Consider the following 66,383-nt stretch of genomic DNA (forward strand, 5'->3'; position numbering starts at 1 on the left):
GACTTGAAGTCAAGCTATTACCAGATGGAAATGCACGAAACAGATAAACCCAAGACTGCTTTCGTGACACCCCTGGGGTTCTGGGAATTCAACAGGATGCCCCAGGGGGTCACTAATGCTCCCAGTACATTCCAGCGGTTGATGGAGCGATGCATGGGTGACCTCAATCCTCGTGAAGTATTGGTGTTTTTGGATGATTTAATAATATTCTCCAATTCCCTTGAAGAACATGAGAGGATACTGATGCAAGTGCTGAATCGTTTGAAAGAATATGAATTAAAACTGCCACCAGAAAAGTGCAACTTTTTCCAAACTTCGGTTCACTACTTGGGTCATATTGTGTCAGAGAAAGGAGTAGAAACGGATCCCGAAAAGATAAACACCATCAAATCCTGGCCAATCCCCACCAACTTAAAGGAACTACGCTCTTTTCTGGGATTTGCGGGTCATTACCGCCATTTCATCAAAGACTATTCCACCATTGCCAAACCTCTGAACGACCTCACGCGTGGGTACGTACCTGCACGAAAGTCCAGAACCAAGCGATCCAACGCTCAACATCAGAGTCCAAATCAGCCTTTTGGAGAACGTTGGAGTTCCAGTTGCCAAGTTGCTTTCACTACACTGATTGAGAAATTAACTACAGCACCAGTCCTTGGGTTTGCAGATCCAGCCAAACCGTACATACTTTATACCAACGCTAGTACGACAGGACTAGGAGCTGCACTTTATCAGGAACAGGAAGGAAAGCTGAGAGTGATTGCTTATGCAAGCAGAGGCTTGTCGCAGAGCGAAAGCCGCTACCCAGCCCACAGACTGGAATTTTTGGCATTAAAATGGAGTGTTACCGTTGTGACAGATAGCAATCCCTTGACCCCCATACTCACCTCCGCCAAGCTGGATGCTACTGGTCACCGCTGGTTAGCCGCGCTCTCTACATACTCGTTTAAGCTCCTATACCGGGCTGGGAAACAAAATATAGACGCAGACGCACTCTCCCGACGTCCTCACCAGTGTCTTGATGAATCACATAAAGATCATGAACTCATACAACAGTTCCTGGAGAATCATCTTGCCAATTCAAACCTGATCTCTCCAGAAATTGTTGATGCCATCTGTCAAGGTTGTCGCATCCGAGCTGCTCAGCCGGGGGTATTACGCTGGTTGAGTCCCTCTCACTCACAGGAAAGGCAGTCCCTGACAGCTACATCAATAAAGAGGATCAGTTACCTCCAACCCCATCTCATCTCAACATCAAGGAGGAACAGAGGGCAACCATCCGAGAACTAGTTCATCAGATGGAGACAGGAGAAAAGGTCCCTCCAATGGCAAGAACAGAACTGCCTGAATTACCTCTCTTGTTGAGGGAGTGGACAAGATTGGAGCTGATTGATGGAGTCCTATATAGGAAACGTCAAAACAATAAAGAGATCACTTACCAAATTGTTCTTCCAGAGTGTCTTCGTCCGGCTGTGCTAGTCTCCATGATGAAATGGGCCACATGGGGATTGAACGCACCTTAGACCTTGTTCGTACAAGATTTTTCTGGCCCAAGATGGCTAAGGACGTTGAGCACAAGATTAAAACGTGTGGTCGTTGTGTGCGACGGAAAGCTCTTCCTGAACGAGCTGCTCCATTGCTCAGCATCAAAACATCTCGTCCTCTTAAATTAATCTGCATGGATTTCCTGAGTCTTGAACCAGACACAACATGGTTATATGACAAGACTTTTGCCAGGGACTGTAAACTGTTGGGCAGGAAGATGTCTCCAAGGCAGCTACAACTCGTAAGCTCCTGCAGCCTCTCTGCAGGAGCTTACGAGTTGTGCGGTGGGCGCTGTGGGAAATGTAGGAATTTATCACAAGAAACAGCCAACAAGTGCACTCAACTATTGTCAGGATTCTGTGTACCGTGCTCCACTAACTCTGTTCCACAGGTGGCTGTTGTTGACGGGTGGGCGTGGCCGGCACCTGCGGCTAGTTTAGGCTGCTCTACTCAACCAAGTGTGCAGTCGCCTTTAATCTTTCTCCTAAACTAGTCATCGCTCCTTTACTTTCAGCTCAGAGTGACTTGTGTTCATATGCAGGTAAACTCACATTACCGCCGAGGGAGAGCTCTCAGAATCACAACATATTTTTACCTGCCCTTGTAAATATTTATGCATTTTGTAAACGCACCAAGTTTCTGAGGATGGCTGCACTAAAAAGTCACACGGAGTTAGGAGCGCTGAGCCTCTAGCTACTAGCCGTGAAAACATTGGAGGTTGTTCTGATGGTGAGCAAGGGGAGGTCATTAAAGAGAAATGCTTAAAGAGAAATGCTTAACTGACCTAGAATTATCCCAAATAGAATTAGTATCACTTATGTAAGTAGCGCAGGATCCAACGGGATGAATGCGTCCTTTTTCTGTTGTGTTACAACTGAAAAAGGAAGCATTTGTTTATCTCACATGATGCCCTGATCACTTCAATATACTGAGAATGTTTGCCTGATAAAAATATGAGGATGATCACATCTAATCTGTTTAAACTTGATTATCATAAGCATTAATGTTCAATTCAGCACGTTCTCAACGAGTAAATGGCTCTATGGTTATTTTCAGATGTCCTACAAAGATAACATTTGCTATTGTTGTCCCAAATCACCAAAAGTGAAAAACAATCCACCTTCCTGAGTCCATCACTGAAAACAAATGGCTCCTTCTGTCAGGATACAGTTTTTCTCACTGCATCCTGGTTCAGCTCTGGCACCCTTTGCCTCCCATTGAGCCTGTCACTGCACCTCACCGCTGATCATCTACACCTGTCATGCCTAATCAAGCCCAGACTCAGTGCACCTGCCAACACCTCTACTTAAACCTCCCTCAGTCTGCGCTCCCTTGCCGGAATGTACTCTCACTCTCCTCAGTCCGTACCTCGTCTGACCCCGAGTTTCCTTCTTCTGCCAGCTTCAGCTCCGCCGTCCAGCTCCAGCCATCTCCACCATTCCTCTGCTGCAGCCTGGTACAGTCTTCTGGTTCTTCTTTCCACTATTCAACCTTTTCAATAAAGACTCTTTAAACGTGGCTCTGTGTGGCTGAATACAGGTTCAGATCTTAAAACCCTGACACCTTCATACTTGGAAAACACCTTTTTCTTGCTAGATAGACCCCATGAATGGATCATAAACATATCCTAAACATAATAAAATTAAAATTTAATAAAATTACGCTGAAAAATATTATCAACTCTGGCAGCTCTAGAATTTAAATAGATTTTCATTCAATCAATAAGTAGGAAGTGAGGAAGGTAACCTTGAAAATATAAGCATGTATACATACATATACACGATAGAGACAGAAACATAAAAAACAGAGATAGAAAGATGGATAAATTAGAGAAAGGTTTGAGAGACAGAAGGCGGATAAAGTTGTCATCTGTGATATTAATGGAGCTAAGTGGAAGGAAAGTGCCCCCCCAAGATTCAATTTGTAGGGTTAACACTATATACAAAGTTTTTATAATAGATTAACATGTCCTGCTAACGTATTAGTTGTTATTTTTATGTTTTATGCTTTGTTTTTGCTCAGTTTGTTAAAGTAAATAAAGCCTTTTATGTTTGTTTATGATAGTAACAGAAGTACGTACTGTGCATGCACAGCAGGGGTTAAAACAAGGAAGCGTCTAATGGCTATTAGCATATCCCAGCGTAACAATGAAGAAAGGTCCAAGGCCCAGTGAAAAAAAAAGCACAAAAAATATGATTCCAGGCAGTAAGGAATAACTGCAGCGCTGTGTGGGCATTCCTACTGCGTGTCATCACCAGATGATCCCCCCATTATTTAGTTTTAGTTTTATTTAAATTATTTACTATTAAACAAAGCATACATTGCAAAATCTTGCAGAGGTACACAAAAACTGGAAAACTGCAATAACGAAAGGAAAGAACACAATAATTACGGATTACAGTAGGATGACCTTACGCGTCCGGCGTGAGGCAGGTGGACAGTCTGGATTATGAATGCCCCACACACATATTTATCCTCCTTTTTGAGGCACTAGGCTTGGGAGCAGATTTTTTTTTTTCAACTTTGCTGGGCCGCCTGCAGCACAATGTCCAATCCCGTATTGGCACGGATCTTGTTTTACCTAGGGCTTACATGTAATTAATAAACTGAAGCTATGTGACAGAAGCAGAGCTGTCAACTCCCCGTCTGGGCTTGCTGATTTTCTAAAGTCGCTGGTAAATTTTATGAGTTGCGTTTTTTTAGCCTGATTTTTTAACATGCAGTTGCATATTTGGGCTGTTTCCCCAACAGAACACCTTATCCTGACAGGACAGGATAATCCTGTCCATCGTACTGCACGACAAGAGCCCTGGCGCTGTTGCTCTTTCCTGACAGCGCAAGCCAGTTAATATCTGTCTGCATACAGCGCCGTAATTTTTACAAATCACAAGTAACTAAAATAAAAGATATTTAGACATGTTTGTGGAGATTTTTTTGCAGATGCAGATTTCAGCAAGAAGTAATACAATTTGAAATTATTAATGAAAATATAAAAACGGGGGGGGGGGGGTCTTTCTACTTAAAGATTTCATGCATCATTTGCAACTACTTAGGCATATTTAGCTACTTTACTTTGGGGAGTGGTGGCCTAGTGATTAGAGCAATGCGCTTGGGTCCTGGAGGTTCTAAGTTCAGCTCCCACAGACTGGCTCTCTGGGCAAGACCCCTTAACCCCAGACTGCTCCCCGGGCGCCGCACAGTGGCAGCCCACTGCTCCCCAAGGGGATGGGTTAAATGCAGAAGTGAATTTCTCCATTGTGAGAACAATAAAGTTCAATTATTATTATTTAATGCAATTGTTTCATGTCCTACCCACCTAGCAATAAACAATTATGTAATACTTAGCTAGCAAGAAAACAATCTCACATCAGACGTTTGATTATCAAGACCATCAATGTAGTACACAATATGGTTGATTGAAAATTGGAATATTTGTCATTTTCAACGTAACCATTCTTTGATATCTCTCCAGAACGTACTCGAGATAGGACAAGTAAAAAAGGTGTCCCAGGGAATCAGCAGGACAATCAAAGAAGGCAAATCCAGCGAGAATGATGAAGATGGAGGGAAAAAATATAAGTATTTAAGTGGGCAAATAAACAAACCAATAAGCAATTGCGCGAACAACACGCCCACACTGTCGGAACTCCCACATGGGTGTGTGTGGGCGTTCTGACATGGGCGAGTTTGCTGCTGACTATGTCTGCGGTTATACCCTTCTCATTCCAAGCGGGAAAAGACTGGGATGTCGCTGGGAATACAGTATGACCGTTGATGACCAGTAAAGCGGACGCTAAACCTGCCGAGGCTCAGGTGTGACCGCAGAGGTGACTGATATGAGGCTGTTAAAGTTTTTGTAGATTGGTTTATTAATAAATAACGGTTGGTCTTCGACCACACCGCGCTGCCCCTTTATTGCGTGGTCAAGGTCAGGCTCGGTCTGGCATTATTTACAATTGATTTATAAATTAAGCAAACCGGCATTATAATAGTTCTGCGATACTGCCACTAGATGTTACCACTTCTGTTCATATTTGTTCATTGCCTGAGAGGGAATTATTTTTCAGCTCAAAAAGCACTATCAAAACACTATCAAGATGGAGGCCTGGTGTATGTAACATTATTCTATTATGATCAAATGGTTTTGGTCTTTTTATAAGCATATAGCTATATATCTTTAAGTCTTTATGATAGTCTTCTAAAGGTAGCTAGAACAAAATCCTGAAATTATGGCATTTAGTTTCAGTGTGCCACCCGAAGAAGCCCCTTCTGGCCACCCATATGAAAAATTTCTGGAGGCGCCACTGCTTATTGTCTACTTTAATTCTAAGGAACCAAAAATGTTGTTACATGAACGGAATAATTTGATGAACGAATGTTTTAAAAGAAATCATTTTGATGAACTGTTTCTAGTGATTTAGCATACTCAAAAGAACTGCCGTTACCATCGCTCCTGTTCTGTTACCGTAATATATCACGTATGCAAGAAGCTTATCTTTAAAACAGGGCTAACGTGGCTGGCACGACCGCAATCTTTCCATATCCTGACCCCTAAACAGCAGCACTGGAGCACTACTTACCAGTGTCTTCCCCGTCCAGATACCGGACTTTCAGCTCATCCTTGGAGTCAGAGCTGTATTGTCGTGTCACGGGGCGGCTGAGACAGCAGTCTCTTTGCTGTCGCCCGCAAAGGTGCGGGGCTGTCACCCTTCGTGCTCTGTCCCGATTCACAGGCATTCGGTAGCTAAACCATAGTGCCAGACGTCCCACGGCAGAAGTCATGGTGGTTCTTCTTCTTCTTCTTCTTCTTCTTCTTCGTCGTCGTCGTCGGCTTCTTCTTCTTCTTCTTCTGGTTATTTCCGGCAAACCGCATGCCAACTGGCGCATTTCTGCCTGTCAATGGTCAGGATGTTGTATTGTACTACGCAAATGAAATTCTTTCATTTCTGTATGATACAGGCTGTATCAAAAAAACAAAGTTTATAAGGCCTTTGTACACATCTTGCTGGAGTAAAGTTGGACCAAGTAAGGTTTTAATTGACACTGATTTAAATCCCAAACCAGCTATTCAAGGAAAGAGGGTTCTTCCAGCTATGCTCATTACACTTGCTACACTCCATGAAAACATGTTGCACAATTTCTTGTTTGCTACAAATTTCACATTGGGTTTTAATGTGCTTTGAGATTAGATGAAGGTTGGATACTAATCCACAGTATCCGAGCCCTATCCTTGTTATAAGATCTTGTTTTGTTCTATTGTTTACCGGGTAAATTCTTTTCACTTCACACACTTTTGAATATTATAATAGTGCCTCCCTCTCGTCTCAGTATCCCACTCCCTCTGCCACGGAGTGAAAACTTGCTTCATAATTGAACTTTGGACTTCAGAAAAGCCCAACTTCCCCTGGATATCTACATCGTCTCTTTTCATTGCTTCTTTGGCAAACAGATCAGCACCTTCATTCCCTACCCCAACATGGGTTGGAACCTATAAAAAGCTCACATTACTTTCTTCAGTCACCACCCTATATAGGGCAACAAGTGTCTCAAAATTTTTATTGGGGCGTATAAAAGACTGACCAGACTGCTAAGAAACCAACGCTGCGGCTGGTTCAAAGCAGATGACTACGTTCCTTGGTTTTACCTCACACACCCACTCCAAAGCCCATAGAACAGACACAATCTCAGATGTATCACTTGTGTAAGTGATACATCTGTTACACAAGTTACCTGTCTGCCCTAACTCCAGGAAACGCTGAAATATAAACACCAAATGCAGACCACTGATCAACCAAATCAACAGACCCATAGTAAAGTAAAGTAAAACTTTATTTATATAGTACCTCTCAAGATTAAAATCACAAAGTGCTTTACAACAGAAGATAAAAATACAGATTAAAACGGAGTTCCAGAGTCTTTGAGCAAGAGAAGAAAAATCTGTGTCTCCCTTTTCAATTTAGTATGGGGGACAATCAGCAACTCGTGGTCACTGGACCTCAGAGCCCTAATGGGGTTGTAGGGATGTAGTAGCTCACAGATGTCCACAGGTGTCTTTCCATGCAGAGCTTGTCAGGAGCCTAGCTGCAGTTTTGGTAAGGCATGAGGAAAGTGCATTGCAATAATCCAGATGTGACGAAACCAAAGCATGAATTAAAATATCCATCTCAGGATTCAGTTTGGCTTTAGAAACAAACTCTTTTTAACTGGACAGATATTGTCCAATAGAAAGGCAATGGTCATTACAATTATCAGTCTGAGAATCAATATCACTAAAAGGAGATAAGAAATTAAAATGTGCAGAAAAATGGTCAGCTGTTGAAGAATTTAAAAACGGAGAGCTAACCTTGCGGTTAATAGAAGTGTGTGAAACAAGTAGAGATGAGTTAAATTTAATAAAAACACTTTGGAGTACCAATTATGGGACTAGCAGCCAGACAACCACATGTGCAATCTTTTGTCCAGGCAAATGCTAGAAACTCATCTCTCACCTCTAGGACAAAAGTCTTTCCTCCACTCACCACTGACTCCCAGCTTTCCTCTATCAGCCTCTTAGGATGCTTGGTTTTGGCATTTCCCCACAAACTGAAGGGCTAACAGATGATATTAGGACAATAGTTGAAAAGACTGATTCGAGCACTGACATTTTTTTAACACCAAACTCTGCACACATATAGAATAAAGCAGTGACAACTTCTCTTCAAGTTCAATAATTTATTAACAGAAATAAAATTAGCATCCAGAGAACACCACTATAGAATCTTGTTTATCAGAATTATCACTGTATTTCAATCAACAAATCCTCTCTACTAGGCTAGTGAAACTAACTAAAACTTCTAAGCAAAATGAAAATAAAAGAAACTAAGCTAAGGAACTATGTATGTGCAAAATACACAAAAGACAAAACATAAAAGTGGTGATCATTATCAGAATAATTCAGTGAATCCTGGTTCAATGCAGATCTGACTTATAGAACATATGGAGATAAATTAGCTTAACTAATTTAGAACAACATTTGGCATGTGTGTCAACCCATTCACGATGCAAATCCTGAGTAAAACAAAACATTATTTGATCAAATAACATTTTATTTGAGTTAAAGAACCAACGTTCACCTTAAAGATCATGAAATAAGCTTAAATTAGCTTCACTAATTCAGAACAACATTTGGTACGTGTTTCAGCCCATTCACAATGCAAATTCCGAGTTAAACAAAACATTATTTGAGGAAATAACATTTTAAAGACTGATTTTCTCGGTAAGAATCTGTAAACATTAGGAAAGCTCGATTTTATTAATGCGATTATACCTCTGGGAGACTAGGGGTCACTGTAGCAATCGACCGCTACAATGGGTTACTTCTAAAGTTAAACAAAACACCTTTAAATCGACATTAAGATTCCATATTAATGCACCAATAACGCTCATAGCACTATCGAGCGATGGCGGAGCAAAACGAACAAGCCTTATGCTGGAAACAAGCTTAGTTGAATAACCGGAAATCGGAAGTTACCGGGGCTAATACCATTTTGGCTAGCTGACTTTTAGCACTAACTTTAAAAGCTTCTGCCTTATTTTTGGTCATATTGAGTGAGCCGGATAACATAAACATTAATATCAGTTCAATGTATGAAATCCTTGTGGAGATAACGTTTGTTATAACCATAAAAACACACTCGAATCATATCGGCAATGGCCTGAAACAGAATGCTAGCATGAGCTACGTCCGTTAGCTCTTTGTGTTTAAAAACATCATGTACGCAATACACAAGCTTTCCAACAAACCATGTAACTCTCCCTGCCTCAATCCTGCCAGACCTGTCGGTGCCTCATGTGAGTTTGGTCCACTTTGGCCATCCAAGGAAGAGAGCAGGGGAAAGCATAGGAAATGTTGGTTCTTAGCGTGCTGCCGAAAGGGGTAGCAGCAGTCAACATGTGGCCATTAGCTAGCTGAAATGTGGTCAGTGCAGGCAACTCCGAGGTCCTGCATGCAGTCTCTTAACCCAGTTGAAGTCACAATTTCAGCTCCTTTCGGCTCTCAGCTTGGGAAAGTGGGGGAAGGTGACCGATCCATGTCGTCTCGAGTCTGCTTTCCTGCAACAGCTGACAAAAATAAACAAAGCTGTTTACTTCAGCAGCTGGTTGCACAGAAGTTAAACTGCGATTTAGCTTCTGATTCTGGTCGGTAGATCTCCAAACTCAGTCGGACCATAATCCCCCCACCCCCCTTTGTCATTCCAAGGGGGGTGGGGGAGATGTGTTTCACAGGAGGCCTGTTCTGTGCGGCTTGTGGGCATTTGAGCCTCGTGAGGCCCGCATGGTGGCTGGTCTGGTCCCAGGCAGAAGTGGTGAAATTCCTTGCTCACAATCCAGTTTGATTCCTTCCTCATGTCACATGTTGATCAAAATTCACTCTGAATTTTGCCATGGCGCAATGGCATAACAGCTGCTTCAGCTAGAAACCATTGATCAGGCCTGAAATCTGAGAGTAGTGAAGGACTCAGACCTGAACCCCCAAAAGCATCTAAAGAGAATTATAAGGTCACCTGAAGAACATTTCCAGGATTCTGGGGAGGGTGATGTCCTGGATCCGGGAGGAGGTGCGGGTCTGGTGAACTCTCTCAGGCTTGCTGGTGAAGATTCTCAGTCATCCAGGTCATGGTCATTCCAAAAAAAGGTAAAAAACAAAGCAACTGGACTTGTTTTCCGTAGTTGAAGACGTTTCGCTTCCTCTCCCGGAAGCTTTCTCAATTCAAAAAGTCTGGAGTAATGATGAGTAACAAGCTTTATACCATTACCAAACAAAGGCCTGTAATGGCTTGGATAACATGCAAATTCAATCGAAACAGGTCCACCCCTTAGTAATGGGCGGTCGTTAAAGCCATTAAGCCAGCAGAATGGACCGAAACTGGTCCACTCCTCTGTAATGAGGAGTCGTTAGAGTTGTTATTGGCTTGGCTTAAAGGAACAATGTTTTAATCACCTGAATGAGGGTGAGAGTTAAGTTGACGATTGGCTGGAATTAATCCTATAGCTGTGTTGTAGGTTTTTGAGAGTTGGAACCTAAGGCCTCCTCCTCTCTTGACGTAGATGGCTTCCTTCACACCCCTTTCAAACCATCTGTCTTCTTTGTCCAAAATGTGAACATTTTGGTCCTCAAAAGAGTGTCCTTTGTCCTTTAGGTGTAAGTGGACAGCAGAGTCTTGACCTGAGGAGGTAGCTCTCCTGTGTTGAGCCATGCGTCTGTGGAGAGGTTGTTTGGTTTCTCCAATATAAAGATCAGAACATTCCTCACTGCACTGAACTGCAGACACCACTCCGCTCATCTTAGGTTTGGGGGTTTTGTCCTTGGGACAAAACCCCCAAACCTAAAGAGAGAGAAAGACCTAAAGAGAGAGAAAGACCAGCCTTCAGCTGATCTAGGTTTTTCCTTCCCGTTAATGGGTGGTTTTTCTTCCCACTGTCACTTCATGCTTGCTCAGTATGAGGGATTGCAGCAAAGCCATGTACAATGCAGATGACTCTTCCTGTGGCTCTACGGTTCCCCAGGAGTGAATGCTGCTTGTCGGGACTTTGATGCAATCAACTGGTTTCCTTATATAGGACATTTTTGACCAATCTGTATAATCTGACCCAATCTGTATAATATGATTGAACTTGACTTTGTAAAGTGCCTTGAGATGACATGTTTCATGATTTGGCGCTATATAAATAAAATTGAATTGAATTGAATTTACTACTATCAGAATGGAAGGACCATTTCACCCAGTTTAACAAAAAGTGTTTCTGAACAGGATTACTGTTACTGGATTACAGGAAGATCTTTGTGTGGAAACACTCTTGCTAAACCTGTTATAAATATGTTAAAGCTACCTTATTAAACACCAAAACAGTAAAACTCAAAGTTTTAAAGATGCACAAATTTGTAGATTTTCCACATATTTTGTCTTAGTTTGAAAAGCTCAGCTGAGAAAAAAAGTGGATGAGGGTCTATGAGCTTTACTGAGCAGTCATTAGTTAATATTCAGCTTGTGGGCATAGCATAGGGTGGGGAAACAGTGGTGTGAATGAGTTGAAGCTTGACCGTGCATCAAAAACATTACAAACTAGAATTGAAAGCAGCTGGGACTTTTATGTCTAAGGTGTCACGATGTGTTGCTCTTACTCCTCCTAATGTGTAGATCCTCCAGGGCTTTCAGAAAGTTTTCCATGCATTCTATTCTGCTTTTTTCTCAGAAGGTAGTGGAGAGCAGTGTTATAGTCAAGTCACTATGCCTCGAGTCCGAGTCCAGGTTCGAGTCTCCAGTGTTCAAGTCCGAGTCAAGTCCAAGTCATTAAAAAAAAATCTGAGTCGAGTCCGAGTGAAGTCCACTACTCATCCGAGTCAAGTCCGAGTCGAGTCACTATTGATCCAAGTTCGTTGTAGGAACATGCCGTGACGTGTGATGTATGACATGAAGCAGTAACATTCCATTGCACTAATAATGGCGTTCCACTAGCGAGCTATTTTTAGAACGTGACGTCATATCACGTACAGGTAGGGCAAATATGCGTTTTCCTCCACTCTTTCGCTGTAGTTACCCTGGTTTTACTCGGTAAAACTACTGCTTTTTCCAAGTCTAAGACGTCTCCTAACCATGGTTTTTAAACATTGTTGTTATGGAACGTGCAACAGCGACTCGAGGTACGCTGATAGGCCGCATATGAAGGATATTAACACTAGAATTACCAGAGAAGGGTCATTTAACATTTCTACCTTTGGAGCCCAGAGACGGGTCGACTGACCTGAAGGATTTTAATTAGCATCCTATAAGCAGTTGTGAACCGGCGCTTTTGTTCTGTAAATAAGGCCATTACTGGTGCACCAAAGGAAGGGGGAAGCTTAACTCCCTACTAACTGCCAGGTACAGCTGTGAGCAATGACCAGAAGTATTTGTGTCTAAGTCAAGAGGACTGAAATTCCAGCATGAGAAATATACAAAGGTATAAGAGGCAATGGCAATTTGGACAATTTGGTATTCGTACTACTTGAACTGTTTTGCATTTTGTTAAATTATGATTACAAACATCAGTGTATTTCATTGGTATTTTATGACATTTACTCGTACAAATTAGTGCATAATCGTAATGTGAATAGAAAAGGATCTGTGGTTTAAAAAGTGGTTTTCAAAGGCAAATCTGAAAAAGTGTGGACTGCATTTGTATTCAGGGCCTGATATTCCTAGATTTAAAAAAATGCTTAATTACTAAATTCTAGTCAACACAAAACTTACTGTTCGATTGAAACAATAAGCTTGTTATTGTTCGATTGAAATCGGAACGAGAGGGGCCTAATTAGACATGACCAGGACATGGTCATCAGCCTAAACTGACAGGGTATCACTCAGACAAACATCTCCTTCTTTAAAATAATTTTCAGAACTACCTTGTTTGTGATGGAAGCACAGAGTAGGCTTATTTTTCTACCCTGACTCCAAAGCAGCTAGTTGATTTATAATATAACATACATACATAATAAACCATACACGATGGTTTTAGAGATTTTGTATCCCAAAAATGCTGCACTTTGCTAATAACAAACAATTGTTTATTATTATAGTATTTAGTTTTAGCCACACTGCAGGGTAATAGTTGTAAAGTGATAGTGTTGGTTGTTTTTATTCTTTGGGGGATGCTATATTCACTAGATACAGGGAAACTGGTCAGAGTAAAAAAAGGGGACCTTGTTAAATGCAGTGCAATTATAATCTAATGAAATAAAAGTTGTTTTCTTGGGTGTTCTGATGTATGAAATCAGCAAACAGCTCCTTAATTTTCAAGAAAAACTTGTAAGGAAAACACGGGTTGCCTACAGTAAAATGTGTCTTTTTTTATTATTATTATTTAACCCCATCCAATGATAGCCCTGCAGTAACTTTGAACGCCAACCCGTGTTGCTAATTTGGTTAGTTTTCTACTGTAGAGCTGCCTCCATCATAGATCTCACCCACCCCCAACATGGACTATTCACACGTACCTTCTGGCCTGACAGTACAGAAGTGTGGAATGCTTTTGTGAGTTCGGCTCTCCTCCCCCCCTGCTGATTCCTCAGGCAATGGCCCTATTTACAATTGAACAAGGGATGCTAATTTGAGCCACCAGAGTCGTCAGTTTGGACTCAGGGTCTTTTGACCCTCTTTCGGGACTTCAGGGGAGAGGTCGAAAACCCTGGTAATGCTAGTGTTAAAGCCGCAAGCGGCGTCGATCGGCCCTCGCAGCCAAGCGCCGCTCCGGCCTATTGGCCACCGCCGCGGCTCCGGCCAGCCGGCGGTGGCCGCCCACCACCGCAGATGCTGTCACGCATTTTCCTCGCCCGTCCACCAGGCGATTCACACAAACGCGTTCGGCAGCGTTCCACCATGACTCACAAAAAATCTGGTGCAGATGCAGCGAGGAGATACAGCCGTTGGATAATGATCATGCTAGGGCTGGGCAACGATTAAAATATTTAATCGCGATTAATCGCCCTGATTAATCGCGATTAATCGCATTGTATTTACAAACTCCAAGAATGAATTCAAAAGTAGTGTAAAGAGCACTTTTATTTTAATGTTCTGCTGCCATATGAACAAAAGTGTTGTAACATTTGTAGCACTTATTTTATACTGGATATTTTCAACCCATCTATTGAATTTAGTGCACTAGTTGATCTTTTCTTCATAAGAGAACAGCAGCACTGCAGCCAAAACATGGCCTTTTTTGACCTGCTGTATATTAGCCAGTCCCTAAGCTTGATGTATCATGAAACTGTTGACCTTTTGGGTTTTGTGGTTTTTATTTTATTATTACAATTAAATAATAATAATAATAATAATAATAATAACAATAATGTTATGTTCAGTGTTTTTTCGCTAATCCACCTCTTATATATTTCAATCCTTATGTAATTTTGTCTGTGTTGTGTGCACCTGCCTGTTGCTTTAATCCTATAAATTTCCCCGTCGTGGGATAAAAAAAGGATTAGCTAATGTTATGTTATCTTAAATAACACTTTTTAATATATGTACTGGGTTCTTTCAAGGTCTTAATTACATGTTATGTGTGGGCTCCAGTAACATCCATCCATCCATCCATCCACTGATCTACCTGGATGTTCCCTGGAGGACTGAAACGCCTCAGTCAGAGACGTCTGTGGGTCTGTCGGGGCAATGAGAGAAGTTTCGTCTCCTCTCTCCGTTTCTGGGGCTCGACGTTTTCATGTTTTTTCACGTGCTTAGATAAATTTGTTGTGTTTCCACTGAAATGAACCGGCTTTTTACAAAACATACAGCTTGATTTCATTTACGGTATTAAAATAAAGCCAAACGGTGCTACTTCCCCTGTTCATGTTTTTTCGCTGCTGCGGTCTCTCTCAGCTGTTTGTTTGTTAAGTTTGTATGAGAGCTGAGTGGGCGGGCCAGGCTGAGCCTGCGTGCTGATTGGCTGGCGCCGCTGAGCCATGTACGAGAGGGGAGGGGGAGCGGGAGAGTGCTGCCGTGACAGCGCGCTGCAGTCAGCGCGCCTGCTGACTGACACTGACTGAAAGCATGTGAGCAACATGCGTTAATGCGCGATAAAATAAATATCGCCGTTAATAGTCTAATGAATTAACGCGAAATTAACGCGTTAACTTGCCCAGCCCTAGATAATGCATTTGGCCACCGGACCGGACTAAATTGTTCGGCGGGCCGGACAATTTATACCGATTCCTGGACGGTGATTACAAACAGAAAAAAACGGCCGATGATGCCATGAACGCCGAGCAGAAGAAAAACATCGACTTACCTTTCTATCAACTCGGCCCGTTTTCCAGTCTTTCTAAGCCCTCGACACTCAAGCCATCGTTTGAGCTGAACGTTGGTATGTTGTTCCACAGTTCTACCAGTAAAATGGGCGCCTGGACATCCTCTTGTGAAAGTTTAACAGCGGAAAAGTCGGTCATATCCTTGTATCTGTTGCATGTGTAACGGCTGGTTGCTACGTGCGCTCTCACACTGTTTGCCCAACCTTAGCGGCAAGGGGCGTTGCTCATGAGATGGTGACGTCACGTGCACGGTACGCCATTTAGATGTTAAAATCATACACCAAATAATATTCTAATGACATATTAAAATTATAGCCTAATGATATAAAAAAAAGTCGAGTCTTTTTCTCAATTTCCGAGTCAGAATGATCTGAATGTAGGAGTCCGAGTCCAAGTTCGAGTCATCAGTGCTCAAGTCCAAGTCAAGTCACGAGTCTCTAAATTTAGCTAATGACTCGGACTCGAGTTCGAGTCTCGGACTCGAGTACTACAACACTGGTGGAGAGTCCCACTGTTCTTGATGTGATGAAAGTTCACGCAGAAGTTCTTTTCCTTGCAGTAAATAGTGAAAGAGACTATTTACTGTAGACAGAATGCCTCTCTTGGTAAATGGTTTCGATTCGCTTGAAACCTGAAATGTGAAGCTGTCAGTTTCTAAATTCCAATAAAGTCCGAGGCTGCGCTGGAGGGGAAGGGGATCTGCTCCAAGCTCCAGCTCTTTCAAATCACTTGCTCGGTCTTCTTTAGGTAAGGCTTCCATTACTTGGTTGCTGTTTGATGATACCTTGTGCAGTCTTATAATGGACTCTGCGAGCATCTGTTTCGTTTTTTTTCAGGAGGTCCACTGCTTCATCCGGTGTGTTAACTGAAATTAGTCCATCGTCAACATAAAACTGTCTCTCCACAAACTGTCTTGCATCAGAACCATGTTCGTTCTCACCATTTTTTGCTGCTCGTCTCATGCAGTATATAGCGATGGCAGGTGATGGTGTGTTTCCAAACACGTGGACCTTCATTCGGTACTCTGCAATGTTCTTGTCAAGGTTATTGTCTTCATACCAGAGGAAACGGAGATACTCTCTGTGATCTTCTCTGACAAGAAAACAGTAGAAAATCTGCTGTACATCTGCTGTGATGGCTACCAGTTTTCTTCGAAACCTCAGAAGAACTCCTATCAGAGTGTTGTTCAAATCTGGCCCCTTCAGAAGCACATCATTTAAAGACACTCCTTTATATGCAGCTCTTGAGTCAAACACCACCCTGATCTGTCTTGTTTTTTTTTTCGAGTGATGGACACCAAATGTTGGAAGGTACCAGTGTTCTTTACCCTCTTCTAGAGGAGGAGCTAGTTCAGCTTGATCTTTATCGATAATTTTTTGGATGAACTCTTTGACGTGTTCTTTCATTTCTGTATTTTTCTACAGAGTTTTTCTGAGTGCGTTGAGGCGCTTCATTGCATATTCACGGTTACTCGTAAGAAGCCGTCTGGGAGAGTAAAATTGTAGAGGGGCTACCCAGCTGTGATCCTCATTTTGGTAGACTTCTTTATTCATAACGCTCAGAAAAGCTTTGTCATTCACAGACAATCCTGATTTGTTATCATCTTTGGATCTTTCAAATACTGAATGTTCATGATTCTCTGAATACACAGATTGAAAAATGTCTCTACGAACAAGGGGATGGATCTGATGTTGTTGTAAGGGGCCATAGTTCTCCTTTATTTGGATACTGTTTGGACATGGACTGAGAAAGGATGTGCGCCCCCTCTGCAGCACGTTCGCCTTAAAGGCACTGACTTTTGTAGATCCATGAAAACCTCCCATGCAAACATCACCCACTACAACCCAACCCAAATCAACTCGCTGTGCATATGGGGCATCATGAGGTCCATTTATTTGTTCTCTCACCTCATGCACTCGCAGGACATCTCTTCCAAGCAGCAGCAGGATAGGAGCATCTGGGTCCACTGCTGGAATCTTATGGGTGATTGCCTTTAGATGACAGTGATGTTGTGCTGCTTCAGGTGAAGGTATTTCCCGTCTATTATCTGGCACCATGTCACATTCTATTAGGGTAGGAAGTGGTATCTGTTCTTTTCCATCCATCGACATGAGAACGAAGTTATCAGCTCTTCTGCCGGACGTCTCTGTAGTTCCAGAACAGGTTTTTAATGTGTATGGAGCTGTGTTGGCAGTGTCCGAAATTAACTTTGTTATTCACCGGCCAAGTTGGCCAGTAGATGTAAAAATCCACCGGCCAGGCATATTTTTTACCGGCCAAAATATTAATCCTGACCAGACCTCAACTTTTATAAAAATTAAGAGTGAGATTATGTTAATTATGGGGGGTGTGGTTGGGGGCGTGGCTGACTGGACCCTGGAAGAGAAACCTTTGTTTCCTGACTTAAAAAAAAGAAAATATTGTAGTTGATTATAAAAGACACAATATGAATTATCAGATTCACATCCAGGCGATTAAAAAACACTACAGATTATCATTATTCTATCCATGTTGGTCTTATTTGTGAATGAGGCAGAGTTTCATCAAGCCTGTACGGTCAGTGGGGGTTCTAGGCCAAATTTAGCAGGGGGGGTCAGGGTGGGGCCAGTATTTTTCACAGGGGCACAGAACAAAAGATTGGGGGGGGGGGGGGGTGAACTTAACAGGTCAACATTTCATTGTTTAAAATATTAAGTAAGCCAAAGAGCCAATTGTGGCTCTGGAACTGCAGGTTGCAGACCCCTGATCTTTTCTCAATACAGCGGGAGCTTAACGTGAAACAGCTTGATTTTAATTATTGTTATTTTTTTATATTTTTTAATTATTTTGTTATTTTATTATTGGGTGAAAACATAAACAAAAAAAAAATACAACTGATCCAAATGACCAGTCAGTCACGTTATCTTTGTCAGCATTTTATCATCCTAAGAAATTTAACATCATGTTTTTAGTACAGGGGCCATAACAGGGGCCAGGAACAGTTCTACATGGGCATAGGCCCCTGTTGGCCCCTGTCCAGAACCGCCCCTGTGTATGGTTCAAAATTTTCCCCTCAGCTGCAACACTTAAAGCACTCAGGGTTCACGCTGCGTCTTTACGCTGATCTCGCTGCTGGATTTTACCCTCGCGCGCTGCGCTCCCGATGTTACAGGTTACATGTAACGTAATTTTGCGCACCTGAATTCAAGCGCAACGCACCACGCCCACTGAAGCACCGCTGGTTCTGTGTCGTTAAAAACAAAATAGCATGAAAAACAGTTACCGACTCTGACTTTAATTGGGACATTTTGGTACGAGTGGAAGGACATTAAACGTAGCGATTCACGTTTTGAAGGCTGGCCGCTGATAAAAGCACCTTGCTCCGAGAGGGGGGCGCAGTAAGAGCGGTGAAGCACAGAGCCGCAGCGCAGGTAGTTAAAAAAAAAACAGAATAAATAAGAACGAAACTTATAAACAGACTAATTGGCGTTTTAGACTGTATCTGGTTAGCAGATCTGTTTTCTGATCCAGCATGCAGCCATGACTGGTTCTGAATGTGAAAGAAGCTGAACCAGCACCGCAGAAGGCGGGTCTAGACTGAGCTCTGGATGGACAGAGCTGTGAACGGATCATATGGGTTTTGTTATTTTTATGTTATTTTTATTTTATTTGGTACAAACATTTACTCGCCATGTGGCAGCTAGCCCTCTGAAATTCACTCGCCAAACGGGAAATTTACTCGCATTTGGCGACTGGCGAGTGTTAATTTCGGACCCTGTGTGTTGGCGTTAACTCCAAACAAGTCAAGAAACTCTGTCTTTGCGAGCCATTTGTCGCTCTGCTCATCAAGAACAGCATACATTTTAACTGCTTTGTCTTTTCTTCCTACAGGGTATGCTTTGACTAAACAAATCTTAGCACATGAACGTGAGCCGTCTATGTTATTGCAAACCTCTGTGCACTTTGATGTGATGGGTGTCTCTTCACCTGGCTCTCCACTTTCCTCTTTGTCAGATCCACAGGTCTGAGTTGTAGTTGAAGGAGGATTTGGATGTAAAGCTGTTATGTGTGCCTTGCTTTGACACTTAAAACATTTAATGGTTGCTTTGCAATCCTTTGCCATGTGCTGAGTCGATCCGCAACATCTGTAGCAGTTATAGTTATCTGTAAGATAAGCTTTACGTTGTCCAATGGGTTTGTTCCTAAAGGTTCTGCACTTTTAAAGTGGATGTGGCTTTTTGTGAATTGGAAATTCCCGAGCTGGATCTATGACCTTTTTCTTTGATAAAAAAGTAGAGCAATCTGCAGACTTTGAGGGAATTTCTGTTTTGTGTGTTGACACCGAAAGGCTGCTGTTAAACCTGGTCTTCTTATCTGACCTTGAGAACATGTAGCTGCTCGAGGTGGTAAAGACAAAACTAGGATTGTTTCTCACCTTAGCCTGATTTCTGACAAACTGAGAGAAGAAAGAAAATGGAGGAAATGGTACTTCATAATCCTCTTTGTACTTGGATGCTTGATTTATCCATTTTTCTTTTAAGCTGTGAGGTAACTTTTCCACTATGAGATTCACGCCACGAGCTGTGTCTAGATAAGTAAGGCCTGGCAAATATCCTTCTATTTTTGCACATTCTATCTCAAGTAGAATGTCACCAAGTTCTCGTAGCTTGCTGTTGTCTTTGTTTATTAGCTTTGGAAAATTATCAGTTTTCTTAAACAGCGCACTTCTGGCCTTCCATAGCATTCCTCTAAACGTTGCCACACCATGTTGAGGCCTGCTGAGGGGTTAAGAATGTGCACAGAGTGAATTCTCATTGCTTGTTGCGATGAATCTGACCCCAGCCATTTAACCATCAAGTCCAGCTCCTCTCTGGGTGACAGGTTCAAGTCCTGCGTGGCCCCACGAAAAGATGCTTTCCATGACCAATTGTGTTCGGGACGGTCGTCAAATTTTAAAACTGACAAACTCTCATGTCATTAAATATTTAGCAAGGTCATGTGCTCCTTGTGGCTCTGCTCTGAATCCTCTATCAGATTGATGAGGCTGCTGATTTCTGTCTAGATATGTGTGAGGTTGATGACACATGCTTGGTTTTTCGCGTTTCAACTCAATCTTCTCCAATCTAGGATATCTGTATCCTGGGCATGCAGTGGATTCCGCCACGTATTTCGGGACTGTTTTGCTAAAATCTGGACCTGGTTTTGGTGCCGAAGTGTCAGGGAATAGCTCTGCATGCTGTATAATATAGTTGCAGGTCTGCTCAATAGGACTGAGTGTTTTTTGTTATTTTTTGGAATGTGCAGTTCTTTTAGCTTCTCCCCGCTTTCAATCTCTTCCTCTTCATAAACTGTAGCTTCAGCCTCAGCTGCAGCAGCAACTCTCTGGCTTTGAAGAACGTGGAGACTGGCTTCAAGGTCAGCTTTCTGTTTCATCACACTCGCTTCTAGTTCAGCCTTTTGTTTAATTACACTAGCTTCCTTTTCCGCATATGCCAATTGAGCCTGAGCGGCTTTAGCTTTTGCCCATGCCTTAACTCAGAAATACTTTAATAATCCCAGAAGGAAATTGTTGTTTCAGTACAATTGCCATAACATACACAAACATCACAAACATTTCGCAAACATTTCACAACTTCGTCATCAGAACGTAGACTCATGACGAGTTTGTCCCCAGCTGCATAATTGTCTTTTTACTATGCTGCCCTCACGATGTGTTGCTCTTACAAAGCTAGACAGCTATTTTACACTTGAGTTGGAAATAATCCAGTCCTTGATGGTTTTCTTGTTTTATTTTGCAACTCTTTTCTTATCCTTTCTTTTTGTAAAACTGTAACAAAACACAAAGTACATATCAGCTACAGATACAGAAAACAACTAGACTACAGCAAACAAATGACCCCCAATTCACTCTAATTATCTAGCGTTGTAGCTTTAAATATTGGTTGGAAAATCTAAAACTTTTCTCCAAAATATTACACAAAACTGGAATGACCTTTAATAAAATGAACTTACAGACAAATAGTGTCCAAGGAACAAACGTATCTGCACAGCTGGGTGAGTTCTGCTTAACGGACCAAATTATATATGCACAAATGTCCACTAGGTGTCAGTACGGACCAATGGTCCACCTTACAGCTTACCCACAGAAGACTTAACAAAACATACTGATGGAGTCAGCACACTCTGAATATCCATTGAGCAGAGCAGCTTCTTTGCTTACCAAAGTCATACTTTCAAATTTTAACACATTTTTGAGCGAACTGCACCACATGAAATCGGTCAGTAAACAAAATGGTAATCATATATATATATATATATATATATATATATATATATATATATATATATATATATATATATATATATATATATATATATATATTCAATTTCAATTCAATTCAATTCAATTTTATTTATATAGTGCCAATTCATGAAACATGTCATATTGAGGCACTTTACAAAGTCAAATTTAATCATATTATACAGATTGGGTCAGATTATACAGATTGGTCAAAAATTTCCTATATAAGGGAACCAGTTGATTGCTTCAAAGTCCCGACAAGCAGAACTCACTCCTGGAAAAGCTTAGAGTCGTCTGCATTGTCCATGGCTTTGCAGCAATCCGTCATACTGAGCAAGCATGAAGCGACAGTGGAAAGAAAAATGATGCTGAAAAACTAGTCCATGCATTTGTTACTTCAAGGCTGTCCGTCCGTCCGTCCGTCCGTCCGTCCGTCTTCTTCTGCTTATCCGGGGTCGGGTCGCGGGGGCAGCAGCTTCAGTAGGGAGGCATAGATGTCCCTCTGTCATGAATCGGAGGCAAGGGACCCAGAATTCAGCCAGGCCAGCAGAGGTTCGGTAAAATAATATTTATTAACAAAATCCAAAAACCAAAAAGGGCAGAGAAACAAACAGTCCAGTTGGGCAGGAACAGACAGAAACAGGGTGGCTCAGATCTCTGGGGAACAAGTGGTCAAAAATCCTAAAGCAAACCAATAAACAAACTTGCAGGAGGAGACTCACCTATACTCAAACAGACGACCTGGCACTGATGTCTGGTCTCAACAGTTTATATGGAGGTGGAAGCAGGTGAAACCGGTGAGAAGTGATTGCAGCAGGGGTGGAGTTAGGCAGGTGTGCAGAATAAGTAATTAGACCAGACATCAGTGCTGAGGCTCAAAACAAGAACAGATCAGACAAATATAAATAGCTGACAAGACAAGTGGACAGAAACAAACTACACACACACGATCTAATAAAGAACAAAACAACCCTGAAATACAAACCTAAAACAGAAAATAAAGCTAAGACTAAAACTGATGACAAAACAGGATAGACTAACAGTAAACAAGAACCTAGACAAGACAAAACTCAAAGCAACCAGAGAACCTAAGGAAGGAGGGCAAAATACCTTAAACATAAACCAGAACGTGACAGAGCCCCTCCCTTAAGGGCGGATTCCAGACGCCCTAAAACAAGACAGACTAGACCGGGTGGGTGGAGGGAAGTACTGGACGGAGGGCCAGAGTCAAAACAAAAACAACCCAAACCGGGCGAAAGTCGAAAAACAAAAAACAGAGTCTGATGGGCATCCTGAACGACGGCCCCGGCGTGTCTGGTTCTCCGGCGGGCGTCCCGGACGACGGCCCCGGCGTGTCTGGTTCTCCGGCGGGCGTCCCGGACGACGGCCCCGGCGTGTCTGGTTCTCCGGCGGGCGTCCCGGACGACGGCCCCGGCGTGTCTGGTTCTCCGGCGGGCGTCCCGGACGACGGCCCCGGCGTGTCTGGTTCTCCGGCGGGCGTCCCGGACGGTGGAACGAGACCCTCAGAGGCCAACGCCTGGAGAGAGGGAGAACAAAAACTGGCGCCGGACTAAAGGCTACCGGAGGTGCCGAACTACAGGCTGAAGGGGGAGCCTGGCTACAGGCTGCTACACACAGAGCCTGGCTAAAGGCTGCTACTGACAGAGCCTGACTACAGGCGACTAAAGGGGGAGCCTGGCTAAAGGCTGCTACTGACAGAGCCTGACTACAGACGACTAAAGGGGGCGCCTGACTACAGGGCCTGGCTACAGGCTGCTACGGGCGACAGGGCCTGGCTACAGGCTGCTACGGGCGACAGGGCCTGGCTACAGGCTGCTACGGGCGACAGGGCCTGGCTACAGGCTTTGGGCGACAGGGCCTGACTACAGGCTTCGGGCGACAGGGCCTGACTACAGGCTTCGGGCGACAGGGCCTGACTACAGGCTTCGGGCGACAGGACCTGACTACAGGCTTCGGGCGACAGGACCTGACTACAGGCTTCGGGCGACAGGACCTGACTACAGGCTTCGGGCGACAGGACCTGACTACAGGCTTCTGGAGACAGTGCGCTAAAGCTACGGGGAGCTGGCACTGGAGACGGTGCGCTAAAGCTACGGGGAGCTGGCACTGGAGATGGTGCGCTAAAGCTACGGGGAGCTGGCACTGGAGACGGTGCGCTAAAGCTACGGGGAGCTGGCACTGGAGACGGTGCGCTAAAGCTACGGGGAGCTGGCACTGGAGACGGTGCGCTAAAGCTACGGGGAGCTGGCACTGGAGACGGTGCGCTAAAGCTACGTGGAGCTGGCACTGAAGACGGTGCGCTAAAGCTACGTGGAGCTGGCACTGGAGACGGTGCGCTAAAGCTACGTGGAGCTGGCACTGGAGACGGTGCGCTAAAGCTACGTGGAGCTGGCACTGGAGACGGTGCCTTAAAGCTACGTGGAGCTGGCACTGGAGACGGTGCCTTAAAGCTGCGGGGAGCTGGCACTGGAGACGGTGCCTTAAAGCTGCGGGGAGCTGGCACTGGAGACGGTGCCTTAAAGCTGCGGGGAGCTGGCACCGGAGGCTGAGTCTTTGGGTTGCTGGGAGCCGGCACTGGAGGCTGCGCTTTAAAGCTGCGGTGAGCCGGCACTGGAGCTGAAATCGAGGGCGAGTCTTCCAGGACCCCTTCTTGGGGTTTGGGTGGAAGCTGTTCCTCCTTGACCCCCTCATCGACCGCTGGCGGCGGACCCCCCTGGGTCTCCCCTGGAGACTTGGGGAGAGGCGGACCCTCCAGGGCCCCCTCTGGAGACTTGGGGAGAGGCGGACCCTCCAGGGCCCCCTCTGGAGACTTGGGGAGAGGCGGACCCTCCAGGGCCCCCTCTGGAGACTTGGGGAGAGGCGGACCCTCCAGGGCCCCCTCTGGAGACTTGGGGAGAGGCGGACCCTCGGAATCTCCCTCCTCGTCGCCGAGCGGAGGCGGACCCTCCTGGGTCTTCACGTCGCCCGCTGGCGGCGACCCCTCAGGGACAGGAGCCGATGCGTCAGCCAGAGTACCCGCTCGCCGGCGTTTGCGGCGGAGGGACGGCTGCGGCAGAGTGCTCCTCCCTTGGGTGTGGCGTCTGGGACCAACACCAGGGGGACAAAACGCCAGCCTGGAACCCTCAAATGAGGCCCACTGCAAATTAGCTCTGTAGGGGACAGAGCTCCAGGGCCGCAGCAGGCTCATCATAGAAGAAAAAAAAAAAGGTCAGGGAAAAAGCAAAAAAAAAGTGAACGTGCTGGTCTGGCGATGGGTCCTGTGTTGGCCAGGTCGTTCTGTCATGAATCGGAGGCAAGGGACCCAGAATTCAGCCAGGCCAGCAGAGGTTCGGTAAAATAATATTTATTAACAAAATCCAAAAACCAAAAAGGGCAGAGAAACAAACAGTCCAGTTGGGCAGGAACAGACAGAAACAGGGTGGCTCAGATCTCTGGGGAACAAGTGGTCAAAAATCCAAAAGCAAACCAATAAACAAACTTGCAGGAGGAGACTCACCTATACTCAAACAGACGACCTGGCACTGATGTCTGGTCTCAACAGTTTATATGGAGGTGGAAGCAGGTGAAACCGGTGAGAAGTGATTGCAGCAGGGGTGGAGTTAGGCAGGTGTGCAGAATAAGTAATTAGACCAGACATCAGTGCTGAGGCTCAAAACAAGAACAGATCAGACAAATATAAATAGCTGACAAGACAAGTGGACAGAAACAAACTACACACACACGATCTAATAAAGAACAAAACAACCCTGAAATACAAACCTAAAACAGAAAATAAAGCTAAGACTAAAACTGATGACAAAACAGGATAGACTAACAGTAAACAAGAACCTAGACAAGACAAAACTCAAAGCAACCAGAGAACCTAAGGAAGGAGGGCAAAATACCTTAAACATAAACCAGAAGGTGACACCCTCTCCCCGGCCACTTGGGCCAGCTCCTCAGGAGGAATCCCAAGGCGTTCCCAGGCCAGCCGCGAGACATAGTCCCTCCAGTGCCCGGAACACCTCACCAGGGAGGCGTCCAGGAGGCATCCTGACCAGATGCCCGAGCCACCTCAACTGGCTCCTCTTGACGTGGAGGAGCAGCGGCTCTACTCTAAGTCCTCCCCGGAAGACTGAGCTCCTCACCCTATCTCTAAGGGAGAGCCCAGACACACTACGGAGAAAACTCATTTCAGCCGCTTGTATCCGGGATCTCGTTCTTTCGGTCACGACCCAAAGCTCGTGACCATAGATGAGGGTAGGAACGTAGATCGACTGGTAAATCGAGAGCTTCGCCTTTTGGCTCAGCTCTCTCTTCACCACAACGGATCGGTACAGCGCCCGCTTCACAGCAGACGCTGCACCAATCCGCCTGTCGATCTCCCGCTCTATCCTCCCCTCATTCGTGAACAAGACCCCAAGATACTTGAACTCCTCCACTAGGGGCAGCACATCCTCCCCAACCCGGAGAAGGCACTCCACCCTTTTCCGGTTCAAGACCATGGTCTCAGATTTGGAGGCACTGATTTTCATCCCGGCCGCTTCGCACTCGGCTGCGAACCGCTCCAGTGAGAGCTGTAGATCACGCCCTGATGAAGCCAATAGGACCACGTCATCCGCGAATAGCAGAGACGCAATCCTAAGGCCACCAAAACGGATCCCCTCAACACCTTGGCTGCGCCTAGAAATTCTGTCCATAAAAGTTATGAACAGAATCGGTGACAAAGGGCAGCCTTGGCGGAGTCCAACTCTCACCGGAAACGAGTCCGACTTACTGCCGGCAATGCGGACCAGACTCTGACACCAGTCGTACAGAGACCTGACAGCCCTTATTAAAGGGCCCAGTACTCCATACTCCCGGAGTACCCCCCACAGGATCCCTCAGGGGACAGGGTCGAATGCCTTCTCCAGATCCACAAAGCACATGTAGACTGGTTGGGCAAACTCCCATGCCCCCTCCAGAATCCTGCTGAGGGTATAGAGCTGGTCCAGTGTTCCACAGCCAGGACAAAAACCACACTGCTCTTCCTGAATCCGAGATTCGACTATCCGACGGACCCTCCTTTCCAGAACCCCTGAATAGACCTTACCAGGGAGGCTTAAGAGTGTGATTCCCCTGTAGTTGGAACACACCCTCCGGTCCCCCTTTTTAAATAGGGGGACCACCACCCCAAACTGCCAATCCAGGGGAACTGCCCCCGATGTCCACGCAATGTTGCAGAGCCGCGTTAACCAACACAGCCCCACAACATCCAGAGCCTTAAGGTACTCCGGGCGAATCTCATCCACCCCCGGAGCCTTGCCACCGAGGAGCTTTTTAACAACCTCGGCAACCTCAGCACCAGAGATGGGAGAACCCGACCCAGAGTCCTCAGGCTCTGCTTCCTCAATGGAAGACGTGTTGGTGGGATTAAGGAGGTCTTCGAAGTATTCCGCCCACCGAAACACAACGTCCCGAGTCGAGGTCAGCAGCACACCACCCCCACTGTAAACAGTGTTGGTACTGCACTGCTTCCCCCTCCTGAGACGGCGGATAGTGGACCAGAATCGCTTTGAAGCCGTACGGAAGTCTTTCTCTATGGCCTCTCCGAACTCTTCCCACACCCGAGTTTTTGCCTCGGGGACCAGCCGAGCCGCCTGCCGCTTCGACTGCCGGTACACATCAGCTGCTTCCGGAGTCCCACAGGCCAAAAAAGCCCGATAGGACTCCTTCTTCAGCTTGACGGCTTCCCTCACCACTGGTGTCCACCAGCGGGTTCGAGGGTTAACGTCGCGACATGCACCGACAACCTTGCGGCCACAGCTCCGCCTCAACAATAGAGGCGCGGAACATGGTCCATTCAGACTCAATGTCCCCCGCCTCCCTCGGGACGTGTTTAAAGTTCTCCCGGAGGTGGGAGTTAAAGCTCCGCCTCACAGGGGACTCCGCCAGACGTTCCCAGCAAACCCTCACAGTACGTTTGGGCCTGCCCGGTCGGACCGGCTTCCTCCCCCGCCATCGGAGCCAACTCACCACCAGGTAGTGGTCGGTGGAGAGCTCCGCCCCTCTCTTCACCCGAGTGTCCAAGACATACGGCCGCAGATCAGATGAAACGACAACAAAGTCGATCATTGAACTGCGACCTAGGGTGTCCTGGTGCCAAGAGCACATATGGACACCCTTATGCTTGAACATGGTGTTTGTGATGGACAATCCATGACGAGCACAGAAGTCCAACAACAAAATACCACTCGAGTTCAGATCAGGTGGGCCATTCCTCCCAACCACGCCCCTCCAGGTCCCACTGTCATTGCCCACGTGAGCGTTGAAGTCCCCCAGCAAAACGAGGGAGTCCCCAGGAGGGGCACTCTCCAGTACCCCTTCCAAGGACTTCAAAAAGTGTGGGTAATCTGAACTGCTGTTTGGCGCATAAACGCAAACAACAGTCAGAACCCGTCCCCCCACACGAATGCGGAGGGAGGCCACCCTCTCGTTCACCGGGGAAAACCCCAACGTGCAGGCACAGAGATGGGGGGCAACAAGTATGCCAACCCCAGCTCGGCGCCTCTCACCATGGGCAACTCCAGAGTGGAAGAATGTCCAGCCCCTCTCAAGGAGACTGGTTCCGGAGCCAGAGCGGTGCGTCGAGGTGAGTCCGACTATCTCTAGTCGGAACCTCTCAACCTCGCGCACAAGCTCAGGCTCCTTCCCCACCAGAGAAGTGACATTCCACGTCCCAAGAGCCAGCTTCTGCAGCCGAGGATCGGAACGCCAAGGTCCCCGCCCTCTACTGCTACCCATTACACAATGCACCCGACCCCTTTGGCCCCTCCGACAGGTGGTGAGCCCGTCAGAAGGGGGACCCATGTCACCTCTTTGGGCTGAGCCCGGCCGGGCTCCATGGGCAAAAGCCCGGCCACCAGACGCTCGCCAACGTGCCCCACCCCCAGGCCTGGCTCCAAAATGGGGCCCCGGTGACCCGCGTCCGGGCGAGGGAAGACGAGATACAATAATCGTACTCATCATAAGGGCATTTTGGGCTGCGCTTTGTCTGGTCCCTCACCTAGGACCTGTCTGCCTTGGGTGACCCTACTAGGCGCTTAAAGCCCCTGACAGCATAGCTCCTAGGATCATTGGGACACTCAAACCCCTCCACCACGGTAAGGTGGCAGCCCAGGGAGGGGTACTTCAAGGCTGGACTATTGTAATTCTTTGCTATCAGGAAGTCCACAAAATGCAGTTCAAAGTCTTCAGCTGATCCAAAATGCTGCAGCAAGAGTTCTGATGAAAATCAACAAGAGGGATCATATTTCTCCAATTTTAGCTTCCCTTCATTGGCTTCCTGTTAAATCAAAAATATAATTTAAAATTCTTCTTCTAACGTATAAAGCCCTTAATAATCAAGCTCCATCATATATCAGAGCTCTGATTACCCCGTATGTTCCTAACAGAGCACTTCGCTCTCAGACTGCAGGTCTGCTGGTGGTTCCTAGAGTCTCTAAAAGTAGAATGGGAGGCAGATCCTTTAGCTATCAGGCTCCTTTCCTGTGGAACCAACTCCTAGTTTTGGTCCGTGAGGCAGACACCCTATCTACTTTTAAGACTAATCTTAAAACTTTCCTTTGTGACAAAGCTTCTAGTCAGAGTGGCTCATGTTACTCTGAGCTACCTTTATAGTTTTGCTGCTATAGGCTTAGGCTACTGGAGGACATCAGGGCCTATTTTTCTCACTCTACCGATTTCTACTGTTCTCCAGTCTACTGTTCTCCAGTTTTGCATTGCATTACATTGAAATGACTGTTGTCATTTCAGCTTTTAACTTTTTGCTCTCTCTCTTTTTTCTTCATAGTAGGGTCTGGCGTTCTGTTAGCTGTGACATCATCCAGGGAAGACAGATCACCCGCTACTACCATCTAATGTAGAACAGATTACTGGATCAATGTGTGCTTCTATGCTTTTTTGTCTGTCTTGTTGTGTCTCTGCTCTGTCTTCTGTAACCCCCAGTTGGTCGAGGCAGATGACCGTTCACACTGAGTCCGGTTCTGCTGGAGATTTTTCCTTGAATGCTGCTTGTCAGGACTTTGATGCAATCAACTGGTTCCCTTATATAGGATGGTTTTGACCAATCTGTATAATCTGACCCAATCTGTATAATATGATTGAATTTGACTTTGTAAAGTGCTTTGAGATGACATCTTTCATCAATTGGCGCTATATAAATAAAATTGAATTAAATTGAATTGAAGTGCTCTGTATTAGTCCCAAAAATACGGCAATGCTATGATCACATTACCCAATCATCAGGTTTTTTTCAACAATGTCCTCCCCGTGTTCCTCACTGCTTCTGTCTATTTGATTTCATCAAGTGAGAATGCTATTCAGAATGCTATACAGCATTCTCACTTATTGTTTTCCTGTTTTTCTTTATTATTATTATTCTGTCGGCGTCTAACTACTCCCGCGTACTTCAACCGATTTCGACAATTTTGGTATCAAAACGTTTGGCTGGTTCCCGGCATGACTGCTATATCTCATGGTTATACTAACTTTTACTCTACACTAATTTCTTCTTAGTCTTCAATTTTTTCAAATTCTTCAAATTTTTCAAATCCCTTCAAATTCTGCAATTTTTTCAAATTCTTCAAATCTGATTTCAATGTTTTTCAGCTACTTTTTCTCTTCTGCGGGGATCTTCTGCATCTTCTGCTCAAATCTTTCTGCAGATTAGCCTTCTCACTTGCTGTTACGCAGAGCAGCTTTTTCTAGTTTTTATTATTATTCCGTACGTTTTTCGACGCCTAACTCGTTCCGCATTTTTCAATCGATTTCAACCATTCTGCTATCAAAACGTTCAGCTCCTTCAGGACATTTCTGTTGAACCACTGCTATGACTTTTTCATATCTTTCACCATTTTCATATAGTACCTCCTTAAAATAATTTAGCATTTTCATAAAATTCAGAAAAATAAATGTGTTACTATGGTTGTTAGGGAGTTCATTTAGAGTGACCACTCCTGCATTTCCAATATATTTTCCTTATCTGAACAACTTCTTCTCACTCACTCAATTTTCACTCTTTGCACATAAATTATACATCAAAACGTATGAATTTTTGTCTGGATTCAGAAAATGTAACCATCATTGGTGTGGGATTTATAGATTTTTCGCAAATCACCCCAGACCGCCAAAGAGTCTAAACACTCTCCATTGATTTGCTATGGAGGTGCAGTGAAAAATCACACCTGGCATTCCCAAGCAACACATGTTTATGCATCGTCACTACTCCTAAACCATTTGATGTACAGGCATGAGACATTCACACATTCAGGTTCAGACCCTTCTGGCGCTCACAAAAAAGGAATTTTATTGATAACTGTTACGGTTTTGCCGCAGGAACAATTTGTTCGGGAGTAGCGTTTTGGAAAAATGCTGCAGCAGGTTCAGACTTCCATCCCCCCAAATGAGGCACTTTTCTACATCATTGCTACTCCTAAACCGTTTGATGTACAAACATAAAAATCAGCACAGTTATCCTCCAACCCCTGCTGATATTCACGGTGAAATAATTATTTTGATATCCCCTATACTTTTTCAGCTAGAGCAATTTGTTCAGGACCATTTTTAGAAAATTTTTGCATTACCACAAAAATCCCCTTTATATCATGAATTTTTGCGCCTTTATTAAAATATTTCCAGCAAAAACCGATAGTTTGTCTTGTTCCCCTATCTGCTACGAAATAAACGCAGAAAAAATTACGTCTCTAGCCCTTACGGTTTTTCTTCAGGAACAATTTGTTTGGGAGTGGTGAATGTGCAAAATCCTGAAAACGCTCTGGACGTGCATCATGATCCACTTTTTTACCTTGTCGCCATGCCTACACCGATTTTTGTACAAACATAAAAATAAGCATAGTTGTCCTCCAAAGTCTGCTGATACTCACGGTGAAAGAATTATTTTGATATCTCATATATATAGTTTCTCAACTATAGCAATTTGTTCGGGACAATGTTTCAAGCATTTTTGAATTTTCACCAATATTCCCCTTTATTTCATGACTTTTTGCGCCTACATTAAAATATTTCAAGCAAAAACCGATAATTTGCCTTGTTCCCCTATCCATTACGAAATAAATGCAGAAAAAAAATTAAGTCTTGAGCCATTACGGTGGACGAAATATCCAGAGTTGTTTGAGGCAAAGTGATGCCATTTTATTCCAATTAGAGCTTTTCTGACCCAAAGCCTGTGCCTGCAGTAGACGGACACCAGCAGGTGTGAGTGAGTTTCCATGACAACGGAGCTCTGCTGGGCAGAGGTTACTGCAGGTCAGAGACATGCTCTATTGACTTACCATGGCACCTTTTGACGCCCACTGCAGGGGCTTTAATGAACGTAGGAATCTGAAATTTGCAGTCATTTCCACTTAATATTTTCAAATTTTCCAGTGATTATCAGGCATGTGTCATTTTTCTGTCACTTTTTGGATTTCACATAGTTACTACTACTACTGATACTCCATTCCATCCATCCATTTTCCAAACCGCTTAATCCCTCATGGGGTCGCAGGGGTTGCTGGTGCCTATCTCCAGCGTTCACTGGGCGAGAGGCGGGGTTCACCTGGACAGGTCGCCAGTCTGTCGCAGGGCAACACAGAGAGACAAACAGGACAAACAACCTTTCACGCACACACTCACACCTAAGGACAATTTTGGAGAAGCCAATTAACCTAACAGTCATGTTTTTGGACTGTGGGAGGAAGCCGGAGTACCCGGCGAGAACCCACGCATGCACAAGGAGAACATGCAAACTCCATGCAGAAAGACCCAGGGGTGTACTTGAACCCAGGACCTTCAACAGCGCTACTCACTGCGCCACTGTGCAGCCTTACTACTGATACTACTGATACTAATATTATTACTACTACTGCTACTGCTACTACTACTACCACTACTACTGATACTACTACTAATGATACTACTGATACCACTACTAATGATACTACTACTGCTACTACTACTACTACTATTACTACTGATACCACTACTTCTACTACTGATACTATTACTACAACTAATACTAATACTACTACTACTACTGATAAAACATCTACTACTACTACTACTACTACTACAGTTTAGCCGTTATCTCTTAGCCTAGATAATGGTTTTTGAGCAAAAATTACACAGCCATGTTATTGTTGATGTTTTGTGTTTTGTAATGTCAATTAGGGAGATGATAACAGCCCTTAACCCCAGATACCAGTCCCCCAGCAAAGACATGCTGTCAAATACACTCATACCAGCATGGTATGCAGTAGAGAAGGAAAATGTGAAGAAAGAATTGCAAGACGTCAGAGATGTGGCTGCGACCGCGGATGGGTGGACCAGTGTGGCAAAAAATCCATTACTTGACTGTTTCAGTCCACTTTGTGAGAGAGGGGGCCATAAAGGAGAAAATCCTGCATACCAGGGCAGTCTACACATCACAGACAGGGAATGTAATAGCCAAGGAGATAGGGGATATTCTTGATGAATTCAATATAAAGGATAAAGTTGTTGCGATCACTGTAGACAATACAACTAGTAGGGATGTAGCAGTGAAAAAAATTAACATCAGAAAGATTGCCTGTTTTGCTCATACTCTAAACATTGCTGCTCAAAAGCTATACAGTATACCATAGGGATGGACGATAATTCAATAACATATATCGATCAATAGACTTGTGGCGCGATAGGAAAAAATAGGGTTGATAAAACTTCGATAGAGAGTTTTCCTTCCTTTCAGCCTATCAGATTAGTTGATGCGACCAATCGTAAACACGGACCCAGGCACGCTATCACAAAGCGCCGCCCTCTCAAACCACAACACAGAGCATGTGAATATGTCACAGCAAGGAACGGCGGAGGAAACGGTCCCAAAACGGGGTTTTACTAGTTCGCCAGTCTGGCAGAAATAAACCACAGTGATTTGTAAAATTTGCAAGGAACCGGTAAAAACAAAGTCTGGTAATGCAACCAACTTGTTTCATCACGTAAGCCGCTCAGCCTCTCACACCCGCAGTAGCGCAAGCTCTGTCAGCCCCGCGCTGCTGTGGGAGCCGTGCAGCCCCGCGGGACACTGCGTCATCTTCTGGAAGTTCTTCCAAAACGAAGCAGGTATAGCAGCTAAACTGGGCTCCCTTCTTTGTGATAAAATGAAAAAGCGTCCAAGCGGCATAAGGACATCACGCATGCAGTAACATGCTTCATAGTGATGGATATTCTGCTGTTGTCTGCAGTTGAAAAACCTGGCTTCAAACAACTACTCGCCATTCTTGATCCGCGATATAACGTTCCAGGTCGCAAAAATTTCTCTAACAGTGCTCCCTAAATTGAGCAACGAGTGCAGAGAATCTGTGCAAAATGAGCTACAATCTGTGCCCTTACACGCTGGGTGCGATTTACCCCCCCTCTGTTTGTGACGTCCCACCCTCTGGTCACTCATGTTTTATCCCTGGGGGGGATACACCCCCGCCCCCCCGGTCTGAGTTTAAAAATGTATATAAATTAGGGCTGTCAGTTTTAACACGTTAGACCACAACACCGACATTTTTTGTGTCGCCGTTAATTGCGCTTCAAAACACACACCGTTCCCTAATGTTTTTTTCCCCTGCCGTGCTCTCCGGACTGTGTTTCTTTTATCCTCGGTGCTTTCCGTAGTTTCAAGAGCGCTACAGACTGTAGCAAAACCACTGAGCTATATTATACACTGGAGTGCTAATCGCCCGCTGTTAGAACGAGTCGCTTTGAAGCCACCAGCCGCCATTATGGTACTCCCTATTTCCCCCCAGTAACTAAGGAATATGTGCGCTACAGCATCGAATAACGATGATTTTCTCATGTTCAGGGGTGCTTAGAACTTTTAAAATGTCAAATGCCATATACTTTATGTTATGTTCTAAAACTATCAAGTACTGAGAAAGTCATGTGCTGAAATATTTTGCATTTTATTTATTTAAATATATATATACATATATATATATATATATAAAATGCAAAATATTTATAAATATATAAATAACAATATACAAAAACATATATTTACATATATGTATACATATATATACATATATACATATACACATACTTATATATACATATACACATACTTATATATACATATATTAGGGTTGGGCAACGATTAAAATATTTAATCGCGATTAATCGCCCTGATTAATCGTGATTAATCGCGATTAATCGCATTGTATTTACAAACTCCAAGAATGAATTCAAAAGTAGTGTAAATAACACTTTTATTTTAATGTTCTGCTGCCATATGAACAAAAGTGTTGTAACATTTGTAGCACTTATCAGTAACACATATTTAGTGTAAAGCTCAATTTAAACATGTAAAACAAAAAATAGCAATAATAAGAAATTAAAGCTTATTGCCACTGACAGGGAATTCTCTTTATGGGGAAAAAATCTACCAAAAACAGGCTGTCAGGATGCAGTTCTCCTGCTGCACCATGGACAGTTCCGGAGCCTTCCACTACCTTCTCTCCCCTGCTTCACTCCATGCTGGATCAGTTTCACCTGCTGCAATAATCAAGTCTGGACTCATTCCACCTGTTCAACCTCCTACATAAACTCCTCTCATTTCTGCTTTCACTGCTGGCTCGTCAACGTCCTTCCCACGTCTGCTCATGCCTCACGTCTCCCAGCGTCCTTCGTCCCACATCGTGTGCTCCCATCTCCAGCCAGCCTCGTCTCTGCCTTCCTGCCTGCGTTCCCTCAAGTCCCCCGGCTTCGGCTCCACTACGTTCTCCTGCTCCAGCCACGGTCAACATCACTCTGCTGCCATCTGGTACAGTCTACTGGTTACCTTTCCACCACTCATCTCCTTCAATAAAACTCTTAAAACGAGGCTCTGTGTGTGGCTGAATTCAGGCTCAGTAATCAGTACCTGACAGTACGAGCCAGCCAGAATGAGCCTGTCGCCCACACAGAGTCCAGTGCCTGCCTCCCATCTGAGCTCCTTGGCTGAAACCATGTTCCTGGATCTGAGGAAGCTTCTGGACACTTTACCCACCGTTGACCCGCCCTGGGTACGGGTTGACACGGCGGAGAGCCTGTGGAACCTTTATAAGGATCAAACCACTGTGTTGTCTGTACTTGGAATCACTGGGCTAGCGGAGGAGATCGAGTGGATTAAGCAGGCTGCCTACGCCCAGATTCTCCACAGACCACCCCCAACCAGACCTCCGTTGGCCAGCCTGTCCGCCGCTGCTGCAGCTCCTGCCTCGGCTGTCTCCGCCGCTGCTGCAGCACCTGTCTCAGCTGTCTCCGCCGCTGCTGCAGCACCTGTCTCAGCTGTCTCCGCCGCTGCTGAAGCAGCTGCCTCGGTTGTCTCCGCCGCTGCTGCAGCACCTGTCTCAGCTGTCTCCGCCGCTGCTGCAGCTCCTGCCTTGGCTGTTCCCGCCGCTCCAGCAACTGTTGCCACTACTGTCTCTGCTGCTGCTCCCGATGCCCCACCGTCAGCAGCAGTCTCTACATCGCTGCCCGGCCCCTCCCGGCGCAGACGCCGGACGCGGCGCCCCAAGATTTCTCCCGAGGCCAAGCCTGACATCTCCGCTGAAGCTGCACCAACTGCAGCCAACGTTACCTCCTTTTCCCCGGTGAGTCGGCCGAGTGCAGATGCCGCCGCTCAGTGGAGTCTGGCTAGAGCACCCCGCATTCATGAAGATCAGCTGTGGGACTTTTTTCTACGGGGACAGGGACGACCTTCTCCCATGTTGGTCCGCCCCTGACGAAACTCCCACAGCCTACGAGGCCGGGGTGCACACCGCCTCACCAACCACCGCAGAGGTTCCCACCGCACACGCCACGGCCCAAGCCTACGTGGGTGTGCGCGCATCCGCCGAAAGCTCCGCTCTGCCGGCCGCCGAAAGCTCCACTCTGCCGGCTATAGTTGAGGCTCCTGCTTCGCTGGTCACGCTGGGAGTTCCCGCTGCGCACGCCACGGCCAAAGCCTGCGTGGGTGCGCACATCTTGCCGCCGCCACCCAACGTGAGAAAGGACCCGCCGGCCGACGAGAGAAAAGCCCCGCCGGCCGACGCAAGCCCCGCTCAGCCGGCCGACGCAAGCCCCGCTCAGCCGGCCGACGCAAGCCCCGCTCAGCCGGCCGACGCAACCTCCGCTCAGCCGGCCGACGCAACCTCCGCTCAGCCGGCCGACGCAACCTCCGCTCAGCCGGCCGACGCAACCTCCGCTCAGCCGGCCGACGCAACCTCCGCTCAGCTGGCTATAGCTGAGATTCCTGCTGCGCACGCCACGGCCAAAGCCTGCGTGGGTGCGCACATCTCGCCACCGGCAGTTTTCGCTGACGCCCCGCCGGCCACCGAGAAGAAAGACCCGCCGGCCACTGAGAGAGAGGACTTGCCGGCTGCCGGGAAGAAAGGACAGCTCGAGGCCTCCGATGGAGCTGCTGTGCCTCAGCCCGAGGCCTCCGATGGTGCTGCTGTGCCTCAGCCCGAGGCCTCCGATGGTGCTGCTGTGCCTCAGCCCGAGGCCTCCGATGGTGCTGCTGTGCCTCAGCCCGAGGCCTCCGTGGGTGCACACATCTCGCCGCTGCCGGTCTTCACTGACTTCCCGCTGGCTGACGAGAGAAAAGAGCCGCCGGCCGTCGAGAGAAAAGACCACCCTCAAGCTGAAGTCCTGCAGTCCCGCGAGGGGGTCCCGGTGGACCCGCTTCCTCCCTACGCTCCCGAGTCCAGCGAGGCGGTCCAGGGGGACCCGCCTCCAGTCTACGCTCCCGAGTCCAGCGAGGCGGTCCAGGTGGACCCGCCTCCAGTCTACGCTCCCGAGTCCAGCGAGGCGGTCCAGGTGGACCCGCCTCCAGTCTACGCTCCCGAGTCCAGCGAGGGGGTCCAGGTGGACCCGCCTCCAGTCTACGCTCCCGAGTCCAGCGAGGGGGTCCAGGTGGACCCGCCTCCAGTCTACGCTCCCGAGTCCAGCGAGGGGGTCCAGGTGGACCCGCCTCCAGTCTACGTTCCCGAGTCCAGCGAGGCGGTCCAGGTGGACCCGCCTCCAGTGTACGCTCCCGAGTCCAGCGAGGCGGTCCAGGGGGACCCGCCTCCGGTCAAGCCTCCAGAGTCCTCCGAGGCGGTCCAGGGGGACCCGCCTCCGGTCAAGCCTCCAGAGTCCTCCGAGGCGGTCCAGGGGGACCCGCCTCCGGTCAAGCCTCCAGAGTCCTCCGAGGCGGTCCAGGGGGACCCGCCTCCGGTCAAGCCTCCAGAGTCCTCCGAGGCGGTTCAGGAGTACCCGCCTCCGGTCAAGCCTCCAGAGTCCTCCGAGGCGGTTCAGGGGGACCCGCCTCCGGTCAAGCCTCCAGAGTCCTCCGAGGCGGTCCAGGGGGACCCGCCTCCGGTCAAGCCTCCAGAGTCCTCCGAGGCGGTCCAGGGGGACCCGCCTCCAGTGCCAGCTCTCCAGTCCAGAGAGGTGGTCCAGGGGAACTTGCCTCCAGCCAAGGCTCCAGAGTGCTCTGAGGCGGACCAGGGGAATCCGCCTCCAGCCAAAGCTCCAAGGTCCTGTGAGGCGGTCCAAGAGGTCCACTGCCAGCTACCTGAGATCCTCCTGCCTCTCTGCCAGCTGACCCAGCCACGACGAGGTCGCCCACCGCGACGCCCGCCTCTGTTCCAGCCTCGCCGGGGCCGCCTTCCGCGACGACCACCACCAAAGACCCTGCCGTTCCGCCGCCCGATGACTGCGCCTCGCCGGGGTCGCCCACCGCGACGCCCGCCGTCTGAGTCTCTACTGCTCTGCCGCCGGCTGACCCTGCCTCGCCGCCTGCCGCGCCCAGGTCGTCCTCCACGGAGCCTGCCGAGAACTCTGCTGCTCCGCCGCCTGCCGCGCCCAGGCCGTCCTCCACGGAGCCTGCCGAGGACTCTCCTGCTCCGCCGCCTGCCGCGCCCAGGTCGTCCTCCACGGAGCCTGCCGAGGACTCTGCTGCTCCTTCGCCTGCCGCGCCCAGGTCGTCCTCCACGGAGCCTGCCGAGGACTCTGCTGCTCCGTCGCCTGCCGCGCCCAGGTCGTCCTCCACGGAGCCTGCCGAGGACTCTGCTGCTCCGTCGCCTGCCGCGCCCAGGACGTCCTCCGTTGCTCCCAAGCCGCCGTTCAAGAGGCGTTGCTCCCAAGCCGCCGTTCAAGAGGCGTTGCTCCCAAGCCGCCGTTCAAGAGGCGTTGCTCCCAAGCCGCCGTTCAAGAGGCGTTGCTCCCAAGCCGCCGTTCAAGAGGCGTTGCTCCCAAGCCGCCGTTCAAGAGGCGTTGCTCCCAAGCCGCCGTTCTCAAGTTCCCCGAGTTCCACGCTCTCAAGTTCCCCGAGTTCCACGCTCTCAAGTTCCCCGAGTTCCACGCTCTCAAGTTCCCCGAGTTCCACGCTCTCAAGATCCCCGAGTTCCACGCTCTCAAGATCCCCGAGTTCCACGCTCTCAAGATCCCCGAGTTCCACGCTCTCAAGATCCCCGAGTTCCACGCTCTCAAGATCCCCTTGAGTTTCAGCGCGCTCTCAAGATCCCCTTGAGTTTCAGCGCGCTCTCAAGATCCCCTTGAGTTTCAGCGCGCTCTCAAGATCCCCTTGAGTTTCAGCGCGCTCTCAAGATCCCCTTGAGTTTCAGCGCGCTCTCAAGATGTTTTTGAGTTTCAGCGCGCTTCAAGATGTTTTTGAGTTTCAGCGCGCTTCAAGATGTTTTTGAGTTTCAGCGCGCTTCAAGATGTTTCTGTTCTCCCGGCACCTTTTGTTGGAGTCTGACCCCCCGTCCTGTCCTCCCTCCGCCCACCCGGGATGGGTGTTCCTGTTTTTGAACTGGTGTTTTGTTTAGGCCGCCTGGGATTCGGCCTTGAGGGGGGGGTGATGTCAGGATGCAGTTCTCCTGCTGCACCATGGACAGTTCCGGAGCCTTCCACTACCTTCTCTCCCCTGCTTCACTCCATGCTGGATCAGTTTCACCTGCTGCAATAATCAAGTCTGGACTCATTCCACCTGTTCAACCTCCTACATAAACTCCTCTCATTTCTGCTTTCACTGCTGGCTCGTCAACGTCCTTCCCACGTCTGCTCATGCCTCACGTCTCCCAGCGTCCTTCGTCCCACATCGTGTGCTCCCATCTCCAGCCAGCCTCGTCTCTGCCTTCCTGCCTGCGTTCCCTCAAGTCCCCCGGCTTCGGCTCCACTACGTTCTCCTGCTCCAGCCACGGTCAACATCACTCTGCTGCCATCTGGTACAGTCTACTGGTTACCTTTCCACCACTCATCTCCTTCAATAAAACTCTTAAAACGAGGCTCTGTGTGTGGCTGAATTCAGGCTCAGTAATCAGTACCTGACACAGGCAATTTCTGAGGTAACAGCAGGGAGCAGCGTTACCATTTTATGTTCAATACCAAAGTTTAACTTGGCAGTGGTTACAACTAACTTGTTTCTGTCATATTCGATGCTGGAAGAACTTTAAACTGAAATGCTTACTAACTCGATATGCTTGCGTTGCTTGCGTTTATTTGACGTTGACACGCGGTTTTTTGTTGTTGCTTTCTCGCGTGCATATAGTGAATGGCAGGGAAAAACAGGGAAAAACACATGGATACTTTGAAACGAGAAGCGACTTCACCGACGGCGTCTAAGCAGACCCCCCCGCTCCGCTCCGCACAAAACTTGTTCCGGCCGCCAACTCACCGCCTCGCCCCGCCTAAGCACCGCCTCGCCTCGCCTAAGCTCGCTCGCGGTACCTGCGGGAAACACCCACTGAGCTATATAATACACTGGAGTGCTAATCACCGTCTGTTTGGACGAGTCGCTGTGAAGCCACCAGCCGCCATATTGGTACTCCCTATTTTCCCCCAGTAACTAGGGAATATGTGCGCTACAGCATCGAATAACGAGGATTTTCTCATGTTCAGGGGGGGGGCTTAAGACTTTTAAAATGTCAAATGTCATATACTTTTATGTTATGTTCTAAAAATATCAAGTAATGAGAAAGTCATGTGCTGAAATATTTTGCATTTTATTCATTTAAATATATATGTTTAACATTTATAAATATATAAATAACAATATACAAAAACATATATTTACATATGTGTATACATATATATACATATATACATATTCACATACTTATATATACATATATATATATATATTTAATATGAATAACATATAAAATATTTCAGCACCTAATTTCCTAGTAGTTGATAGTGTTAGTCCATCCACTGACTGTAGAATTACCTATGAAACGTTTTCACACAGCCAGAAAACTGCTTGTTATTGCAAGCAAATTCTATGGGATTCTGTGAGAGTAGGGAGTAGCAAGATGGCGGCCAGTGACTTCAGTTTTTCGGCAAAATCAGCACTCCAGTGTATAATATAGCTCAGTGGAAACACGGCCTTCCGCATGTCGGTTTTGTTTTTTTTCCGGCCAGCACCTTTCTTCCTCTGAATCCGAGGCTTGGCTGACAGCGAGGTTATTGGCGCATTATCGCCACCTAGTGTTCTGATTCAAACCCCTACACCGCAGCAACAGACCTTCACAAAATAAAAGCATGTGAGTAACATGCGTTAACGCGCGTTAAAGAAAATATCGCCGTTAATAGTCTAATGAGTTAACGCGAAATTAACGCGTTAACTTGCCCAGCCCTAATATATATATATATATATATATATATATATAATATGAATAACATGTAAAATATTTCAGCACCAAACTTCCTAGTAGTTGATAGTGTTACTACATCCACTGACTGTAAAATTACCTGTGAAACGTTTTCACACAGCCAGAAAACTGCTTGTTGTTGCAACCAAATCCTATGGGATTCTGTAAGTGTAGGGAGTCGCAAGATGGTGGCCAATGACTTCAGTCTTTCGGCAAAATCAGCACTCCAGTGTATAATATAGCTCAGTGTTATAATAATTATTATTCTGAAGTCACTATGGCCTCACACCACTCGGACATAGGAGGCCTGGAGACATGATGTCTGTGTATAAGTTCCACTGTTTGCCGAGTGCAAGGCTGAATGCTGCGTAGAATGATTATTGTTTATGATAGACTGTCTTTGTTATGTCTCAAACCAAGGCCACGGTGCAGTATTAGGGGAAGCCCGAAAAGCGAGGCAGGCGGAGACAGGGCAGACGCAGACTGCAGCGGAACCGTGGGGTGCGATTACTTTCCATCTATGTGATCTCTGCTCTGTTTCTCAATAAAAGTGCTGGAACGTCATTACCACCGTCTCGTCATTTAGTAAAGATGGGAACTCAGTTACTATTGTTTAGAATTCCATGCAGAACTCCCATAACACTCAGTGAGCAAAACAGACCCGTGCTCACTGTTGCACAGACTGTTTATTTTATGCGACTTTGGGCTTGTTTTATTCTAAAGGCGCTTGTAAATTTCATGAGTCACGGGTTGCGGGTTTTTTTGGGCACGTTTCTGAAAGTGAAATTGCTTATTTGGGCTCTAAAATAAGTGACGAAACAGCGATTATTAAGAGACCTGCCTGCACTAGACACTTTGTATCCAGCTGAACTATCCCTCCGCCATAGGAGCCGACGGTAGTAAAGGCAGACAGAGCAACTCTGCACGTATTTTCTGCAGTTTACGGTGCAATAACCGGTGATAACTGCTGAAAGTAGATTACTTGGTGCAGATCACCATTTTGAGCAGACATTGGTTCTGAAGATGAGTTTTTAACATGCTGATAACATTGCAGAAACCCGAGCCATGAACCGTACTTTAATGCTTATTAATTTGTTTTCTCTGTATTTAACAAACTATGGCTGAATCACGTTGCCAAACGAAGGACCTGGAGTTACTAAACAGTTGCTAAACAGTCTCATTCAGGGTACTAAGCTCCTGCCCAGTTGCAAGCAAAGTGTAAGACTGGAATGACCTGGAAATTTAAAACCTTTTTCCAGGCTTAAACTCTATGAATATGGATATAAACAGCATGCAAAAATATTGTTGTTGGCATGAAAGCTCAGAATTAGATGTGTGTGTGACAGAGAGTGAAAAAACGAACAATAAAACGTATGACTATTGAAATGTAAAATTTTTATTAATGCCTAATACCATGTCTATCTTTGTTTAAGAGGCAAAAAATATATTGGCATGGTGTTTATTTACAAATTTATTTACACATTGTGTAAACATCAGGGCGTCATGATTAGTCATTTAGCCATTATAGTCCAGAGTTTAACATTTGGCATTAGGATGTCTTCATTCCTATTCTCAAAAGTGCTTGAAAAATAACAAAATAAAAATATTCTTTGTACAAGCATGTATTTTATGAGTGTCATTTATTGCAAAATTGCATATTAAAATGTCCAAACAGGCTATTACACTTTCAGAAATAAAAGGATAAAACATGCAATTAATTTGCAATTAATCTCGAGTTAACAATCGACATTATGTGATTAATCGATTCAAATAAAAAAGTTTAATCGTTTGACAGCCCTAATATAAATATATGTCTTGTGTCCTTCACATTTGTTAATTTTTTGTTGTTGTCTGTTTTTAAAGAGTATTAATACGTTTTCTGCTCGAAGCGGTTAAAGTAAACTAATACCCACTCCTTAGTCCAGACAGTAGATGGCGCAAGTTTAAAAACAATAGTCTAACCTACTGGATCTAGCTAGTTACCTGAAAGAGCAGCTGCTAGCTAACCAAGTAATGAATGAGAACGTGTGGCAGCATGAACGTCAAAGTATTTTGTCATATTTCGGCCCAAAAAAATCAACAGAAAAGGTCAAGAGTATATGACGGGACGAACCAATTTCTCCACCCTCCTGCCCAGGACAGGTTACATGCTGTCTCCAGCCAGACAGCGTGCAGACCATATAACCTTGTTGTTATTGTCATTTATAAAACACTTGAAATGACCCCCCCCCCTCTGTTTTTTTTTGCAAATCGCACACTGCTTACACGCCACAACCTCGGACCTCAGCCCTGCGTCAGGCTCTGAATTATGAAACCTGAGAAGTAACTAGTGTACTATTCCCACCTAAATAGGCTATTTTATTTATTTATTTTGGTCATTTTACTGGTCACTTTAGTTTATTCTTTGTAAGTATTTAATAACATAACTCAGGTCTCTTAAGTTATTTTTCTTTAAAAAAATTCTGTTATGGTTAAAAAAGTTGGTTTAATAAAGATTTAATTGGAATTCTGTGTTTGTGTTCTTTATTAAAATTAAATCATTTAGCAATATCATAAAATGTCCAGGCAGAGCTGCACATAAAATATGATTTTAAATATTTTCAAGAATTATCGATATTGATCAATATGCATTTTTTTTTATCGATAAGCTTTTTTTTCTATATCGTCCAGCCCTTTTATACCAGTCATCGCAAAGTGGGAAGGAAGAATCCGAGCTACAGTGGTGTGGTTAAAGCCGTGCAGCTTGGCTAAACCTATCCTTAAAGAGAAGCAGCGTCTTCTCGGTTAGTAGAAATCAAAGTACACTAAACTTATGTTTCAAAATTATATGGCTAAATCAATCATTGAAATATTACAGCAAATACACAACCTGTTTGTAACCTGTTACAAATACACAACCTGTTCCTGATGGTGGAGCGATTTCTGGAGCAGTTCCCTGCTATCCAGGCAGCCTCCATGGACCCTCGGTTAAAAAAAATCAATGGAGAAGGACAGGTGTTGTAGATGAGGATAGACTGTGGGATTACCTTATTCTTTTATTAAAGTAAACCAGTCTGCTGGGCTTTGCTCTAACTAATACAACAATGTGTATATTTCCTTTCAGATTGGAAAGACTTTCTGATGAGGATTCTGGAAAAGCAGAACAGTTTGTCAGAGATATAAAGATACTCTATACTTCAACCATCTGCATCTCTGCAGAGAGGAGTCCAACTTTGGGCCAGATTCTGCCCATTTTGGGGAAGCTCCAGCATCACTTCACAGTTACTGATGAGGACTCCTCCTTTACACAGGCTATCAAGAAAAAGATCTGGGGTGACCTCTCAAAAAGATACCAAGTATGTTGCATATTTTTTGTTGTTTTCATTAGGTATACTATACTCAGAGACATCATGACTACTATACTATGCTTTTGTCTTGCAGGATGAGAGAATCAGGCAGTTCTTGGAGGAGGGCACAGCCTTAGACCCGAGATTCAAGATGAAAGTAGGCGATGAAGTGCGGATCAGAATAGAAGAGGAGCTCATGAGTAGAACCTAACAACAGGTGTTTGTTTTTTCTCATTGATAACTTTTATTCCTCTTCAAATGTTTATATGACTCCCATTGTAATCTATTGAATATAGAATAAAGTTATTTTCTAGGCCCAGCAGATGAAGCAGGAGGTTGAAGGGACAGCTGGTCACTACGCCGACAACTCTTTTGATGAAGACTGTGGAACTGCAGTAGCACTACTGGTAAAATAAAACGATACAAAGACATCCCATTCCCCCACATTACTTCATTTTCCTTAAAAAATTCTGTTTCCAGAAAAAGCCAAAGCTCTCTGCCCTTGAGGAGCTATTTGCTGATGAGGACATGGCAGTTATAATAAGGCAAGAGAACAGTTTTAGCAACACAGAGAAGATTCAAGAAGAGATCCAGTGGTACAGAGGTCTACCGTCTACCCTAACCTCTGTGAATGCAGTGACCTGGTGGTGGAATGTGAGGGACACTATGCCAATGTTATCAAACTTGGCAACCAGGTATCTGTGTGCAAGCATCATCCACACCCTCGGAGCGTACATTTTCTACTGCTGGAGACACCATCAGCCAGGAGCGGGCTTGTTTGTCTCCTGAGAAAGCAGACATGTTATTGTTTTCTGAAAAAGAACTGCTACGTAAAAAGGTCCTCAGAATGTAACAGTGAGCATTAGACACTGACTTGTTTGCAACTGTTCTTTTGCACTGAAAATATTTTTTTAATGTAAGAGAAGTGTTTTGAATGGAAAAATCTGAGCTAAAAATAAAACTCAAGATTTTTTACTTAATTATGTTGTGTAATTTTCTTTTTCTTAGAATTCATATTATAAAACTGGTAACGTATTGTTCAGGAACCCATTTTAAAGTAAAGGTATCGGTATTGGTACCGGTATCGAAGATTTTTGATTGATACCCAGCCCTAAGTCCTGATCTGCCCAGACTCTGACTGGCTTCCCACTCTTGTCCCTTGCTAGACCAGACAGCAGCTTAGCCATTAGCAATAACAAAAAACAACTCACCGTCTAAAACTTTCCAATTCCGCATAGTAAATACGCAAGCATATCTTAAGCTTCCCTGGTAAGGTCTATTCAGGGGTTCTGGAAAGGAGGGTCCGTCGGATAGTCGAATCTCGGATTCAGGAAGAGCAGTGTGGTTTTCGTCCTGGCCGTGGAACACTGGACCAGCTCTATACCCTCAGCAGGATTCTAGAGGGGGCATGGGAGTTTGCCCAACCAGTCTACATGTGCTTTGTGGATCTGGAGAAGGCATTCGACCGTGTCCCCCGAGGGATCCTGTGGGGGGTACTCCGGGAGTATGGAGTACCGGGCCCTTTAATAAGGGCTGTCAGGTCTCTGTACGACCGGTGTCAGAGTCTGGTCCGCATTGCCGGCAGTAAGTCGGACTCGTTTCCGGTGATAGTTGGACTCCGCCAAGGCTGCCCTTTGTCACCGATTCTGTTCATAACTTTTATGGACAGAATTTCTAGGCGCAGCCAAGGTGTTGAGGGGATCCGTTTTGGTGGCCTTAGGATTGCGTCTCTGCTATTCGCGGATGACGTGGTCCTATTGGCTTCATCAGGGCGTGATCTACAGCTCTCACTGGAGCGGTTCGCAGCCGAGTGCGAAGCGGCCGGGATGAAAATCAGTGCCTCCAAATCCGAGACCATGGTCTTGAACCGGAAAAGGGTAGAGTGCCTTCTCCGGGTTGGGGAGGATGTGCTGCCCCTAGTGGAGGAGTTCAAGTATTTTGGGGTCTTGTTCACGAATGAGGGGAAGATGGAGCGGGAGGTCGACAGGCAGATTGGTGCGGCGTCTGCTGTGAAGAGGGCGCTGTACCGATCCGTTGTGGTGAAGAGAGAGCTGAGCCAAAAGGCAAAGCTCTCGATTTACCGGTCGATCTACGTTCCTACCCTCATCTATGGTCACAAGCTTTGGTTCGTGACCGAAAGAACGGGATCCCGGATACAAGCGGCTGAAATGAGTTTTCTCCGTAGTGTGTCTGGGCTCTCCCTTAGAGATAGGGTGAGGAGCTCAGTCATCAGGGGAGGACTCAGAGTAGAGCCGCTGCTCCTCCACGTCGAGCGGAGCCAGTTGAGGTGGCTCGGGCATCTGGTCAGGATGCCTCCTGGACGCCTCCCTGGTGAGGTGTTCCGGGCACGTCCCACCGGGAGGAGGCCCAGGGGAAGACCCAGGACACGCTGGAGGGACTATGTCTCCCGGCTGGCCTGGGAGCGCCTTGGGATTCCTCCTGAGGAGCTGGCCCAAGTGGCCGGGGAGAGGGACGTCTGGGCTTCCCTACTGAAGCTGCTACCCCCGCGACCCGACCCCGGATAAGCGGAAGATGACGGATGAAATACGCAAGCAATGACCCCAGCAGATAGAGAATACTAGGGGAGAGTGGAACCGATGAGCAGGCTCATGTCCTTAGGAGCCAAGCTGTAATTGTTCTTATTCATATGTCCACCCCATTGATCACAATGAGAATGTATTATCTATGTGATCAATCTTCAAAAAGAAAACATTTTTATCAAAGGAATATATGAAGAAAACATAAAATGAATCACAACAGGCATAATCATGATATAGGACCATAAACCTTTTAAACCCATCTGGCCTGATCTCGGTACTAGCCACATCTATTTTATAAGGCTTTAAAAGTACGTTAGAAACAGTGATGTGTTTTTCTTTCCTAAATACCTCCAAGGAGGGGGCTTTAATGTTTATAAAACAAGTCCCTAATATTTTTTTACCAATACTTTTGATTTTACAGCATTGCCATTTAACTGTCAATCAAATGTTGCTGACTCTGAGAAAAATGCTTCACTGCGCAAACATGCTTATCTCCACCCCAAGGTCGTTAGTGTTACAAACTAACGCACAGCAGTACTTCCTCACAAGGCACACCTGTGACCAATTAATAATGTAACATTCTGCAGTGCTGTTTTTTTCTCTTCTCTCAACATCACCTCAGCAATGCAGAGAAGTGAACAGATAATTTTTGAAGTTTCTTAAACACATATGGGTCACACATTTTTTCCTTCCTCTCCTTTCGCATTTCCCTCCCTCATTTCCCTGCCTGCTTCTATTCTATTTTTTGGAGCCTCTTTTTACATATATTCCAGACCATAAATTATGGATCTGGTCATCTGGACTATCAGCACAACTAATCAAATTTTCTCAACAAGATGACTGAGCAAAGGAAAATCTCTTTGCCTGACAGGACATGTGCAGTTGGTATCATACTCTGTGGTCTAGGTGCAGGTCTGCTTTTCCTTCTCTCCCTCCTCTGCAGGGTTGGAAAGGCAGGTGTGTTCCATCAGAGCTGATTACCACCCTTCTTAAGGAGCTGGAAACAGGAGGAGGGCGTCAGTTCGTTTACGCTTCAGCGTGGTACAGACCAACTCCTTATGTTACCCTAGAAACCTATGCAACCAGAACCTAACCTTGTTTCTGTCCTTGTTCCTCCTAGAACCTCGATCCCACCAGTGAAAGACCTGGTAACCTACGCATTGGACCTGTATCAGAAGAACTCCTGGAAACAATCTCAAACCGGAGAGGAACCACAAATCGTTCTGTTCAGCCGTCCTACCTGCACTCGCCTGCCTGTCCACCCTCCAACTACCAACACAGAGAAGAGAACTGGATCTGCACCAACAACCCGGACTATTGAACAGCACCTCTTCATCGAGTCTAGCCCAAGCCACCACCTTAGTGAATTCTACCATCAAACGTCCTTTTTCATTATTCCAAGCTCAAGTTATTCACCGTCCTCTCCTTCTCTCCCGGCAAAACCACAAGATCTCCAACCGGCAAATATTCTTGTTCATCTCCACTCATGTTAATAAACACTTTGCATTTTACCACTGGCTTCAGTTTTTGCGCTCATTCAGAGTCACACGTTCAAAACATGACAGCTGGACACATGGAGGTAGGAGGATCGTGTGTCTGTCAATTTTGTCAATCGAGGATGTTGAAAATGTGTTCAAAATAGGAGCTGGTGGTTACCTGGAGTATCTAGAAATTCTGAAAACGTCAGCAGCTGTTTTGGCCCATGTCAGGGCTAACTGAACTATGTGAGGGATATGTCCACTACTAGCACTCAGACTGAAATGCTGTGTAAGCAGAACTGCAGGCCAGCTGACATTTCTGAAACTGCTGGCAGAATGGGAACGATCTTGAAGAAAGCTTGAAGTTGAATTCTGGCAGAAGGACCTAAATTTAGACTCTTTTGGAATCACCATTGAGATGTACCAGTGAGACTCTAAGGCAGACAGAAAAACAAGAGTATGCCTGCCCAAAATAAATGCTGCTATCCAAACTGGCTCCCCTGAAATCTTAATTTTTCCTGGATGTTATGTAAACAAGACGCTCTGTATAGACATGTTTTCACTTAATGTAATCAAAGTTGAAAGCTGCTGTTTCAATAAATCATTCAAGATATAATCCTGGATTCAGTGTGCTTCTCTTCTCAAGTGACGGCAGCGCATCATGCAGAAAGGACCCTACGTTTCCCACTCAAGCGACTAGGCTGGTTTTCTTTGGAGTCGCAACAATTTGTCAACAAAAAAGGCACTATAATGAGAGCCATCGCTCGCAATCCAAACCACAAATGAACCACGACAACGCAAAGTAAGTGCAGTCGTGCCAGTAACACCAGACAAAGCGCCACACCCAAAACGCCATATGATGAAGAACAGGTAAGCCAAACCTGTTTCTTGCTTGTTATGGTTAAGGAATCTCTGTGAAATAATACTGGAGGGTGTCTGTTCATGGCTTTCTGAATGAATAAATACATGTCGGAAAGGACGTCATGCACTGATTGCTCTGCGCACACGTTGGTAGATGCCTATTTATAGTGGATTAAGCGACGATTTGGAGTTTCAAAGGAATCAATTATGCTGATGCCTTGTTGAAAGAAAACACTCTGTTCATTACGTACTGGAAATTTATGTGAAAGTAGTTGATGCAAAGCTTTCACTAAAAAGGAAACACTGAATCAAAAGAAGTCAAAATGAGTCAAACTAATGGTGGTACTTTACGGTCTGAAACGGAGTTTGAGAATAAAAGAGAAAGCAAACTTACTGAAAAGGCTTTGATGTATAAGGTTGAAAAACTGCTAAATGAATGAGACAGGCTTGTCATTAAAATGAAAGGATTGATACCAGTAATGAAAGAGCTAATGAAACAAAAGAAAAATGTTTCTCAGGTAAAAGAATTTCTGGAAATGTTGGATAAACTGTGCGGATGTGCCAATACAGCTCCTGATGAATTGTTGTCACTACTGTCACAAGATAAAGTTGATAAACAAGTTGAATGGTTGTCAAGCATAATGAAGTACACTAAAACGTTTCAAAATAAAACAAAGCAATGGATAAAAGAAACTGAACAACACTACAATAATTGACAGAAACAAAGAGAATCACCTGAGAGGAATGAGTCCATGTGTTTGGTGGAACAAACAGAAACAAATGAAAGTTTAGGTGTTTGTTATGTCCATGAAGATGACATAAAATCAAGTGACAGTATTTCCGACGTTTAATGTCACAAAACATCTCACACCACGAGCAGGAGGAACAACTGTGCTATAGAAAAGAAAAACTACAACTGGATACTGAAGTTGCTGAAAAGACAGCAAGATTAAACATACACAAAACACAAAGCACAAGTTGAAAAAGGTCATTAAAGATTTCAGATGGAATGAATTCCTATTTGAAAAAAGCCAACTCTTGACAACAACTTAATGTGGATGCAGAAGAGTTTCATCCATTAACAACTGCAAAACAAAAATAATGTGACAAGAAGGGGGGAGTAAGGCAAACAGGTTTGTAGACTGAGAGGCAAAAGACGGTTCAAATTAACAGCTTTATTTACAAAGTCAATTCTAAATTAACATTACATATAAAAACATAGCTGAGCCAGGATTTGTAGCCAAAGGTGAAACCGTACGTCCAGATCACCACGAGCTGTTCCGTCCCCTCCTGCCAGTGATGCCGCTCCTCCAGGGCTAATTTTATGGCGAGCAGTTTCCTGTCTCCCACGTCGTATTTCCACTCGGCTGGTGCCAGGCGGCGGGAGAAGTAGGCGCATGGGTAGCGCTTGTGATCCTCAGAGTTTTGCGAGAGGACGGCACCGATCCCAGTGTCTGAAGCGTCGATCTCTAGGGTAAACTGTTTGTGTGGATCAGGGTGGATCAAGATGGGAGCTTGGCCAAATTAGGCAGCGTCAGCCTCAGGGTTCCAGGCGAACGTGGATTTGGTGGATGTGATTCCATGCAGGGGGCGGCAACCAGGCTGTAATTTAGGATAAAACAGCGATAAAAGTTGCCGAAACCCAGGAAACACTGAAGTTGCTTTCGGAAGTTGGACTCGGGTGAGTCCAGGACTGCTCTTATCTTTGCCGGGTTGGAGCAGATCCTTGCACCCTCGAGGATCAGTCCAAGGAAAGGGACAGAAGGTTGGTGGAACTCACACTTCTCCGCTTTTACAAACAGCTTGTTTTCTAGGAGTCACTGCAGGATGTTATGGGAGTTTTAGAATAATAATTCTTATAACATTCCTCTCTTTTTTTTTTTTTTTTTTTTTTGATGATGGCGTCGTCAGCATCAGGACAAAACAAGATGACCCATAACTTGAAAATGTGAATAAAGCACAGAGGAACCATTTCTGTAAACTCGTAAAGTGGGACCCAAAGGGTTCCCGTGTTGGAACCGGGTAGTGCTGGAACTTTTAGTACAGATCAACATGAATGCTTCAAAGAGGTTTAACACACAAGATCAAAGATTTAGCTTTTGTCTACAATTTAAGGTTCGTCTACTTAAGTAAGGCCTGTTTTAGGTACCTATGCGCACATTATTTTAAAATTACATTAGACTATGGTAAGCTAAACCTGTTCAGTAACCAAGGTCGAATCCGTCTCCTCTGACCCACCCTGAATACCCTCCTACTCCTTTCTCCACTCACCCCTACGATGGACAATAATCCACCATTCCAAACTTACAACACCAGGAGCAAAGGCAGGAGAGGTTCAGTGTGGGCAGGGGAACCACAGAAAAAGCTACCCCCAGGGGGTAGTAAAAACTGGCAAGCCCCCCTCCCAGGGAGATCTGCTCTCGGCCAATCTGAGCCTGAAAACCCTGTATTGAATCTAAGTGTTATCATTACCAGCTAATATTAAAGGATCTTTAGAGCCAATCCGATCCTGGTTCTTCCAATATCAAATCAAAAGGTGCATAAACCATAGATCTTTGTGTGTCTGAAGCAGACAGTTTCCATTTTTCATAAACCGATATTGATCAACATGATGTAACATTAAAGTGTAGATCTCATAACACAAAAAAATCAAACATGTGAGTCAGTGGAACAGAGCAGTTAAACAAACAGCAACACAATAGGAGAAGAGTTCTAAACGTCAAGAACGCAAAGTTAAGGAAGCCTTCAGGTTTTTCAGGCACAAGGCAGAAAATAATCTAATCGCGCTTAGGGTCTCTTCAGGCAACTCCTCCCGTTGAAGAATAAGGAATCAGAGTTCTCTGGCTTCTTCATCCCCAGTCCTCTTCTTGGTTCCTCCTCGCAGGCTGGACGATTGAGCTGGATGGTAATAAGCGTTCAGTTCTGGATGGGCACAGAGCATTTTATTTTGCATTTCTCTCTAATAAAACACTTTGTGAAGATTGGTCAGCAGACACGAGTCGTTGTTTCCACTGGAGAACAGAAACAAGGTGTAATTAGTGTTCTTATCAAAACCCCATTCATGTGTCATTTATTAAAAACATCCTCCAAGCACTTTCACATTCAAGATATTTCTGTCCACAATTATTTAGCTCTCAGAATTCTGCAATTTAATTATTAGTTAAAAAGAGTAGTCTTTAAGTTCAAATGTATCTGCAGTAAATTCATAATAATTCTTAACAGAATGCTTTTCATGTGTGTCTTAACTGTTGTTGTCTGACAGTTGAACTTCTCTGCAACATAAGTTCATCAACATATTCGTTTCATGACATTTCCCGTTTTATTTTGAAAACCCAACTGAGAAAAAGAAAGCTTTTCCATGTGAAAGCCTTTTCCCTCTTTCTCTCTCTTTTTTTTAAAGAAAGAAAGTGAGGTGCTGTTCTGCACAGAGAAGACAAAATATTTATACCATGCTGTTACTGTTCAAGGATGCCAAGGTTCTACAAAACAAAACCGTGAGCAGGAGAGAACAGGAGTTTTTTGAAAACGTTCTAACATTGTTGAACAATGTGGGACCACCTCGTCGTCTTCCTGGTTCCACCAGCTCTGTCAAGTTCACAGCAGCTCGTCCTGGGTGCCATGCCCCAGGGGTCTCCACTCCCCCCTTTGTGGAACCTCTCTTGTTGTAAGGATCTCACCTTACGTCCCGTTCAAGATGTTCTTTACACAACAGGAGTTCCAGTGTGGGGTGTCTTTGCTGCTTTGATGTTCCTCAGAGAAAACCTTCATTCACTGATACATCTTCAAGCTGTTTCCCTTTTTCATCACAGCCCCCAGCAATCCTGACCAGATCCAAAATGTCCCCATAATTTAATCTAATTAAATTAATCTTACTTATTTTCTGTATGTAAGACGATAGTTGAAAGATATTAAATCTCCCATAAATATTGTACCCATTTTACCCTGATGCTTTAATCCTAAATTTACCCATGTTAGTTAGTAGGATGTGTCATTATGCAAATTTTATTGCAACATTACCCCTTTTAGCCAGTAATCTTTCTTTGCGTTTTATTGATGCCTGCCAGAGTAGCAGAAATCAGCTTACACTAAGATGTTCATTAAATGAAATGCTATTTAAAAGTTCAGATTACTCTACGTATATAGTGAAAACTATTTAATTTATTTATTTATTTAACTGTTGATATAATACCCACTTAATTTATTAAGTTGCTCTATGATTCCATCAAGTTACTTCTTTAAAAGTTTTCCACCTTTACATAATCTTAATGTGTTTCGTAATGTGTGTTTTGTTTTAATTGTGTACAACAAAATCTGAAGTGAAATGCATGCAGAACTCATCTGTGTTTTTTGTCGAAGGTTGTCCGATTCCTCAGTCATAGTCCTTCAATGTCCATTTTCAGTCCAATGTCTGAGATCAGCAGCCAAACATTCTCCTTCCCTTCAAGAGCCCATCCTCCAGTCCTCACGCCTGCAAACAGAATGAATTCTGCCAGCATTTTTTGCCAAAGAAACGTTCCATAGGTTGAAAAGAAATTACAGCAAAGCAGTCACAAACATTTTAACTACAGTGTTCCCTCTAACATGACAAACATAAAAGAAACAAAAGGATAAAAAATAAATCAAACTTTGTCTCTGACAAAATAAAACTCAAAATTGGATCAGGCTGAAGTCAATGACATCACCTTTAGTCTGAGAATGTCTAAAATGAGACTAAATCTCTATGTTAGCACATTCCTATCATATTGACCAGGTTTCTTTGCAAAGAAAAATAAGCAGAAAGATAGAGCTGTTAATAGCAGAAAGCAACAAACATCTTTAAGACACCACCTTTCCTGCTGGAAGATCTGGCATAACTTGGTTAAAACTAAGTATAATTTAGTGTCCAAATCTGATTATAACTCCTTACCGCACTGCTAGCACTGTCCTCTCAGAGTCTTCTGTTGGCAGAAAGGTGGCGTCTCCTTTAATCTGAAAGCAATAACTCAGAGAAAAACAAGAGCGTTAATAGCATGCAGTTAAAACCCTGGTCCCCTTAGTGTCACTTTAACGTGATGTTGTTCTGTTTTTTCCTGCTGATCCTGGGAAATTAGATCTATTCCTCACCTTTCCTTTGAAACTCTGTTCAAAATGCCTCCAAAAGAAAGAAAACAAAAACGAAAGAAATTAACCAAAAAAAAAAAACTAAAACAAAATTGTTTTCCAAGGAGCACAATTATGTCTTTTCCAATATGACATAGGTTTTTGTCTTATTACAAACTTTTTTGATATCTTTCTGGTCCTTTGACCATGTGTATTTGCTGTTAGTAATACTTTTATTCATATATACCTTTTCAATCTAAATTGGTCAAGGGTGAAACTTTAAAACAATGATTTTTTCCCTTTTAGGTTTACTGAACTTCTAGTGTTTCTCTGTAAATGATAAGAGTTTTCCCCGTAAGCACATTGAGAAGGCTACCCAAAACAACCCAAGATTAGAATTAGAGTTTAACCCTTCAGAAGCTGGCTTTATTTTATTTTTCCCTCTGACATAGTTTTCGTGCCCCCAGGCCAGAACACACAGACCCAGCCTCGCCATAAACATTCAGATGTTTACATCATGGTCAGATTTGTTTATCATATCTATTGTCCTTCTCAGGTTATACTGTCCCTCTGAGGTTTCGCCTCAGCTCAGCATAACTAATAACATCAGATGATTTTGTAACTGATGACGCGTGTAACGTGGCCTTTTGATATTTTGACGCCTTTCAAAATGTCTCATTAGTTGCATTCAAATCCCAAGTAAAAAATAAATAAAATAAATGAATAGAAAACCCTTTGGAAAGCAATTCATATTTAGTTCCATACAGTTTGTTCAAAGCACAGTTTTTTCTCATCTATTTAAATAAAAAAAATCATCTATATCTAAACTTCTTTCACATGGACTGGTTTGTGATGAATTATTATTATTATAAGAAATGAGATTTCAGTAATTTTAAATTACTTTAGGGCTAAAAAAACAAGTGATAGGATCTCAGCCTAAATTTGTAAAACAGTAAACTTAACAAGCTTATGTAAAGCTTATTACCAGTTCCAATTTCTAACCAAGCTGAAATATTTCCGTTCAAGCCATGTTAATCTCTCCGTGTATCAATTTAATTTGGTCCTGATATTTAATGTTAAAAACAAACTTTGTTATTTAAATCTCTCTTTTACTTTGCCTTTTTGTTAACATAGTCCATGCTTAAAATGTCATTTGAATTACGGAGCTGCAGTTCTCCCAAAACAAATGATCATTTTGAAACCATGAACAATAATTTTAACCGAATTAATTAATTCACACAGAAGAATGTTTAGTTACAAACGATACATACATATGTACAGTTACATACATACAGATACATAGAGACGATGACAATCAGACAAACAAACACGTGCAGGCCTGCTTTTTTCACTATCTTTAACAGTTCTGTGTTTTCCATAATTTTAAACGTCTGTGGCAACGCCGAAAGATGTTTTCAGCGCGCTAAGTTCCCGCTTAGTTTAACAAGTGGAGAGTGTAGCACTCGCTACGACCCACCAATGTTTCGTCCACACACGGTTTTACGCTTCAGTCCCGCAAGGATACAACTCTGTGTCTCGCAGACACTTGGACACTTACCCATTTTTGAAAGTTATACGTCGCTATTAGCAGTTTAGACCAATTTTATCCACAACGGAAGTGCCTAATCGGTCCCCACGTAAACGCTTCCCCAGTGCAACGCCTTTTTAGTTCTGTTTTCGTTTTCCTGTTTTTATTCATTGTATTCAATTTTCGCTTTTCTTTTTTTTTTCTTAATTTTATTTTATTATTTAGTAGCAGTACTGCAATACAAAAATAATAGTAATAATAATAATAATAACCCCTATGTGAGAAATGTCCATGTTTAATCAAAGCATTTCAAATCATTTATGCATGTCATGCTTCTGGGCCCCTACTTTTTCAGCATGAAATCGAACCTCCCACCCTGGGGCAAGGCTTGACCCTGAAAAACCTCTGCCTTTGACCCATTACACTGACTCTTCTGCTTCCCAGACTTTTTTTTTTGTTTGTTTTTATTTATTTTATCCTTTTTTTGTGTTTTTATTATTATTTTCTACTCGTCCTTAGCACTATCGACCAACTAAAATGAAAGGCCTCACATCTGATGGTCGGCTTTTTGGTATAATGGTCGGGGTCCCCACTTATCAAAGCTGCGAACGTCTTCGCAACAGTCAAGGACTTAAGCATCCCTGCCGCTTTCATCCACAACAGAAGTGGACAGCCTCTTGTACAAAACCAAGACAAGAGGACTTTAATGGACCAGCTGCAAACTGCTCAGCCGGTCACCCGTTCTCCAGGTGAAAATCATTCTGCCCATCCTCCTCCCAGCATGAGAGACCGTATTTCAGCTGAAAATTTTGAATTTTAGTTTAATGTTTAAACCTTAGTCACCGTTCGGTATTGCGAACCCTGTTTTATTTGCCTTAAGGATTAAATATAATTCATTATTTCTACTGGCTTTTACTTTTACTACCTTTTAGGTTTACAGTTTTAAATTTTAAAATTTCTTGAGGTATACTTTAAAATGGGGTTTAAATTTTAAAAGCTTGCAAGCATTTTTGACCAATTGCGTTTGTTTTTAAAAGAGCTGGAAAATAATCCCCTTACCGTCTCATGAAAGAAAGGTTCGGATCTTCGCACCGACACCCAGAGACGCTCCGAGACCAGGAGCTCCTCCACATCCCTTGAAAATCCATTCGGGGTACCAGAGGCTGGATAACCTCTCCGGGCCGGCCAAAGCAGCTCCTGTCCTCGGACTCCCCCGCTCGTCGGTCGGAGATCTTGTTCGTTTACGCCAAATTGTTATGGGAGTTTTGGGTGGAATTCTAAACAATCGTAACTGAGTTCCCATCTTTACTAAATGACGAGACGGTGGTAATAAGGTTCCAGCACTTTTATTGAGAAACAGAGCAGAGATTCACATAGATGGAAAGTAATCGCACCCCACGGTTCCGCTGCAGTCTCTGTCTGCCCTGTCTCTGTCTGTGTCGCTTTTCGGGCTTCCCCTAATACTGCACCGTGGCCTTCCCATGAGACAAAACAAAGACAGTCTATCGTAAACAATCAGTATTCCTCAGCAGCTGCAGCATTTGGCCTTGCACTCAGCAAACAGTGGATCTTATACACAGACATCAGGTCTCCAGGCCTCCTCTGTCCAAGTGGTGTGAGGCCATAGTGACTTCAGAATAATAATTCTTATAACAAGGACGAGACGTACCCCAGCAAACACATCCAGGTGGGGCCCATAAGGGCCTCACTTGGGCTAGAAGGGCTTCAGCTGGGCATGGGCTCAGGGTGGGCTCTGTTGCTGGGACCCATGTGGGAAGCCCATCTACTGCCCACATGGCTCATGTGGGCAGTAGATGGGCTAGACCAAGCATGGGCAATAGGTGGGCTCCAGTTGGGCACGGTTTACAAATTCAAAATGGTCAAATCGACATGTTATATAACAACAGACACTGAAAGGTCTCCTTTTTTATGCTATTTTATTTATTTATTTTTAATAAGTAAAAGTCTTTAATCGCACACTAATCCAGCCTATTTAGATGATACATTTATAAGTTATTTAAATCATTTAAATTTAAATCACTTCACAAACCCCCTTTCAGTGAAGCGGCTGAAAATTTAGATCTCAAAATGTCACTGAGAAGACAGATCAATATGTTTCATAATAAACAGGCCCTGATCAGTATTTCATATTCTTAAAGTTTTTAATGTCTCTTCCTTTATTGTTTTCACACAGGTGAATTCTACTTTCATATTGATACACTGGAATTAATGTCAAACCAAAAAGTATGTGTTTTGTTGTTTTATTATTTTATGTATAGCGTAATGATTTTGTACGCTTTTCATTTAGTTAATTCTGTTCTAATATCACCACGCTGTGGATAAAGTAGCTTTTAAGAGCTTTTAAAAAAATCATGTTTTGCTAAGATGTCTATCAAATGAAGGATGCTAAGAATTTAGTATTTCATTAATTGTGGCCTTTATTAACAAACTTTAGAAGGGGAAAAATTAATTACCACAATTCTCAATTCAGTCACTAGGGGGCAGTGAACACGAGACAGGGGAACATTTATAATGTTCACATTTTAATAATTTCACAAATAAATTAGTATCTTGAAAATCACCCAAGCTAACTAAACAAGTACGAAAATTGTGTGAAACAGAACTAAACCTTGGATCGTCCAGGATCATCCAGTAGTCTCGCTAACAAAACAGTTCTATTTCTACTGGAAGTGGATTCCGACACCACGCTTAGCCGGAATTTAACAAGTGCCATCTTGTGCACATAGCCTATTTAACCCTGTTTCGGCGCCATTGGAAGGACTTTGTTTTTATCCTTGCAGCGGAGACGGTGGTATCTTTCGGACGACATACAGGTAAGAATATGCCTCTACATCTAATAAATACTGTTTTTTGGAAAGTAACTACAAAGAGTGCAGGAGCTAGTGTCTGCTGCAGACATAGTTTTGAGAATGCTACGGGTTTGAGAGTAATAACGGCAGCAACAAAAAAAGCCACAGTGTTAGGTGACCATGACCGCAACGTGGGTGAGGGCTAGGCCGTGCCAACTGCTACCGCCGTTGGCTCAGAGCTTCGGCTCTGCGGCACATTCTACCGTCTTAAGGGAATCAGAGCTGGACTTACATTATTAGACCTTAGCTGCTTGGGCTGTTTAGTGTTTTTTTTTTTGGCAGTCGGTATTTGACTAAAAGTTAAAAGGGCCGTGAGTAGACCACAACGCGGACTGTTTTTAACGCGCGTTAATGGCGCTGATGTTTTTTCCCCTCGCCGCGCTGGACTTTTTTTTTCTTTACCCTCGAGGCGGTAGTTCCAGTGACCCGCGCTCACTGTTTCCAAGTCTGATTATTTCATACGGCTTTAAGTTGTTTTTTTTGTCTATTTGCGGGTTGCTGTTCTTTGGGTTTGTTTCTGAAAGTGAAGTCGCTTTTTGACTCTTAAATAAGTGACGATGCAGTGCATATAACCAGCTGAATTCCCTCCGCCTTATAATGCACACATTAGCCTATAGTCACCTATGTGATGCGATAAACTCAAAACAAATCTAGCTTCATTTTACATGGATTTAGATCTGTGATTAACCACAGAAACAAATTTTCTATCATTTGCTGTTGTTGGTTGGAGTTTGTTATCTCCCGTGCTTGTTATCATAGCTGAAAGCTAAAACATTTCTTTTTTTTTTTTTTAGAAATAATGAAGACTTCAGAAAGAACAAAAAGGAGGAAAATATTGGCAAAAGTGGAGGAACATTTGCTTATGCTCGAAAATGAGTCTATGTATGGAAGTTAATTTGTTTCGTTTGGATTTGAATTAAAAATGCCACTGAAGTTTAAATGTTGTATGTTTGTACTTACTCCTTCGGTGTTAGAATATATTCAGATAACATTTTTAACCCCCCAAAAATTCATTGTCATTATATCTACATAGTTGAAATTTCATTTGTTATTTTCACTGCAAGATAAAAATTCACATTACTATTTCAAAGTGATAAAATTTTCAATACCTGTTTTTCAGTTTAACTTTTCAGTTTAAAAAAAAAATCTGCATATAAAAAAATTCATCCTTTCAAAATTCAAACTCAATAATTTCACCCTCCCGAGATTCAACTGGCTCAAATTCACCGTCTTAAATTCAGCGTCTAAATTCGGTGTAAAAAGGGAAGGGTTACGTCAGGTCACAGACATTACCAATGGATTGTGGTGTCCAACACCCAGCCAATCCCGTTACGTTTTCTTAGTCACGTGACGTGACGCTTGTGGCGCTCAGACTGAAGGAAAACCAGCATCACGGAGGCAGTCATGGAAGCTAACGCTAACTCAACTGTGAATTTATTACTTTCATTTTTCTGTAGTATTGCTTTTCTTTGCGCATTAATTTCAATACATAGGGTGTGTCCCAATTCAAGAGGTCCAACCCAAGAAGGATTCGACATTGTGGACCGTGTCTTTCGCACACCGCAAAAACCACAGAAGCCGGCTGTGAATTGGAACCTTCTAGCCTTCGCCAGCTCCCCCCAGGCCGCCACTCTTACCTCAGCGTAACTTATGTTGCCTGGCAACCATGACAGAGTGAACGACAGCTGTGAAGCTGAGTTGAACTCAGGTTAATGTTCAGTGATATTTATGTAAAATAAAAACCCTAAATAACATTAACTGATGACAAATTAAGCTTTTATTAAATTAAACATACTAAACTTTTAGCAACTTAACCTCCAAAACCTTTTTTTTTCTTTTTTTTTGCTTGTTGAGCATGATAAAAGTAAATGCACTGGATATCAACATTAACAATACTTCCATCTTTTTTCTTTTTCCTAACTTATTATTTTCTTTTGGTGTGATAAAGATGCACCAAACAACCATGCAGGTGTTTCCGCTGTTGCAGTCGCTGCCAAATTCTAGCAAGTCTGCACTGATGCAGCCCCTGAATAGAGACACACCCTTACCGCTTGATTTAAAACTTGGATTTGGGAATCAGTTTCTGTTTTTTTAATAGTACTTTAATTTACATTGTTTTTAGTGTAGGGTACCAAATATTCTACTTGGCAACACTATAAAAAACCTCCTTTTGGTTTGTCAATTGATTAAAAAGCTTACTATTTTGAAAATTAGAAATATGCTTGTAAGCACATTCTGTAATTTATTTTAGATTAAATATTTTACTGTAATTTCACAGAATTTTTAGCAATGACCATTCGATTTCAGGATTAAAATTCAATGTTTTACCGACAATTTAATGACTTATTTTTTTTCTTTTTCCAGGCCCTCAGTCTTTAATGCACATCGATAACAAACACAAATTAATACGGTAAATCTTTTTTTTTTCTCAATGTGGAGCGTCTTACTTTGAACATTGCTGTGCAACTATGTTCTTACTGTTAGTTATGCATCCAATAACACCAGCCTTGTGGGGTGGGGTCTTCAGAGCAAGTAAAAGGGTTGTATTTCCAGCACTGACAGTATTTGACCAAGCAATCTTTACACATGTAATGGAATAAAACACAGTCTTTATAAGACTTTTTATAAGACAAGTATTTATTAAGGTTAATCATGTAATTAATAAACACTATTGTCTTGGTTAGACACCTGGTTAGACACAGAGTCATTCAGATGACATACTGATACGGTAAATCATGTATTTGAATCAGATGCAGTACACTACTCCTTGATAATTAATTAGTTGAGTTAGACATGCCTGATGTTAAAGAGGCAAGCCATTTTTGTGAAAATGTTTAGTGATAATGATGAGATATTTCCTTCTCTTTTTAGGTACAACATTGTAATCTTTGGTGGCATTGATGGGTTTTCTCGAAAGTGTTATGTTTCCACTGACATAACATGTATTAAAGCACTTGGGGTAAACCACGTTAGAAAAACACAGCCAACATTCAGGAGTACTTTTCTTCTTCTGGATTTTATTAAAGAACACAACTAATAATTACCAGTGGTAGTGCCACCTACGGGCACAATGGGGAATAACAGTATTACATGCATAACAGAAAGGTGCAGTTCCTTCCATAAATGCATACGTGTATTATTTTATAAGCTATTTAATTTAGTGTTATACATTTGCTTTGTTGTGCAGATAATGTATCTTGGTACGGCTCCCAACAACCTAGCATCTACCTGTCATGGTTTAGGTTTTGTCTGTCTTTAGTGTGCAGTTCACTCAGCCCTCCCTCGCTCTGCTCCATACACTAATTAGCCTTAACTCCCCGTCACCTGTCAGGCAGCAATTAACCCTGATCTGTCATCACCTGTTTCCACCGCTTTATAAGACTCACCTCTTTCTGTTCCCGTCGCCGGTCCATAGTGCTCACTCCCGCTCAGTTCCTGTCCGTGGTTTTCTTTCCAACTGTGTTTTGTTTCAGTCACTGTCAGAGGTTTTCTTTCCAACTGTGTTTTGTTTCAGTCACTGCCCAGCTCCAGCTCAGCTCTCAAGTCCGCGCCTCTGAAGTTCAGTCACTGCCCAGCTCCAGCTCAGCTCTCAAGTCCGCGCCTCTGAAGTTCTGTTCTCAAGTTCACGCCACTGAGGTTCTGGTCTCAAGTCCACGCCGCTGATGTTCTGGTCTCAAGCTCAACGCCTCCGGTGTTCAGGTCTCAAGCTCAACGCCTCCGATGTTCTGGCCTCAAGCTCACGCCTCCGATGTTCTGGCCTCAAGCTCACGCCTCCGATGTTCTGGTCTCAAGCTCACACCTCCGATGTCCTGTCCTCAAGTCCACGTCTCTGAAGTTCTGGTCTCAAGTCCTCGCCCCAATGTTCTGGTCTCAAGTCCACGTTTCTGAAGTTCTGGTCGCAAGTCTTCGGCTCCTGAGTTCCTCCCGGCCAGTCACGTTACACGCCTCCTGCTGGCCAGCTTCTGTGCTCTACACCCTCGTCAGCTGTAAGACTCTGGTTCCACGTCATTCACCTGCTACACCCTTCAATAAACTCACCCATAAGAACTGACTCTGTGTGTGCGTGCTGTGTCCAGGTTCATCCCGGAAAAATATCCTGACATTATGGGCCGGCCAAGGGATGGACCCGAGCACGCACAGAGCCATGTACAGAAGCTGGCAGGGTCTGCCCTCGCCTCTGGTTCATCTCGCCTGGGTCGCCGTGCGGCGACGCCTTGTCTCTGGTTCATCTCGCCTGGGTCGCTGTGTTGCGACGCCCGGCCTCTGGTTGTCTCGCTTGGGTCGCTGTGCTGCGACGCCACGCCTCTGGTTCATCTCGCCTGGGTTGCGGTGCTGCGACGCCCGGCCAATGACTCTGTTCCACGTTTCGCTCTCCGTGAGACCCGCCTCTGACGCTGCCCAGCATATACAGAAGTTGCTGCCCAGCGCCTTCTAGTTTCGGTTTCGGTTTTGAGTTACGTAAGGTTCCTTAGTTGTAGAGTATTTCAGTGTTCTTTTGATTTCTTAGAGTTTTTTAGGTTTGTTTTGTTGTGTTCTGGTTTTGCTTAGTTCCCTGTCTAGCCCTGTATATTTTTACACTTCTAGAAGAATGGTTTCTGCCATCTTATCTTTTGTTTGGGTTCAACCTTAGTTTAGGTTACTTAGGATTTTTTGGGGTTTTCTTTTTCTGGAGTTTTGAGTTTCTTTTATTTAGCCTTGTTTTTCCAGTTCGGTCGTATTGTAGCTTTAGATCTTCCGAGTTTTGCTTTCAGTTCTTACCTTAGACTTCTGGAATGCCTTGCACTCTTATTTCTAGCTTTAGTTATCTATTTTTTTCTCTAGCTTAGCTGTACTTGCCCTCATCTCCCTCTTTGCTTGTTTTATAGTTTTATTTTAGTGTTTTGTTCCCTTCCAAGTCTTCTAGCTTTTCAGGTTTAGACCCTGTAGTCCCTGTCTCGACCCTGTAGTCCCTGTCTCGAACCTGTAGTCCCTGTCTTGACCCCGTAGTCTCTGTCTGGCCGTGCGGCTCTAGTCTTAGTTCTGTATTTGTTAAATGAAGTTTTGTATCTTTACCCTTGAGTGTCTGTGTGTCGTTGCCGGGGCCCGCAGGTCACTGCCAGAGCTCTCTGGCACGCCTGGCCGGTTGCGTTGTAGCTCACCCTCTGGTTCCTGGCGTTTACGTTTTCCTCGATTCTCTGGCGTGTTAGGACGCCCTCCGTTTGGTTCCCTGGCGTGGTAGGACGCCTTCTGGTTCCCCGAGTTTTAATGTCCACGTTCTCCTAGCGCCCCGGCGTTTCCCTCACGCCCCGGCGAGTTTCTCCTTTGCGCCCCGGCGGTTCCCTCACGCCCTGGCGAACTTCTCCCTTGTGCCCCGGCGGTTTCCTCACGCCCCGGCGATCTCGTCCCTTGGGCCCTAGCGCTTCCCTCACGCTCCGGTGTTGTCTCCCTTTGGCGTTTCCATACGCCCGTTCCTTCCCTTTGGCATTTCCATACGCCCGTTCTTTCCCTATGCCGTTGTTTACGCCCGCTCCTTGCCTATGGCGTTGTTTACGCCCGCTCCTTCCCTTTAGCGCTGCCATTGGCCCGTTCCTTCCCTTTTGCCGCTGTCGTGCGCCCGTTCCTTCCCTTTGGCGTTGTGTACGCCCGTTCCTTCCCTTTGGCGTTGTGTACGCCCGTTCCTTCCCCTTGGCGTTTACGTACGCCCATTCCTTCCCTTTGGCGTTTCCATACGCCCGTTCCTTCCCTTTGGCGTTTCCATACGCCCGTTCCTTCCCTTTGGGGTTGTGTACGCCCGTTCCTTCCCCTTGGCGTTTACGTACGCCCATTCCTTCCCTTTGGCGTTTCCATACGCCCGTTCCTTCCCTTTGGCGTTTCCATACGCCCGTTCCTTCCCTTTGGCGTTGTGTACGCCCGTTCCTTCCCTTTGGCGTTGTGTACGCCCGTTCCTTCCCTTTGGCGTTGTGTACGCCCGTTCCTTCCCCTTGGAGTTTACGTACGCCCGTTCCTTCCCCCTGGCGTTTCCATACGCCCGTTCCTTCCCTTTGGCGTTTCCATATGCCCGTTCCTTCCCTTTGGCGTTTCCATACGCCCGTTCCTTCCCTTTGGCGTTTCCATACGCCCGTTCCTTCCCTATGACGTTGTTTACACCCTCTCCTTCCCTTTAGCGCTGCCGTTGGCCCGTTCCTTCCCTTTTGGCGCTGTCGTGCGCCCGTTCCTTCCCTTTGGCGTTGTGTATGCCCGTTCCTTTCCTTTGGCGCTGTGTTGCGCCCGTTCCTTCCCTTTGGCGCTGTGTTGCGCCCGTCCCTTCCCTTTGGCGCTGTGTTGCGCCCATCCCTTCCCTTTGGCGCTGTGTTGCGCCCATCCCTTCCCTTTGGCGCTGTGTTGCGCCCGTTCCTTCCCTTTGGCGCTGTGTTGCGCCCGTTCCTTCCCTCTGGCGCTGTGTTGCGCTCGCTCTTTCCCCCGGTGCTGTGTTGCGCTCGCTCTTTCCCCCGGCACTTTCCCCCGGCGCTTTCCCCCAAGCGTTCGTACCTTTCCCTGATGTGCCGCACCCTGGTTGTGCTCTGGCACATCAGTGTTCTCTAGCTCCTTGGGTCCCCCGTGTTCTCTAGCTCCTTGGGTCCCCCGTGTTCTCTAGCTCCTTGGATCCCCCGAGTTCTCTAGCTCCTTGGTTCCCCCGTGTTCTCTAGCTCCTTGATTCTCCCGTGTTCTATAGCTCCTTGGTTCCCCCGTGTTCTCTAGCCCCTTGGTTCCCCCGTGTTCTCTAGCTCCTTGGGTCCCCCGTGTTTTCTAGCTCCTTGGTTCCCTAGTGTTCTCTAGCTCCTTGGTTCCCTGTGTTCTTTAGCTCCTTGGTTCCCTAGTGTTATCTAGCCTTTGGTTCCCCGTGGTCTCTAGCCTTAGTTCTCCCTGTGTTTCTCCTAGGCTTTTGTTTTCCTTGTGTTCTGATTTTGTATCCTGACACTACCACACTGACTTTCTTTCAGGGTTCAGTTGAGTAGTTCGGTTTCCCCTTAAGGTAAAGGCTTACAGTCCATCTTAATCTTTAGCCAAATTAACATAAAACTGAAATTTTTGGGTTTTAAGCCAAGGAAGAACAATTCAAAGTCAGCATTGAACTTCAAGCATTAAAGTTAAAAACCAACAGAGTAAGCCAGACATCTGGGGGTGGTTCTGGACCCAAACCTGCATTTAAATAATCACATTAAGACAATGTTGAGGTCATCTTATCACCTGAAAAACATATCAAGGATAATGGCACTGACGTCTCTAAAGGATTTACAAAAACGTATCTGTTCTTTTATTTTCAGTAGACTGGACAACTGTAATAATGTTTTTTTTACAGGTGGAATCTGTAAGTTTCAATTCAGTTTATTTATATAGAACCAATTCACAACACAGTCTCAGGGCACTTTAAGCAAAA

The 66,383-nt window shown here is 44.8% G+C and overlaps 2 protein-coding genes across 3 annotated transcripts in view; one reads left to right on the top strand and one right to left on the bottom strand.

The window, feature by feature from the left end:
- auh (AU RNA binding protein/enoyl-CoA hydratase) overlaps positions 1 to 6,382 on the bottom strand; it is a 64,566-nt gene extending 58,184 nt beyond the window's left edge. Inside the window, exon 1 of one of the 2 annotated variants that reach the window (XM_036133571.1) lies at positions 6,126 to 6,382. In XM_036133571.1, the coding sequence (XP_035989464.1) occupies positions 6,126 to 6,327 (202 nt within the window). In that variant the 5' untranslated portion in view covers positions 6,328 to 6,382. The remainder of the gene's footprint in view (positions 1 to 6,125) is intronic. The other variant, XM_036133570.1, reaches the window with a different exon arrangement.
- A 29,825-nt stretch (positions 6,383 to 36,207) lies between these two features.
- On the top strand, positions 36,208 to 39,503 carry LOC118561473 (proteoglycan 4-like). The gene is made up of 4 exons (XM_036133584.1): positions 36,208 to 37,428; positions 38,253 to 38,404; positions 38,578 to 38,975; positions 39,482 to 39,503. The coding sequence occupies exons 1-4, from the start codon at positions 36,300 to 36,302 to the stop codon at positions 39,501 to 39,503; spliced, it is 1,701 nt and encodes a 566-aa protein (XP_035989477.1). The 5' UTR covers positions 36,208 to 36,299.
- The last annotated feature ends 26,880 nt before the right edge of the window (positions 39,504 to 66,383 follow it).

Source organism: Fundulus heteroclitus, unplaced genomic scaffold (genome assembly GCF_011125445.2).
Source record: "Fundulus heteroclitus isolate FHET01 unplaced genomic scaffold, MU-UCD_Fhet_4.1 scaffold_64, whole genome shotgun sequence".
NCBI classification, from domain to species: Eukaryota; Metazoa; Chordata; class Actinopteri; order Cyprinodontiformes; family Fundulidae; genus Fundulus; species Fundulus heteroclitus.

What these genes read in the sequence shown, in the direction of transcription:
- LOC118561473 (XM_036133584.1), top strand. Translation starts at nt 36,300, where the DNA reads ATGCCGCCGCTCAGTGGAGTCTGGCTAGAGCACCCCGCATTCATGAAG. An exon ending in CTACGCTCCCGAGTCCAGCG is followed by an intron (nt 37,429 to 38,252) that starts AGGCGGTCCAGG and finishes CCTCTCTGCCAG; the next exon opens with CTGACCCAGCCACGACGAGG. An exon ending in CGCCCACCGCGACGCCCGCC is followed by an intron (nt 38,405 to 38,577) that starts GTCTGAGTCTCT and finishes TGCCGCGCCCAG; the next exon opens with GTCGTCCTCCACGGAGCCTG.